The sequence below is a fragment of the Oryza sativa genome, chromosome 8 (genome assembly GCF_034140825.1).
Source record: "Oryza sativa Japonica Group chromosome 8, ASM3414082v1".
Classification (NCBI taxonomy): Eukaryota; Viridiplantae; Streptophyta; class Magnoliopsida; order Poales; family Poaceae; genus Oryza; species Oryza sativa.
In genome coordinates this window covers 2,280,144-2,350,559 of record NC_089042.1, presented here as the reverse complement: position 1 = coordinate 2,350,559, position 70,416 = coordinate 2,280,144, and the positions used below count along the sequence as shown (strand labels likewise).

At 44.0% G+C, this 70,416-nt stretch overlaps 7 protein-coding genes and 1 long non-coding RNA gene across 8 annotated transcripts; 6 read left to right on the top strand and 2 right to left on the bottom strand.

Moving 5' to 3' along the window:
* Positions 1-14,620: 14,620 nt before the first annotated feature.
* On the top strand, positions 14,621-15,666 carry LOC4344642 (uncharacterized). The gene has a single exon (XM_015794096.3). It carries the CDS (start codon positions 14,691-14,693, stop codon positions 15,264-15,266), a length of 576 nt encoding a protein of 191 aa, XP_015649582.1. The 5' UTR covers positions 14,621-14,690; the 3' UTR covers positions 15,267-15,666.
* Positions 15,667-23,026: 7,360 nt separating this feature from the next.
* LOC9266372 (external alternative NAD(P)H-ubiquinone oxidoreductase B2, mitochondrial) lies at positions 23,027-28,255 on the top strand. The gene is made up of 10 exons (XM_015794706.3): positions 23,027-23,289; positions 24,593-24,857; positions 25,220-25,426; positions 25,682-25,932; positions 26,093-26,309; positions 26,386-26,490; positions 26,848-27,120; positions 27,229-27,350; positions 27,601-27,720; positions 27,833-28,255. Exons 1-10 carry the CDS (start codon positions 23,195-23,197, stop codon positions 27,918-27,920), a joined length of 1,743 nt encoding a protein of 580 aa, XP_015650192.1. The 5' UTR covers positions 23,027-23,194; the 3' UTR covers positions 27,921-28,255.
* Positions 28,256-29,794: 1,539 nt separating this feature from the next.
* Positions 29,795-32,741, bottom strand: LOC4344640 (vesicle-associated protein 4-1). Its single transcript, XM_015794709.3, has 7 exons — positions 32,085-32,741; positions 31,560-31,630; positions 31,083-31,164; positions 30,877-30,995; positions 30,529-30,606; positions 30,325-30,444; positions 29,795-30,215 (listed from the first exon to the last, which is right to left on the bottom strand). Exons 1-7 carry the CDS (start codon positions 32,599-32,601, stop codon positions 30,156-30,158), a joined length of 1,047 nt encoding a protein of 348 aa, XP_015650195.1. The 5' UTR covers positions 32,602-32,741; the 3' UTR covers positions 29,795-30,155.
* LOC107282062 (uncharacterized) lies at positions 31,578-32,473 on the top strand. Its single transcript, XR_001548296.3, has 2 exons — positions 31,578-31,677; positions 31,775-32,473. It is a non-coding gene; the product is annotated as an uncharacterized lncRNA (long non-coding RNA).
* An 11,931-nt stretch (positions 32,742-44,672) lies between the features above and the next one.
* On the bottom strand, positions 44,673-48,898 carry LOC4344639 (uncharacterized). The gene is made up of 3 exons (XM_015793694.1): positions 48,412-48,898; positions 46,315-46,538; positions 44,673-45,314 (listed from the first exon to the last, which is right to left on the bottom strand). The coding sequence occupies exons 1-3, from the start codon at positions 48,896-48,898 to the stop codon at positions 44,673-44,675; spliced, it is 1,353 nt and encodes a 450-aa protein (XP_015649180.1).
* A 4,171-nt stretch (positions 48,899-53,069) lies between these two features.
* On the top strand, positions 53,070-54,701 carry LOC4344638 (uncharacterized). Its single transcript, XM_026027500.2, has 2 exons — positions 53,070-53,431; positions 53,783-54,701. The coding sequence occupies exons 1-2, from the start codon at positions 53,219-53,221 to the stop codon at positions 54,455-54,457; spliced, it is 888 nt and encodes a 295-aa protein (XP_025883285.1). The 5' UTR covers positions 53,070-53,218; the 3' UTR covers positions 54,458-54,701.
* A 1,219-nt stretch (positions 54,702-55,920) lies between these two features.
* On the top strand, positions 55,921-57,848 carry LOC107277175 (uncharacterized). Its single transcript, XM_026020085.2, has 2 exons — positions 55,921-56,831; positions 57,042-57,848. The coding sequence occupies exons 1-2, from the start codon at positions 56,583-56,585 to the stop codon at positions 57,711-57,713; spliced, it is 921 nt and encodes a 306-aa protein (XP_025875870.2). The 5' UTR covers positions 55,921-56,582; the 3' UTR covers positions 57,714-57,848.
* A 9,839-nt stretch (positions 57,849-67,687) lies between these two features.
* LOC4344637 (tryptophan decarboxylase 1-like) lies at positions 67,688-69,765 on the top strand. Its single transcript, XM_015793282.3, has one exon. It carries the CDS (start codon positions 67,816-67,818, stop codon positions 69,385-69,387), a length of 1,572 nt encoding a protein of 523 aa, XP_015648768.1. The 5' UTR covers positions 67,688-67,815; the 3' UTR covers positions 69,388-69,765.
* Positions 69,766-70,416: the final 651 nt, after the last annotated feature.

Here is a 70,416-nt window from a genome sequence, read left to right as displayed (position 1 = left end):
CACGAAAATTAACACACTAAAAAACCGAATTGATAAAAATCAACACATTAAACCATTAGTTCAGACCTCCCCACTATGTGACCCATAGAAATTGTTCCGGGTTTCAAACCTGGACTCTGATACCACTTGTTAGAGTGTGTAGCCCGGCCCACCAACCGTGGGCTACCCAGATCACATTGGGTCTGCTCCACCACAGGTCCAATCAGAGCCCCAACCCAAAAGACTAGTCTGATGGGTGAGGACCGCCCCCACCTTTAAAGTCATGCTCCCTTATCATCAATTACCGATGTGGGACTAAACCCAACACTTCTAATCCTATTGCAAAGCACGAATATAACACTAGTATCAACACAAAGCCCAACTTCGCACCAAATCTGCCGTGCCACCACAGGAAACTATTTTGATCCCGAGAGAGAGTGTCATCTCGTTGTTTGCATGTCACTCAAATGGTTATACAAAAAATTTAAGAGAAGATGTATTAATTTATTTTTTTATTGCGAAATGTATAAGTTAAATTTGAAATTGCATGTTTGTAGAGTGATATATCATATGTTATTACATCTTTTCATATTTTTTTTAAATTATTTCGTAATTATTTGAGTGGCATTCAAAAAAACGAGGGACGTCATCAAAATCCACTCGCGTGACACCACCAACGATGACCATATTCACAGGTGCAAAAATAATCATGTGGCTCCTGCAAACATCTATACAAATCAAAATACTAATGTGGAAGCCAGTTATGATCAAATCAAACTTAGGACTTTCTACCAGAAAAGATTAAATATATTATATATGAATCAATTAAACCTCTACTAATGTGTTGATATCTGAATATATATAAATGTAGATACAGACTACCTTTCAAAAAATATAAATGTAGACACAGATTTATATACGGACCAATCGTACTATATAAACTTCCATTTTCCCAGTGCAAACATCAGCAAATTCTCCACAGCAAAAGAAACAGAAAGAAGGAAAAAAAAAGGAAAAAGAAAAGACTCATCCGGGAAGAAGAAATCAAGAAGATGAACAAGAGAGCCGACGCCATCGTCTTCCTCCTCGCCATGGCCGTCGTCGTGATCGTCGTGGACGCCTGCGACGGCGTGCCGTCCATGTCGCTGGAGGACACGTGCCAAAAGGCGTTCGGGACGGCGGCGGCGCCGACGGACGCGTGCGGCGCGCCGCCGTGCATCACACCCATGCACGTGTACTGCGTGTCCGTACGTGCTGCAGGAGAGAGCGCCGGACGACGGCGAGGCGACCGTGTTCGCCGTGGCCGCCACCAAGTACGCCAAGGAGTCGTACGAGTCGACCATGGAGGCCGCGTTCCGGGCGCTGCAGAACGCGTCGCTCCCCGGCGACGAGCGGGCGGCGTGCGCCGCGTGCAGGGACACCTACTACGCGCAGGCCCGGAGCTCCACCGTCGCCGCCATGAACCTCCTGGCGGAGTGCTCGCTCGGGCAGCTCGGCGGGGAGTACGCCGCCGCGGCGGACGCCATCAAGGCCTGCCGGGACGCGCAGTCGAAGCTCCAGTCGCCGGCGATCTACGGCCTCGCCGTCTCCGACCTGATGGTGGCGGCGCTGGCGTCTGGTCTTGGAGAGCTCGTCATTTGCCAAGCAGTGACCTGGTTAATTAATTTGGTGCTTTTTTTATGCCTTAGGAATAATAAATGTATGAATATATCTCTACTATTATAAAAATATGAATGCTTGGGGACGGGATACTGTTGCCCCAACGGGATAGCTTCCCTTCCACCTCCATCAGCTGCAAGAGCACGAGGCACAATGGCCGAGCCGGCAGCGGGGGGAGAGCGGCGGCGGTGGTGCGGCGCCAGAGCCGGAGGAGGGGGTGGCGGTGGTGGCCGGAGCTGAGCTGAGGGAGAGAGTGATGGCGGTGGTCGGAGCTGAGGCGCTGGTGGCTGGAGCCAGATAGCGGGGGGATGGGGCGGCGGCGATGGCCGGAGCCAAGGGAGAGAGCAGCGGCGGTGGCCAGAGCCGGGGGAGGGAGCAGCGACAGTGGCCGAAGCCAGGGGAGGGAGGGGCAGCGGTGGTGGTGGCCGGAGCCAGAGGAGGGAGCGGCGGCGGTGGTCGGAGCTAGGGAGGAAGGGGCGCTAGGGCGGCAATGGTCGTCGACAGTCGACATCGGGTATGTATTGCGTGATACCTGACAGGTATCGCGGTGATACCTGGCAGGTATCGCGCGATACCAGATAGGTATCACCTGATACATTGCAAGTATCACCTGATAGGAATCGCGTGTTATCTATCAGGTATCACCTGATACCTCGTAGGTATCACCTTTTACGTGGCAGGAATCACACGAGAAAATCCAACAAATATCATTGACAAGCATCCATTCAAATAAATGCTATGACGAACACAACATCAAAAAAAAATATCATAGGAGTCAGTTTATACCAGAAATGCTATCATAGTATAACATCAGTTATATCACCCAGCAAGATAGGAGAAAACCTCATCTTATCCCCAAATTTGACACAACCAATTCACTAATCTTTCAATCGCACAACCACCAACCTAAAATTATGCAACCAGAGATACGTACTAGTGCACAAAGACAGCCCCAAGATCATGTTCACAAATAGCCCTGACAAGTAGGCGATCAGCTATATTGAGCAAGGCATGGGAAATGAAATAAGATATATATTGGTCTGAATAGTTAATAGTGAGACACTACTACAGAAATGTAAATGGTCGGATTTCCCAATCGGCATCCGGTTGGTGGCACAGATTACTGAGGGTCAAGGGTGCCAGTTCCAAAACCGGCACCTTTGAGGCGCCCATGAGCCAAAAAAAAGCGGCTCAATGCATCGAGCCGATGCATTGAGCCGTCAAGCCGATCCCATTTAATACCCAAATCCCAAAATTTCCTCAAATCCTCAGAAATTACATTCATCAAGAACACTCATCAACATCACATTCAGCAAGAACACATCAACATCACATTCAAACACATTCATAAAAAATACTCATCAAGAATCGGATGGAGAGGAGGAACATTCATCAAGAATACTCATCAAGAATCAGATGGAGAGGAGGGCGCCACTGACGTCTCCATCGCCGCCGCTGTCGTCGGATGGAGAGGAGGGCGCCGCTGCCGCAGCACCACCGTCGCCACCTCCACTCCCACCTCCGAGCCACCGCCGTATCCCCTTTCGCCGTTGGGCCGCCGCCGCCACCTCCCTGCTACCAAATCTGGCGGAGGGGAGGGCGCCGTGGCCAGGCCGTCGGACCACCACTGCCTCCTCTCACACCGCCGACCCACCGCCGCCCTGTCCCCTTCTGCCGCTGGGCCGCCGCCGCCACCACCCCTCCCGCAAGATCTGGCAGAGGGGAGGGCACCGCCGCTGGGCCGTCGGACCACCGCCGCCTCCGACCCGCCGCCGCCATAGTATTCCTTCCCACCACCGCACGCCGTTTCGGGGGAGAAAGAAGAGAGAGAGAGAGAGAGAGAGAGAGAGAGAGAGAGAGAGAGAGAGCCGATGGGGAATGAATAAGGAGAGGAGAGGAGAGGATAAGATCGTTGGGCCGGAGGTCGATCGGTTCAGCTCAGCTCGTTTGGTAGGGTGTCGGTTTTAAAAAAAACCTGGCACCTTTAATATATTATAGGTGTCAGTTTTTAATTAACCGACACCTATAATATATTATAGGTGCCGGTTTTAAAAAAAACCGACACAAATGTAATAGGTGTCAGTTTTTATTTAGAACCAACACATATAATTATTTAAAGGTGCCAGTTTTTTACGATTTCAACCCGCGGAGGTGGAAAAAGGCCTATAGGTGCCGGTTTTAGCACTATCGGCACCTATAGTGGCGACACCTATTTGATGTTTTGTAGTAGTGGGAGCAAAGTCCACATGGTCAGGTATTCGTTAACTTCGGATGAAGATTTACAAATATAGTTAAATAAAATGTATTCCACATTTTGTCTTGGAGTGTTAGACTTATTGTCTCACCATAGTTGATCCCTACCAGTTCGATGTTTAGCAAAAAAAAAAATATTTATAATAAGTGGCGATAGCTTCTTTCGAAACAAAGGCGGGATGTTATTTTTATTATCTTTATAAAGGTAAAATTTACTATACGACACTTAAAGTTTGTAACATTTCATGTAGGATATCCAAAAAGCACGTATTTGTTGTAGAACTTTATGAAAACATGGTAAATTAACTACTGGACATCGGATATATTGTTTTATTATATCAGGTATAAATGGCTAGAGAAATAGTGTGAAAAGTACATACTTGCCCCGGTGTCCATCGGCTTGTAAGGTGATTGTGCTTGGTTCAAACTAAACCTAGACCATTCTCACTCCCTCAATTTGGTCAATTGTGACTCCTCTTGTATGGGTCTAGCTCGAACTAGATCTGGTCAAGTTAAAGAGAAACATGCCCCATGAGTAAACTTGCTTGTTCTTATTTTTCTCTTCATTTGTATCAGAAATAAAATAATTTATCCGGTGTCCAGCAACTAATTATCATGTGTCTCGTGGTGTCCTACGGACTGCAGCAAATACACTTTATTTTAGTGTCCTCTTGTGAAGTCTGTGAAGTTTTAGTGTCTTATAGCAAACTTTGCTAGAAAAAAATGTGTGTGATAAAAATCTTAGGATTGCCATGGAAGGAATAGGAAAAGCAAAGTCCGCTAAAAACTAGCTAGATTCCCCCAACAAGTTTTACTGATGGAAAAAAAAATCTATGGAGGGTCCAAAATATATGTATTTAATATATTCAGCAAATTTTATCATAAGAGCAGGTACAATAGCAGACTATAAGCTAGCTATAAACATATTTTCAAGAGATAAAAGAAGAGAGAGAGGAGAGCAGTGGGCTACAGATCTGTAGCCAGCTGCAGCACGGACTCTAAGATGTAATGTGTGTATGACAGGTGGAACCATGTATTAATACTATAGTAAGCAACTATTGTATAAATTGGCTATTATATTGGCTATAGATGATTTGGAGCTGGTAGTTGGCTATATTATTAAACTTGCTATAAGGAGATATTCCAAATCTGCATGAAATAAATGCGATGATTTTGCTATTTAATTGCTCTGAAATATACAAGATTCAAATAGTAAATGGAGTATTAAATGCAGTTTGGTGAATGATATATAACGCCATAAATATAGCTACCCCTATTATTCAATTACTACTTCCGTGACACAGCTTATAACGATTTCAACTTCGATCGATCGCAGAAGAAATTAATCATCTCTTCATCACAAAGTAATCATAATCATAAAATCTCACACAGCAATGGAGAAAACCACCTTTGCAGTGCTCTCGCTGTCACTACTGCTTCTCGCCGGCGGCGGTGGTGCCGACGCCTGCGAAGACTACGACGTGCCGATGATGTCGGCAGCGGTGGCGTTCGAGAGGGCGAGCACGGGGCGAGCCATGTCCGAGATGTGCGCCGACGAGGTGGGCACCGCGACGGCGCCGGACCAGGAGGTGACCGACTTCGTGTTCGCCGCCGTGAGCGCCGCCGCCCGGTCGTGCGGCGCCACCGCGCGCGCCGTCCGCGACATGGCGCGGGACCCGTCGACGCCGCCGGGCGCGAGGGAGGCCGGCCGGGCCTGCGACGGCAGGTACGGCGAGGCCATGGCGCGGCTCGCCGACGCGGTCGGGCACCTGAACGGCTGCCAGCTGGTGGAGCTCAGCGCGGATGCCCCGGCGGCCATCGCCGCCGTCGACGACCGCACCACCGCGCTCCTGCCCGTCGTCGGGTTCTCGCCGTTGTACAACAGGGTGATAGGTGACCGGGATCGCTGCGTGCTCGCTCTACGCCTCATTAGTATTCTTCTCCACCACCCAGGATCGACGTTAGCTTAGCTTAATTAGCTGCAGCACATCAATCTTTTTTTACTTTTCCCTTTCGGAATAACTGTATCATTTTTAGCTAAAGAGAGGCCAAAAACAAAATTACAAAATGATTATCACTGCACTTTTGTTCCAAGTTAAATATTTTTATTTAATTTTAACCATCAATTTCGATCTACAAATGTGGCGACGGTGCAAGAAAACTGACACGAACGGATCTAGATACATTGGTTGTTGTGGTCAGTAGATAGTAGGCTGACTTTAATTTGCCGAGTATTCCCTAGTTGTTGTGATCTTCCTGGTGATGTTGTCGCTTTGGCTCCCTAGCGGCCTAGTCCACAATTCAAACGTATCGACGAAGGTGCTCGACCACGATTGATCTGGACAAGGTTGATGTCTTTGATCCATGTATATACTCCCTCCGTTCCAAAATATAAGCATTTTTAGTTATGAATCTAGACAACTGTGTATCCAGATTCATAGTCAAAAGTTGTTATATTTTGGGACGGAAATAATATTGGACAACATTGCTTCCCGCACCATTCTGTTCTTCTTCCTTGAGGCCATACGTGAAGATTGCAGGTGCAATATTCTTTAGTGCTTTACCCTCAATCCAGGGTAAATGCCAGAAGGCAGAAGCTCGTCGTTACATGGCATTGGTGCTCCCGCACCATTCTGTTACATGGTATTGGTGTTCCCGCTACCGGTGTTATAACTATGGGAATCTCATGACACATCCATTAGAAGAGGGAGCCATAGTTTTGTATAGTTTGTTTAGCACCTCCTGTTAGCCCTTCATGGATCCATCCTTGGTTCCCGCCCAAGGTCTATTCGGTGCTTTTCACTCAAACCAAAGCCGTCTCAGCCCGAGTGCCCTGTCGAACTTATAAGCATCACTACTCGCCTCCTCCGCGATTTTTCTTCTCTCTTCCCCAATCGCAGCTCCCACACCACCACTCCCAGGAGAGGAGGATGCGAGACCATGCATTCAGAGGCACAGCCATGCCCCGGCACAAGCTGCCTTAGCCTTGGCAGGGTACACCCATGCCTTCCACACTCATCGACTCCTAATAAAAACATAAAAACGTCCACTGTCCGACCTATATATCTTTATGGAACACATATACACATTTTATCCTTACGAGCATCTCCAAGAGAGATTGATATAAAAATCCACATCCCCAATATGTCTAAAACTAAATGTTACTTTCTTCGTAAACGAAACAGTTTCTAGCTATGTATCTGTGTGTAGACTATGTCTAGATACATAGTTAAAATTTGACTTTTGTTTTTGAACAGAGGGAGTACGATTGTACAACTTAATTGCATCCTTTAATATTGTCTCAATTCTTTAATTGGACATACCAGATATGCCCAAATCCAGCATTAAATACCAACATCTTCCCAGCTCAATCGCAGAAGAAACTAATTAAGCTAAGCGTGTCCATCTCTTCCACACACCACAACCATGGAGAAAGCCAGAGTCATCTCAGTTCTCACGCTGTCACTGACCGCCGCCTTGCTCGCCACCGGCGGCGTGGACGCCTGCGACGGCGCGCCGCGGATGTCCGCCGTCGACGCGTGAGAGCAGGCGAGCACGGCGGACGTGATGCGGCAGCTGTGCGCGGCGATGCTGGGCACCTCGCCGGAGCCGAAGGAGGTGACCGGCTACGTGTTCGCCGCCATGGACAGCAACATCGCCCAGTTCTTGATCTCCTACGAGGCCGCCGACAAGGTGCGGCAGGACGCGGCGTCGTCGGAGCAGCTGTCGGCGGCGTGCGAGACCTGCATGGGCAAGTACGACCTCGCGAAGATGAAGATGGTCTACAGCGGCAACCGCCTGCGCAGCTGCGACATGTCGCCGGTGACCCGCGAGGACCTCCTCACGGCCGTCGTGGGCATCGACGACTGCGCCACCTTGCTCCTCAATGCCGCCGGCGACAAGACGCCGTTGCGCCGCATGGTGTTGCTGGATCGGGACCGGGCCGTGCTCCTGCTCCAGCTCGCCATCTTGCTTCTGCCCAATAAATCGTAGGACTATATATCAAGATGAATAATATTCATCTTCTCTTTCAAGAAGAAACTATATCATGTTTGTGACTTATCTTTTTTTTAAGATAATGAAAATAGATTACATCTCCCGTTTTTTTCATAAGACATACAACCATAAGTTTGTTAAAAGAAAATGTAAAGATAAAAGCAAATCAAAATAAGAAAAAAAAAAGGTGTTTGCGACTTATCTGTTTCGTTCTTCTTTTCCTTTCAAGAAGAAACTATATCATGTTCGTGACTAGTCTATTTTGTTCTTAACACCAAGATGGTCCGCTTTCCCTTTTTTTTCTAAACGACTGCTTAAAAATCATTTGACTGGAAAAAGACTCTTTGGAATTTTACAAATTTTGGATCATATATTGGCTTTAAGGACCGCAGCCTGATGGCTCGGCCCATAACACGGAGATTACAGATGGCCATATGGCCCGATGGCCCGCCCAAGGCCCGTCCCAGGAACGGCCCAGCCCGACTCCGGTCGTGCCCGTGCCGGCCCGGCCCAACAGTCGTGCTGTGCTTGGGCTGCTTCCTCGGAACGCTGGGCCAGCACGGCCCGACCTGAAGTTTAGAGATGTGAAACAGACTTATTCTTAACCATATGTAAAGCACGTCACAAATAATAGGGAGGCAAAATAGACTTATTATATGGCACGGCCCAAAGAGCAGAGGCGTAAAATAGACTTATTTTATCTATATACGTGTCACAGCCCAAAGAAAAGGGAGGGGAAATAGACTTATTTTAAAGAAGGCACGATGGGCCACCTGTGCCTTCGGACCAGCACGGCACGGCCCGACAACCGGTGGGCCGTGCCTGGGCCTGAGGTGCGGCATGTGGGCCGGCACGGCACGGTCCGAAGTGCCGACCGTATCGTGCCGGCCCGATGGTCATGGGCCATGCCTAGCCTATGCCTGGGCCGAGCCGTGCCGAGGGGGCCTTATGGCCATCTATAACGGAGATTTGGCCGGGCCTAGACACGGCATGGCCCAACTGTTGTCTGTCCCGTGCCGACCCGACCCGACCAATTGGCCGTGCCTTTTTCTTCTTCTTCTTTTTGAAGGAATTATATCGTGTTTGTGGCATGATATCAATATATATAAAGACCAACATTCAAGCAAAACTAACTTGTATATTCTCTTCTTAACACTAAGATGGTAGTTTCTCTATGAAATTAAATGCCATGATTTTACAACTTAATTGTATTCTTTGAATACACTGATCGTTTCATTGATTGGACAAATCACGCCTGAACAAATCTGTGGGCTAGGCGCAAATGGCAAACCCAATTCCTCACTCGGTATGCATATTGCAACAAGAAAGAATCACTACTAGAAAAACGATTTTTCATGACGTTACCTTATAATTTTCGCTGGCGGCCATACGTAAAAACCGCCAGCAAAAATATAATGAGGGGAGGGGGGTTACAGACCGCCAGTGAAAACCGGTTTTCGCTGACGGACACGCTAAGAGGTCCGCCATAAAAGAAACTCTATTTTTCGTGGCGGACCTCTCAAGTGTCCGCCACAGAAAATCCAATTTTAGGTGGCCGACCGCGAAGAGCACCTCTACAAAAAATATGTTTCAGCGCTATTAAAAATCCACCGTTTGCCCCCAACGCTCCACTGCCCTAGCTATCCTCGCTATTAAAAATCAATGCTCTGTGTCCTTGCTATCCTCTCCAGCTGCCTCTCCCTCCTTCCTTTGCCTCTCCCAGGCTTTCTCCCTCCTACCTTTCCCTAGTGGCGGCTGACTGTGGCAGATTTGGGAGCGGCGGGGAAGGGGCGACGGCTGGCTGCGGCAAAGGGCGACGGCAGTGGCGGGGTGGATGATGGCCAGGTGCGGTGGCGGGCGACGGTCTGGCGGCGGGCTCTCCGTCTCCCTCCCACCTCTCCCCAGCGGCGGTCGGCTGCGGCAAAGGGTAACGGTGTCACGCCCCGAACTAGTCCCGACCGGAACTAGCCCGTGACGCTCCAAATTAACCTGTTAATCGATACCAGTCCCAGGAAACAGTGCTGGTATCACAGGGAGACAGAGTATCACAGCAACAGAGGTCTCTTTATTATAGAGTAGAAGTACAGTCATGTTGGGCTGCGGACAGATCCCGAGCTCACAACTGCATTACAAAAGGAAAGCGGAAGCCAGGACTTGGACCAATCATCACAGGCGCGACTTGGGAACTAGGCCGAAACCCTAAAACTCATCGTAGCCGACTTGCTCCTGGAAGAACTCCTCGTCGGCAGGATCCACTTCATCTTCTTCAGCAACTGGGGGGGATTATTTATATAGAGCAAGGGTGAGTACGGGAGTACTCAGCAAGCCAGGGGAAATAAGTGTTTAATGCAGGCTTCAAGGGAAGGCTGTTGTTTTTGCAATTGGTTTTATTTGAACTCTTTTTCTAAAACGACTAGGTGAGTGCTTCTCAAACGACACGGATGGGACAGTGCGTCTCGTCCGGTCGGAGTATGTGCAATGTATCAGTCTTTAGATCTTGAAACAGGGTTGGCACCCGGCCAACAGCTTTTCAAACGGCCACCCGGGCCAACAACTTTTCAAACGGCCACCCGGGCCTAGCTGATCCCGTCAGCTGCTGATTTTTCAAAGATCGAACCCAGTTTCACAACAGCAATTTCACAAGCAGTAGTCAAACAAAACTACGCTAGGAATCACCTCACATCCGCCCTTGACCGTGGGCACGGCTGTTCGAACAGTTCAATGACCTCTGCAGAGGGGGTACACTTTACCCACACGACATTACTAACCCGGGTCACCCAGCCCGTGGGGATCAGCCACGTCGGGAGACCTCCAAGCTTTCATGACAAGGCATTTCGAAAGCCGATACAGGTTTACCATATGCCGACGAGAGGGGTCCCAGACCAACAACAGGTTAGGTCCCAGACCATACTGTGCCAGGAAGCCCAGGGGTCCTCCCCGACACCACCCCGGCGAATCCACATGTCTCTCGGCATCAAGGCTCCCCTGATAAGCTAGTTACTCAGCCAGGGGTGTCCCATTCCACCCATGTGGTCGTACTTGTCTTATGTTTGGATGAAATTCCAAGGAATCGGTCCTTAAGTGCGAGAGCGGGAAACCGTACACCCGGTACGTTCCCCGGTCCGCGGTTTTGGAAATTCATTTAGTTCGCAAGCACCGACCCAGGTGTCGGGTTTTTCCAAGTCTTTTGTAAAACTCCAGTTTTACCCAAGTTGTTACTCAGATTTTAAATTTGAAGGCGACCGTCGATACTCGCACAGAGTGCACGAATATCGAGGTGCAACTGGGTGGTTACAAGGGGACATGGTATAACAATTAACAAAGGAAGGATCAAATGCAACAAATTAGGTAGGTCTGCCAATCTGCCTTGCAGGCGGGACAACAGATTAAGTGTGATCCTATCAATGCATAATATTTCGCAAGCAATATAATTAAATTTCAAATATAGGCTCAAGATGTTCAAAGGTGGCTTGCCTTGCTCGAGATCCGGAGCTTGATCCTCGAAATCCTCGCACTGCGGGTCTTCGGGCTCCGAAACTACACGCGAAACGGGACAACTCAACAAACGGCGAGAATAAAGCCCTATTAATGACCTCTAAGCATGCCATTAGATAGATCTCGAGATTTGAGGAATTTTGGAAGTTGAACGGAGTCAATCGGATTTACGGTTGGGAAGATATTGAATTTCTAAGATTATTGGATTTTTGGTATAAAGGAAAAAGGATTTATTTAAATCCTTTTTGAAAAAGAAAAAAGAAAAGAAGGGAGGGAGGGAATATAGACTTTTCTCGGACGGCTAGGGCGCGGCCCAAGAGAAATGGAGCGGTCCGGCGGTGGACGCAGGTGCGGCGGGCGGTGCATGCGCGCGGTCCGCGGTGGACGCAGGTGCGGCGGGCCCACGCGCAGCCTCACGGCTCGCGGTGGATCGCGCGCACGCGGAGGGACCGACCGGGGTCGGCCCGACCCGGTCTGGCTGAGCTGGCGCCGACGTGGTGCCTACGTGGCTGCCACGCGGGCCGGCGGGAGGTAGACGACGACCCGGCCTCGAATGGACGGCGGGCGGCGGCGGCGAGCAGCGGAGCGAACCACGGCGATACGGGCAAAAGCGTGCACACCGGGCGGTTGCACGTGACAAGGGGAGACGAGCCAACGGCTCGGATTCGCCGGAGGTTGCTCGACGGCGGCGGATTGCGGCGGCGGCAACCGGCGGCGGGAGAAGAGGGAAACGGCGACGAGGTCACGAGAGGTCGATTCCCGGCGGTGAGAGCATCTACGCGGCTTCGGGAACTCGACGCTAGCGTCGGATTGGGCGGAACTACGCCGAGCGAGGCCGGCGACGAGCGGGTGCTACGGAGCTCGGGCGGCGACGGCGGCGAACACACGGCGAGCGACGGCAACGGTCGCGGCGGCGCCGGCTAACTACGGGGAGGCTACTCAAGCTACTACCGAAAGCTAGGGGGAGGAGATGGAGCGAGGAGGAAGAACGGAGAGAGACATCACCGAGAAGAGGAGGGGCGCTGTGACGAGAGGCCGGCGGCGCGGGAGTAATCTCTCCGGCCTCGGGCTGAGGAAGAGGAAGAAGAGGGCGCGCCCGGAGTCCCCTTCCGCGTCCACGAACGCACCGGCTCTCCCGGCGCTTGGCGATGGACGGCGGAGGCGAGGCAGAGCACAGGAGCGGCGGCAACGGTGAGGAGGCGAATGGGAGAGGAAAGGAAGGGAGGGGGAAGACGGGTTTAAAAGGGCGGCAATGTCGGTTTGAGAGAGGGGAACCGACATGGGCGGTCAAGCCGGCGAGCTGGCGCTCCGGCTAGCGTCCAAAGCGGCGACAGGAGGTGACGCCGGCGAGAGGGGAAAAAGGGGAGAAAAAGAGGAAAAGGAGGGAGAGAAAGGGGGCTCGCCCCTTTGCCGATTCGGGAAAAGGAGGAGGGAGCGGGGCGACTCGGCAGAGGGAGAGGGGCTCTCTGCCTCCGCCCCTTGGAGGCTAGCGCGCGGAGTGGCGGGGGCCGGGCGATGACGACGGCGATGACGGCGGGGCGGTTTGGAGCGGCGCGACGACACGGGCGACAGGCGCGGGCTGGCGCGGCAGAGGGTGACGGCGGCGGCGACCGGGCGGTCGGCCACTCGGCACGCGCGCGCGGGAAACAACGGGCGGCGCGGCTGGGCAGCGGGACCGGGCGACGCGGACGGCGCAGACGACGCGGCTCGGGCGGGAAACCACGCAGGCGCGCGCGCGAGCGACGGCGCGCGGGGCCGGCTTTGCGAGCGGGGAGCTCGCGCGAGAGGAGGGGGCGCTCGGCGCGGCTCTCGCACGCGCGAGCAGCGAGCGGGGGGAAAACGCGCCGGGGAAAGCGAGAGAGAGAGAGAGAGAGCGCCCGGGAGAGAGGGGGCCGGGGAAGAGATGGGCCGAGCGGAATTCGGCCCATCGAACCCGGGGGAGGCAAACTAGACTTTTGCGGTGGGATTCGATTTGGAAGGAATTGGATTCGGAATTGAACTCGACGATAGATCGGGGATTGAGATCTTGAGATGGCACGGACACTAGACAACAAGCAAAGAAACAAATTTCGCAATTAGGGTTTTTAAGAGATAATTTTCCCGCTAGGCGCCACGACGGAACGGGCGCTACAAACGGCAGCAGTGGGGAAGGGGCGGCGGCCGGCTGCGGCAAAGGGAGGCGGTGGCTGCGACTGCGACGGGGGACGCGGCGACGGCGACTGCGACGGCGACGGGAGGAGCTGTCGTGGGGGCATGACGATGACAGGACGGCAACGGCGACAGTGCATTGATTTTTTTTTTTGTACTTTTATTGTGATTTGTGAATGGATGTGTTAATTTGTGATTTGTGAATGGATGTTTGTGAATGAATTTGTTGAATGCATTATGAGATTTGTGGTGAATTTGTGATGTGTGAATGGATTAGGGTGGTTGATGCCATACTACGGCCGCTGATGATTCAAATTTTTGTTAAGTTGATTTTTGTGATGCTTAAGGCTTGGGTGGATGGAGCGTTGACGGAGGCGACGGTCCGTCTTTTTTAAAAAAACTTGGTTAGTATTTTCTCTGGCGGCTGACAAAGTGTAACCCGCCAGCGAAAAAACATTTTCACTGGAGGTCGTCTTAAGCTAGCCGCCGGCGAAAATGGATTTTTGCTGGCGGCGGTCGTACGACCGCCAGCGAAAATGTTTTTTCGCTGGCGGTCGATAACCGCTAGCGAAGATCTTGATTTTCACTGGCCTTTATTTTGTGGCGGCTCCAAATTCCGCCAGCGAAAACCCAAAATGACCGCACCTCGAAAGATGGTTTTCGTAGTAGTGAATGGAGAAAAACAAATGAAAGAGAGACAGAGCGCATTAGAACACAAAAGTTAATTTCTTTAATTATCCATAGATAGCTTTCCTTGTTTCTTTGAATCAAAAGTTATAACTCATTAAGACTCATTATATTGTTACAAGTGTTAGCCACTAGCTATTTATAGAGCTCATAGAAACGCATGAATTTATGCTAGCCAGTCACTTGGTCGAATTTTTTTAATTTCCTTCTGTTCTAAAATATAAAATATAGTATTTTTTAAAAAAAATATTATAGTAAGTTAGTACTTTTGACCATTCAACCGGTTAGCATTTATCTGATAATGCTCAGCCGGTGCAGGTATTGATTGGTTTTGAGACCACTGTCAAAAATAGCATCACATCAACAAATAATTCAAATCCACTCGTAGTTGCAAAACACCTATATATAAAGCCCATTTCTACCATGTAATTCAATCTATAAACAAACACTCAAGACAATTAACACGACAAATCATGGAGAGATCAGCCACCGTCTTTGTAGCGCTCACCTTGCTCGTCGCCGGCAGCGTCGTCGTCGTCGTCGTCGTCGACGCCTGCGACGGCGTGCCGAGGATGTCGGCCGTGGAGGCGTGCAAGCAGGCGAGCGTGGGCCCGGCCATGTCGCGGACGTGCGCCGAGACGCTGGGAACCTCGGCGGACGAGCAGGGGGCGACGGACTTCATGGTGGCCGCCGCGAACGCCGCGACGGAGTCGTACAAGGCTGGCAAGGAGGCCGTCGGCAAGGTGCTCTCCAACCCGCTGGCGCCCGACGGCGAGCGGCTGCCGTGCCTCGTGTGCGCGAACAAGTACGACGACGCGTCGATGCTCGTCGCCAGCACCGCCGACGACGCCAAGCGCTGCAAGCTGAGCGCCGACAGCCTCCCCGACCTCGTCACCGCCGTCTCTGCCGTCGACGAGTGCGCCACGAAGATGTTCGAGGAGAGCGGGAACACGACGTCGGTGTACGCCACGGCCATCACCAATCGGGATTGGACCGTGCTCGTTCTGCGCCTCGCTACGTTGGTTGTGCCGCGCCAGCAACTCAGCTAGTTCTGCCATGCATCACCAATCGTGCGATTGGATTGCTGGTCGCCCTCCCTTGTCCTTCCTCGTTCTAAGGCCGTGTTTTGTTTCCCTCATATTCCCAACTTTCCATCACATCAAAAGCTTTCCTACACTCATAAACTTTCAACTTTTTTTCCAAACTCCCATTTCTTTAAACTTTCAACTTTTTTTAGGAACTAAACACACCCTAAATATGGCTGATATCAAGCATTAAAAACTTTAGCTATGAATAAATTTTAAAATACTTACGTTAGAAACGTTGAGACCATATGTATAGACCAAATTTTTAATATATTTGTTGATGTTTTTTATATATTATATTGTACTAGAAAAGATGCCCGTGTGTTGCAACGGGTGAAGCTATTTTAATCTTATTGTTGTTCAATGTGATTCACTATGAGAATTCGCTTGGATATTTTTTTTTCTAGAAATTAATGTCAAGTTAACATTTGAGTTTTTTTAAAGAGATTTCTTAATTATACGATTCCTTCTGCATTTCCAAAAGCGAAAAAAACTTAAAACCCAACTCAAATACAGATCTGTATTTCCAAAAGCAAACGGATTTAAAAACCGACTCATACACAGATGACGTACCAAAGAACCGGCAAAAACATCTTCTATTTTTATAATAGTGGAGATAATAGAAAATAGTGATAAAAATTATTTTTCGAAAACCGTATTCTAAGTCTAAAACGATAATTAGTTTCAACCCAAAGGGAATATTAAGTTTCAACTTTGTCTTGTTGCTTTTTCTTGAAAAAACTGTAAATATTTGGAAAAATATATATATATATATTGTATATTGTTGAAGTGTGCATCATCATAAATTTAACAATATAAATTTCTCATTGTAATAAAATCATCCAAGAGTAATTTATGATTAACATAAGATCAATATAGTCGACCATTAATTTCAGTTATTCGAGAACGAGGGGAGTAAAAAACCGTGGACAGAACAAGAATGGGCCAGATGCTCGTTCTCACAGCTCAGGGCAAGTTTTATAATAGAGGAGGTGGTCACATCTAATTTTGTCCAAATCATCTACACATTAATTTAGAGGTAATACATACAATAGATTACATATACTTACACTACACCCAATACACTTGCTACCAATCCATTTCTCTCTCTCTTCTATTTCTTGAAACTTGTGTGGAAGTTGCCCATTGCATGAGGGGTGGCTGCTCCTCTCTCTTCTTTTCTCTCCTCCACATCATCACGTCAGTGATGTACGGCCTCGCCGGCGATGACCTTAGGGTGGCGGCAATGGCGTCTGATCTTGGAAAGCTCGTCTTGGGGTATGGTTTCTATGGTTAACGGAAGGGTAATCATTTCCCATTACAAATTTGCATCATTTTAACAAATTCAATTATTTTTCTCCCCCAAATCTATGTCTTCCTTTCTATGCAGTTTTTCCCATCATTTAGCGTACCAGAATGTAGGACACCGGTACATATGTCAACTTAGGTTGTTCACTGTCAACATATTACCACATAGTTCATTGTAAAGGTTAGGATTCAATATCGTTGCAAAGGTATATTTTGCAACGAATTTTTTGTTGCAAGAAATAGATTCCCGTGTAGTATATTGAATTATTTATGCGTATTTATCTGGTTCAGAAAATTCCTTCAGGATATTGGACGTTTAATGGATTCTATAAACCTTATTGTAATGGAAGATATTAAATGTTCATTCTAAAGGAGTATTAATTCATTATTCATCCAAAGTTAATTAAGGAGTTCCCATTAACATTTATTTCTATATATATGTGCACAGAAAAAAAGAATCTCAATAAATGTGCATAAAGAATTAAAGATATGCTAGTATTTATGAATCACTAAATAGCATGCAAATAAAATAATAGATACATACCACTACAGATTTCGTAACAGCTGATTCTTTATCAACGGAAGAAAAATTAAAAAATCCATCCTATTTAAAGCCCATTCATCCATAGAAACAAAATTAAATTAAAATTTAAAAAAAGGCAGAAAAAGAAAAGAAGAAGAAGATGACAAGAGCATCAGCCACCGGCTTCCTCGCCGCCGTCGCGATGGCCTTAGCCGTCGCCGCCGTGGTGGTGGACGGCTGCGACAACGTGCCATCGATGAGCATGGACGACGCATGCCTGAAGGCGTCGACGTCGCAGCCGCTGCTCGCGCTGTGCCACGGCGAGCTCCTGAACGCGCCGGAGAGCGGGGAGGTGACGGTGTACGCGGTGATCTCGGCGAGGTGGGCGCAGTGGGCGTACGAGGCGACCTCGCGGGCGGCGGCGGGGCTGCTCGGGAATAACAACGCGTCGCTCGCCGCCGGCGAGCGGGCGGCGTACGAGGCGTGCGTGGCGCGGTACGCGTCGGCGAAGGCGCGGGTGATGGCGGTGCAGACCCAGCTGCTGGAGTGCTCGTACGCGTCGCCGAAGCAGGAGCTGATCGACGCGAGGGTGGACGTGGAGGCGTGCGGCGGCGAGCTGTCGAGGTTCGCGGCGTCGCCGCTGCACGCCATGAACGCCGACGACCAGCTCAAGGCCACGCTCGCGTACGAGCTCACCGGACTCATCATCGGCAAGTGATGATGACGGAGTATAGTAGCAATGTCGTCGTTTGCAAGGAGGAAGAAACTATATACGATTATCTTTTTTAGTTTTCAGTCGTTTGCTATATTTTTTTTTCTTTTTGGAGAATAATACTATAAAGAAGGGACTATGTCGTAGTGTGTACTGTTAAGAGTGAACTGAAAACCAAAAATGAAATATTTTGAATTGAAATATTTTTGAATTCGATCTACCTCCTTGCCTAGAATGTGCCGCTTCCATGCACTTCCACTGTCATCATTGCCGGAGAGAATGAAGTATGAATCGCTATATGCCGATTTCAGACCAGTAAATTCGACTTAAATTTCCCAAGATTTGAGGTGAAACCTGACAAATTAAAAACAGCGGTGAAAAAAAGGCATGAAGCACTGAAGGTCTTAAGCAACGAGCGCCAAGGGAGTTTTCGGTAGACATGAATGGTTGGGATGGAATAAGTTCATTTGAGGTCCCTTAACTTGTCAACGAATCCAATTTTCGCCTTTCAACTAAAAAAACCAGATACAACGGGTGCCTCAATTGTTAAAACCAGTGTAGATGAGATCCCTCGGCAGTTTTGGCTGACGTGGCGCCTACGTAGCTAATTTGAATCAATCTTCACCTGACATAGTATTGACTTAGCGCTTACGTGGCAATTCGATCCAGAAAAATAATAAACTTCATGAAAACCACATGTCAATTTCTCACACACACAATATTAATCGATGGTGGGCCCACCTTTCATTCTCAATCCCTTCGTCTTCTTCCTCCTCTCTCTCCCCCATCTCCCGTCTTCATCTCTCTCCTCTCGTCGGCGGAGATAAGGATGGCGCGGCCTCCTCTACTCCCGCCCCCACGGGCCTATCGCGGGCGGCAGCCGCCCCTCTCCTCGTCGACCGCCGCGCCTGCCTCCGGCATGAAGATGGTGCGGCCGTCCAGGTGCACGGTGTATGCGGTGACGAACATGGGGTGGAGGCCATCGATCGGCGAACAGCGGCGGGATGGGTCCGAGGGGACACTCTCCCAGGGCCACCCGCCCGGACAGCCTGAACGACTCGCGCGCGGAGTCGTCACGGGGCGTCGACGACATCACCTGGAGGGAGTGCTTCGACCTGCTGCGAGGCTAGCTCCAGCGCGTACAGCCGCCGGCCGTCGACGGGTACTGTGATGACCGGCATCACGGGCGAGGGCCGGCGTCCACGAAGACGGGAGCCTCCTAGATCAAGCAGAGCATGCGACCACCAATCCACCATGCATGGCGATCGATGACGACGATCTTGCTGTCGACCGCGGCAACGGCCGGCCGGCCGGGAAGAAACAATCGTCTATTTCAGAAATTCTAAGCAGTACTATTGGTAATAACAAACATTTTATGTTTACCATTTTTTCTGCATATACTTTCTGATGACGCCTTCCACCGAGCCGACGAACTAACGCGATCGTGCCGACGATGAAGTAGACGATTCTGAAGGCCTTGCAGCGAGCCCACCACGGCGAGATCTGCCACTGCACACAGTAGTACAGAGTACATCTCGACGGGAAGGTAGATGACGAGCGCGCCGATCGAGCTCGCCCAGCACTTCGTTGTAGCTGGAGAACACCCCGTCGTGCTCCACTAGTGCCTCTATGCGGACGGCGGCGGGCTCAGGGAAGTGGAGGAACATGTCGGCGCCGGTTTATGGGCCACGGCACACACCAAAGAGAAAAGAAAAGTTGACGTGGGTCCCATTGCAATTTTATTTTAACCTAACAGTCACTGACACGTGGGTCTCACGTTTTTCTTTATTTTAAGTACCACGTCAACACCACATCAGCCGAAACCAACATCCAAAACCGTCTTGGGACCTTACTTGCACTGGTCTTGAGAGTTGAGGGACGTGTTATATCTAGTATTGCGGTTCAGGGATGAATTTCAGATTCGGTGACAAGTTAAGGGATCCTAAGTGAACTTATTCCTGGTTGGGATTTGGGTATTGAGGCCCAAAAAAGCCCAAAAAAGGGCCATGGATGAGGGATAAAGTCCTCTTTAGGTCCCTCATCTTTCCGTGTAGTTTAAATCATGCCCCTAACCCGTAATACCAAAAATCTTCACCCCCAACTTGCAAAACCGATTTAAATTAGGTCTCATTGCAGTATAAATGGCTAGTTTCGCTGACTAGGCATCCTAGTAAGCAAACAAAAAATTAAAACAAATCATGTGAGATCCACGTATAAGTGGCCACCCCATCTTCTTCCTCTACTTTCTCTCTCCTCTCTTCCCCTTGTCTCATCCATGCCAACCGCAAAGCCGTCCGTCCATTCACTTTAATTTACTCGTCTGTTCGTCGTAACAGACGGTGTCGTTTTCTCGGCGTACGAGACGCGTACGTACGTGTAGGACCGGACGTGGCACCGACAAGTAACATCCATTGGTGCTGGCATATATTCTGCCATGTGACACACGACGAAAGAGCGGAAGATGGTGCTGCTGGTGCTGGTCAAGTCATCAGGTCAGCTCCGTCCGCCCTGGCCGGCGCCGGGTAACGCAATGCAACTCAAGAGAGCTACACCATCCGTGTCCTACTGGAATAAAGTTACATCGAAGTTCATAAAAAGTAGAAAGTAATTAATTACGTGTAAAATTGATAAAGTGAAAAATAATTATATTAGATCTAATAAAGTGGGGTATTCTAGTTTATAAAAAAAAATTATGAAGAAAACAAACTTATTTTGGGATAGAGGGAGAACTAGTTAGGGTGCGTACAATAGAGACCACGGGTACCAGTGGTCTCAGCATGCCATATTGGAAGAACTGTACAAATGTCATACTACCCACAGTGCAAACCACTCCAAAACATTTGTACGTTTCAGCCCCTAACTATTTATATACCTGCTCTTACGGTATATCTTACTGTCAAGCTTATATCGTACCCTAAAGCAACAAAAAGAATTACAAATATGCCACTAAGCACAACACAAACCTATTGTCAGCCACCACCCTCTCTTTTTTTATTTCCCCCTCGATCCCCTTCCCCCCTCTCTCCTAATCCCCAATTCTTCATGCCGCCACCGACACCTCCGTTGTTCGTCCACGCCTCCTCCTCGACGAGATCCCTCTCCTCTGATTCACCGCGAGCTCGGCGGATCCAGAGTGAGCTCCATTTCCCTTTCCGCCGACGAGAGGGGACCATGACGGGAGTGAGGATAGTGATCCTTCTCCACCGATGAGAGGGGCCACTGCAGCGGTGAGGATGACGAGCTCTTCTTCATCGCGCGGATCTGGATTGCAAACTCGCCGGATCTACAATTGCGGGGAGCAGTGACAGCCTTAGGGAGCAGGTTGGCCGGTTATGAGCTCCGCGCGGTGAAGGGGCGACAAGTACCATGGTGAATGCGCTCCTCAACAACGCATGGCGGTGGTCGATTTCCAGGTGCACCCGCCTTTTCTTCTTCCACTCTCTTTTCCCCCTCCCGGACCACCTTTTCTTATCGAAGCCATTGTTTCCTCTCCAAACTTGCCCAATGCGTGGCTCCGAGCAGTGGCGCCACAATCCTTGAGCTAAGGGGTATCGAGACCACTACGACCTCTACAAGCACGGCTAGGCGTCACGAGGCCTTGGTCCCCCACTGCCAAGAAAGCTCGGCTCTAGTGTGAATGCTTGAGACCACTGTTCGTTATGGTGCTTTGCGCCTGATCTTAGTTTGCTGTCGGCGGACGTCAAAATTGATGGTTCCTATCGGTTACCTGTGTTGATTACAAGCGTAACGGCTTGAGATAAAAAGTAATTTATTCATACAACTTTTAATATAGGTTGTTAGTGACTCAAAAGCAATCAAGTTGAAAAATTAAAATTGAAGGCTCAAGTTTAAGTAACAGCTTAAAGCAAACGATAGGATATCCGTTGTGTGCATAGGATTCGGCGGTTGGTCTTTCTTCTAGATCTCTCCGCCAAATGCTGTTCTTCTTGCGCAGCAAGTCATGCCCGCCCGGCGCCACCCACTCTCATCAGTTTTTAAAATGATTCTTAGTCTGTGGCTCTGTGCCTTCGCTTTATTAGCATGCTGACCACGTGTGCCAACGCCAAACCCTCCTCCTCTCCTCTTTCGCCGGAACAAACGAGAAAGCAGCCAGCCAGCCTCCTTTGACCGGGGGGAGCCTTTGATCTGGAGTGGGGCCCCACTCACCAGCCTCACCACCGCCACGCCGCCAACCTACAAAATCAAAGAAAATAAATAACGTGCTCCATTTTAGTACTCTCTTCGTCCCATAATATAATAGATTTTGAGTTTTTATTTACACAGTTTGACCACTCGTCTTATTAAAAAAATTTAGAATTATTATTTATTTTTTTGACATACTTTATTATCCAAATTACTTTAAGCACAACTTTTTGTTTTTTATATTTGTATAAGTTTTTTGAATAAGACGAGTAGTCAAACAGAGTAAGAAAAACTCAAAATTCCTTATATTATGCGACGGAGTGAGTACTTTTTAAAATCACTAGTATTTCTCGGTATCAATCACATGTCTCCGATTAGTCATAACTTGTTCATGAGAATCACTATAGTACATGTACTCCGTTTTCTTTATTTTTTTCCCAGAGTTCAAAAGATATAAATGAGGTTTCTATATTCCTTGCAAAGATACATATTCTGTCTCAGTTTCTATTAGCATGTACTAATTAGTACTATTTTATACCCCAGAATCATACTAAAACATTCAATATAAATGTTGTTTTAAAATATCAAATAATATTTCTTTAAGTTTGTAAGAGTTAAAATCTCAAACTACTACTCTCTTTGTCCTAAAATATATTAAAATATATGCTATTTTAGTATAGTGACAAGTCAAACATTTTTAACTTTTAACTATTAGTAGCAAAATAACAAAAAAAATCAATCATGTTACTATATTTATAATTAAACAAACTATCATAATATACAACTCTTTTTACTTAAAATATTTTACTTTTATAGATATTATTGATTAAATTAGTATTTCGGAGACCGTATCAAAGTCAAAAATGCTTATATTTTAGAACGGATGGAGTAATAATCTCTCGTTTAACGTGTCCTTTACATAATTAGGTTCAAACATGGCCTAAAATACATAATTATTAATTTAAAGTAATTTAGTCGTGGAACCAATAGTTTGCATTTGCAAAGCTTTTATATAGGCCTTCTTCTTCCTGGGTCTACGGCGACCAGACGAAAAGCACACCAATTCCGTCTCCTCCTCCTCCACCACCTTCTCTCTACTCCTCCTACCTTCTCGCCGTAGCGTAGCTAGCTAGAGCCTAGAGCGGAGGAGCATATCCTCCGAGATCACCGGAGAAGAGGCAGCAGCAGCAGGGCGCCGCGCCGGCGATGAGGTGGACGGCGTTCATGTGGGAGGGCGCGTCGAGGGCGTTCAACCACCGCCCCACCTTCACCAACCTCGTCCTCGTCCTCGGCGCCGCCAGGTACGTACTTCCCCCCATTCCGACCAACGAGTTCGCCGGCCGCTCTCTCCGTTGCCTCCACCTCCGCTGCCTCCTCCTCCATCAACCTGAACCTTCGCCTCTCGCGTGTATTCAGATGGATTTTCGTAGTTTCTACGGAGATCGACGAGTTCCTTTCCTAAATCATCCATTTTCGTTTAATTTTAGTTTTTTTATATTTTTTTTTAAAAATGAATTTTCCATTCCTCGTCTTCACCGATCTATGGATCTCGATTGGGGGCGTCACTTCTCTCATTCCCTAACTAGAACACGATCGCATCGTTTCTCCTCTCAGCTTACCAATTTATCTGCTCGACATCAACTCTGATTTTAACTCTTCATATCTAGAGCAAGGATTTCTTTTTTACCTCACCATTTTTTTTCCATTCCACTCCGTATATATTTAGCATTTTATTTATTTATTTAAAAAAGATTAGTTTTCTTGTATTGTGAAATTAATTCCGGATGTCACAAGAGAACAGAAAAGGAAAAGGGAAGGGGAAAAAAAGAACCCCCCGAGAGATTTGCTCCTCCTTCGCCACATGGCCACATCGTTGGCGCCGACGTGTCCACACATGAATATTCCACCATATATTCGTGGTCCATGAGATCAACAAGAAAAATTCTCCTCCTCCATCCATCTCTCCATTCTATAAGCATTTTTCTTCTCATCTTTTTTTTTAAAAAAAAAGTCCAGCTGTGCTTTGAGATCTCTTGTACTTATGATATTCAAAAGTTTAATTTAATACTACTACTAACAAGAACGTGAACACAACACATGATGGTTAGTACAAAGGTAGGTGAGAAGTCGGTGCCATGTGCATAATTGCCATTCATTTCTGAACTTGCGAAGTTCCGTTTCTTTCACAAATCACAACTAGACCTTTCTTGCCTAACTGTTTTGACAGTAACATTTGGTTACTGCATTTTCTCATCAAATTCTTGAATAACTTTATATATTTTGTTAGGCAATATGCCTATCTATTTGAGAAGATGCGAGAGCAAGAAGAAATTCAACTCCTGATCCGACTAGTCCATCGCAGTAATTATGCCTACTGATGTTAACGGGGTTTGTAAATAGGGACATTCCAAGCTATTTGTAGAAGGAGACGTGTGAATGTTTGGAAACGTCACTGTTGGATGATTGGGTTCTTGAGCTGATCTATGCGTCCATATGATGCATTCAGACTAGTTTACAATGAAGAATTATGTGAACTCTTAAATATTTTTGCATTGTCATATGTTTCTAAGCATGTTGCTCATCTGTTGCTTATCAAATTTGCAGTAGTGGAGGACTAGTAGCATATGCGGATTCCAATTCAGATGATGTTGTTGGGAAGCCCCAGGGACCTCCAAAGAAGAAAATCGTTGTTCTTGGCACCGGTTGGGGTGGCACCACGTTCCTGAGGAATCTTGACAGCAGACTGTATGATGTTCAGGTCATTTCACCTCGGAATTATTTCGCATTCACGCCCCTGCTCCCAAGTGTCACTTGTGGGACAGTTGAGCCAAGGAGCGTTGTTGAGCCGATTCGTAGGATTTTGGAGAAGGTATGATGATTCTCAGAAATTTCCACAGATTGCTCTGTTTTTTTCTATATTTATACTTCTGTCACCGCCTTGTCTTTATCAGAGCAATTTGGACAACTTATTTGTTATTTGGGCTTAATGTAGAGTTGATGGCTTTGCGTATCAAAGCAATATAATACTTGTTTATTCACATTTTTAACAACCTGTTAATACACTGAGAAACAGACTGGTCTGTTTTTCAATGGTTTAATGAATTTCTTGACCTCTAAAAAACTAGCTTAAGTTTCTTACATGCACTAAGTTTTGATTTCGTAGGGAAGCTCAACTAGATGGTTAATTCTGAGCAAAATGCATTAACATTGTTTTCTGGAATTCCCTTGCAGAAAGGTGGAGATATCAAATTCTGGGAAGCAGAATGCTTTAAGATTGATTCATCAAACAAGAAGATCCATTGCCGGTCCAATATAGGGACAAATCTTGATGGAAATGGCGAATTCTTGGTTGACTACGACTATCTTGTGATAGCAGTTGGAGCTAGGTCTAATACATTTAACACTCCAGGTGTTGAGGAGAATTGCTTCTTTTTGAAGGTAAGCTTGCACTATGAAATGAAATGACTTACTTGTACTATGAAATTCATCACTACCCGGTATTGGTGTACGGATATCTGACATAGAATATGACTCATATAAGTGCTCCATTGTGTAATATACACAATTTGCACTTATTTTCAAACGGAAAAGTTTATATTATTTTTTAAAATAAAAAATTCATATACTACATTTTCATTGTTTCTGTGCTATAATCATACATTCTATGTTCATACTGTCATTACTGAATCACAGGAAGTAGAGGATGCCCAAAAGATCCGAAGGAATGTGATGGACTGCTTCGAGAGAGCAAGTCTTCCTTACCTGGATGAAGAAGAGAGGAAGAAGAACCTTCACTTTGTTGTTGTAGGTGGTGGACCTACAGGCGTGGAATTTGCCGCAGAGTTGCACGATTTTGTTACCGAAGATCTATCCAAGCTGTATCCTTCTATTCAGCACCTTGTCAAGATATCACTGATTGAAGCTGCAGATCACATACTGACTATGTAAGGCCATACTGGATTTCTGTTGCATTTGATTCATATGAAGTTATGACTAGTGATTCACCTTTTTCTCATTACCATGATTAGCTATGATGGAAGGATGCGGCAACGCAAGCTTACCCTCCCTTGTAAATTTAACTTTGATTACATGTGCTTCCTATAGGTTTGACAAGAGGATTACTGAATTTGCTGAGGATAAGTTTGGAAGGGATGGCATTGATGTGAAAACTGGATACAAAGTTGTGAAGGTTGCTAAGGATGCAATTACCATGCAAAATCCAGCCACTGGAGATATCGCGGTTCCTTATGGAATGGCTGTTTGGTCCACTGGTATTGGTACCCGGCCCTTCATTTCAGAGTTCATGAAACAAATTGGGCAGGTACCTAGCAAGAAACTCAGCTCGACTCTTTGTAGCTAGCTGAGTTATCCATCTAATTCTCCGTCTACATTTGCAGGGCAAACGGCGTGTACTAGCCACTGATGAATGGCTAAGGGTCCGTGAATGTGATGGTGTTTATGCTGTAGGAGATTGTGCTACGATAAACCAGCGGAGAGTAATGGTAAGTAATGGGACTTGATCTTTGTGTACGTTCTTCTATGAAGATAAGACTTCTTTTCTGTTCATCTTCTTGCATACTTGACATTGTTTTTTAGCTTCCTTGAGACTCCTGTCATCTATCTTTGCTAACTTGGAATGCTCCTGGATTTTATTAAGTGGTAGTGGAAATGGTAGCTCATTTGACTTGTACTAGCATATAATGGAAGCAGTATACCTGCATTGACAAATTACCTTTGAGTGAGGGGGTGTTTCAACTATCCTTTGTTCCTGCAATACAAGCTATAAGTCGATGAATGTAAAAGATTTTGTTTCTGTTATGTCAATATATATGGCTTTATATTCTTGATCTGTAATGCAGGATGATATCTCGGAAATATTCAGAGTAGCAGATAAAGATAACTCTGGAACCTTGACAGTGAAAGAAATCCAAGATGTCTTGGATGATATCTACGTGAGATATCCCCAGGTAGAGCTCTATCTGAAGAGCAGGCAAATGAATGGAATCGCTGATTTAGTAAGGACTGCCAAAGGTGATGCTGAAAAGGAATCTGTAGAACTGAACATTGAAGAATTTAAGAAAGCTCTTTCTCTTGTTGATTCGCAAGTCAAAAATCTGCCTGCAACTGCTCAGGTCGCTTTCTATTCCTCCTTGGAATTTTCACTGGTTTGACAGTTTCAAAGCGAAAATTCATGGAAGTGCATCACTGCCAAGTGTTAACTAGTCTGTTTTTTTTGTCAGGTTGCTTCACAGCAGGGACAATATTTGGCTAGGTGCTTCAATAAGATGAAGGATGCTGAAGAAAACCCTGAAGGCCCCATCCGTATAAGGGGAGAAGGACGCCATCGTTTCCGCCCTTTCAGGTTCCTATTCTCTGCTTATTATGCTGCTAGAAGTATTACCATTTGACATTATCCAGAAACCAGTTGAATGAAACACAATGCCTGTTATAATTACCCAACTAAAAGTGTCATTGAACAGTAAGCTTCCCAAACCCAAAGACAGAAGTATGTAGCAGTAGATTGCGCTCCGCGTTAATCTGTCCATGTCTGCATAATTCTAGAAGTTCCTTTTCACAGGCATCTGATACGATAGCTTTGCTGATTCATCCAGGTACAGGCATTTAGGCCAATTTGCCCCACTAGGAGGTGAGCAGACTGCTGCACAGCTCCCTGGTGATTGGATCTCCATTGGCCACAGCACACAGTGGCTCTGGTATTCTGTCTACGCAACGTAAGTGTTCTCTTCCATTTCAGAGTGACAAAGGTTATGTTGCTATCACTCCTGTGCCCCCATTTTGGTTCATCTATGCTGGTGTCTAATGCTCTTTTTTCTCTGAATTCAGTAAACAAATAAGCTGGCGCACGAGGGCACTGGTGATCTCTGACTGGAGCCGTCGCTTTATCTTCGGTAGGGACTCAAGTTGCATATAGTCAAGAAGGAAAATATTTTGTTGTGACATATTCATCAGAAGCTAAGTGCATCAGTAGTGCCTGCCTCCCACTCGAGTTTGTTTCTGCAAATATATATTCTTTTTGGTTAGGAAAGAATAAAAGTTACCCTTTTTTTTTTCTTACATAGTGCACCACGGAGGAAAAATTCCCTTTGTACCTTTCTTTTGAAGAGTGTTGTACTTTTGCGGCATGAGCAAACCTGCAGATTCTTTAGTAGTTTCTTTACCTTAAAAGATAAGCAAAAGAAAACCACTTTGGACCTGACCTCTTTTTGTTACTGTCAAATCTTGTTTAAATGAGTTCTGTTATCTTTCCATGGCAGCAGCCCAGTGGATTATCTGAAATGTCTCGTTTGGTTTATGTTGAAATGATGGTATATGAACTGCCAATATTCATCATTAAGTGGCAACATGCCAAACAGTTATGCTGGCTGTAGTTGATGCTCATTCTGTTTTTGGAGAACTGTAGTTCTATGATTGAACATGTTTCAGTAGCATGTGCTTGTGGTCTGTACCCCTGTTATGTATGGTTAGTTGGAAAAATTGTTGCCTAATTAAGATGTAGACCAATAGTTTGTCTTTGCAGTTCATAGTTCTTGAATTTAACATGAACAATCTCTGAGTTCAAAACATCTTCCTGGAAAATGCTAATTTAGGTGCAGCCGTTTAGGTCGTTCTCACTATTCATTACCTTATTGATGGGTTTCTGGGCATGCTGAGACATAAAGAACCAATAGTGGGGCAGACAGTTCCCTCAAACTAAGGGCAAGAGGTACAGTTTTTATGGCAAATTCAAGAGATGCATCCAAAGTTAGGGAAGAAGATGCAGGCCTTATATAGTTTGGTGCAACATGTTGAAGAAAATCAGGGAGGATACACTTTACTTACAATTCACATCCCATGTTAAAGAAAAAAAAAACAATGCTGATAATGTCCATCTGCTACATTGTTAATTCGTGCTGCTTATTTTTCATGAGGTAATAATCCAATCTGAAAGCAACTCGACCAAAAGAATAGAAAGGTATACGACCTCTAGCTGAATTTTCAGACATTCCATAATGTAAAATAATACATTGAGCAATCCAAATAGAATCATCACCTGCATCTACTAGGGCCAAATATTTAGTTTTTGAGTTAGGCCAAAGGATTACCACTCTTCACGAAAAAAAAAAGAAGAAATAAAGAAAGAAAGAAAAAGTGAGAAGAAGAAAAGGAAGGGGTGACCGGGTGACATTACATAAAAAATATATATTCTAGAGAATACATCTTTGTCTCAATGACAATGAAAGAATCCTAAATAGAAGATAAGAAGCTGCAAGTTGCACCTTTTCAGCTTTAAAAGTCAAGCATGTCTGATTGCATCTATCTGGCTATGAAATGGAAATAAATTCTTAACAAATCATCAAGTATGAATTCAAAGAAAGCAACAGGTTGTCCAAACCCCAAAGGACTAAACTATTAACTATATTCCATTATTATTCCCCTAATGGTTTAGTTGGTTAGGTATAGGTGTATTTGTACCTAATTCTTCCAGCTCAACAGTTTTATTAGTACAGATCATATGAACAAAGGAACAAGAACAATTATATCAGTACAGGTCACACAGGCAAATAAAAGAACAAAAGAACATGAGAACCAGATGCTGAGCCCAGAATGTTTCATCTCCTCAAAAGACCTGTCAGTACATAACTCACACACAATATTACAAAAAATAAATTCCAAGATGGTACTACCCTTGAATAACTTTTCATAGATGATTCCCTGGATAATTGGCACTAGGCTGGCTAGTTAATATATTATTTAGAAGGAAACTTAGCTACAATATGTGCAACAGAAGCATGTAGATCTAAGAAATAGAGTAACATGATAGGAGAGCTTTCATTTTATCACTTTGAAGAGCACGTTCAGACAACATTACATTCAATATTGATGGGAACATCACCTAAGAAATGTATCGCATCCACACGTCTAAGTCCACAACCCCAAGTACATGATCTAGCATAGAAAATATTATTATCAAGCAGTGACTGGCTATCTACATGTAGACCCAGGAATGAAGTGCAGCATGAAGCTCAAATCCTAATTACACAAAGCCTCACTCTTGTTCCAAGCAGAACCTTTGTAAAAACTGAAAAAACCATGGACAGAAGGATGTGTGGCGACGATAAAACGATATGTTCAAGCAACCAATGGTTTACAGTTCATGGTGCCGTGTCTACGCTGAATCAACCCCTTCAATCTGCTGACGAGCAAGGTATCTCTCTCTTCGCTCCTTCTGAAATAAGGGGAAATAAGGAAATGTTATATGGTCACATGAGACAGCCACTAACACAATAGTAAAAGACCAGACAACTGTCATTAAGAATTCTGTGCCCTGATCTTACCCATTCATCAATTACAAGGCCTTCACCAACAATGCGGGGGCCGGTGTCCTCTGGAGGTTTCTTGCGTGCTTCAAGTGCTGCCTCTGCTTCAGCAAGCTGGCGCTTGAGCTTGTCCATTTGCTGCAGAAAGTGCAAATTTGTGGTAAACTTTCTATTATTCACAACTGTGTTGCATTAAGAGTAAAAGCAATTGCTGAAACTTACTGGGGTTTGACGCTCAGCGTCCAAGAATACAACACGCAGAATTTGCTCAACTGCTACCTGGTTTTTCTGCTCATCAAACTGTAACATAAGGGTAACACTTTAGACCATGCACTGCTAAAATGGACAAAATATGTGGAGGTTCATAACAAACGAACTGTATTATTTTGTGTTACAGGTGAAAAAAAATTGATATTAATATCAAGGTCACTAAAACTTCAGGTAATATGAATGAATTACTAGTGAGGGTGTGGGATGTAATTCTATAAGTCCTTGTCTTTCAAAACTGAGAACGCATTAAGCATCAAAATTAAAACTTTTGAACAAGCTAAAGATTAAAAGAAAACATACCAGTTCTGGGACATACTCCATAGGTCCTTTGACCTTCAGACTGACAATCTTGAACTTAACCTTGCACTTCTGATCTAATGGCTTCTCATTATTCTCAGGATGCTCCACAAACTTGAACACTACCATTACATAAGCAAGGAGTGAGGAAGGCGAAGGAAAAAAAAAACAGGAATGCACATCAAAGGTGAACGTCCACTCTGCATTACCTGTAGCTATGATGCTCTCTCCTGGAGCAAGTATACCACCTGGAGGCCTCATGAAGCAACTCTTCGGTGCTGTTGTTTGGAACTAGAACAAAAGGAATGCATCAAATTAGTGATTTATTAGTAGCTACTGTGTAAGTGGGGACTGAACCAATAGATTTTTATGGTGGAGATCAATACATAGCCATCTGTTAAAAATATGAGCATCTTTAAATTAACAGATGATCCTAAAATATAGCTCACCTTCAATATGAGTTGTTGAGAGTATTGATTAAATCCTAAAATATAGCTCACCTTCAATATGAGTTGTTGAGAGTATTGATTTCATCATTAATCTGAGCTGCACCTTTAAAATTAACAGCAGCTGGACTGCTAGGCTACTACTTACTGAGTTACTGGTAACTACTATCATTTGCAAAACCACTGGTATAGCATCTAGTTTGATGAAGAAGCCATCAGAGAGGAGTTGTGTTAATTTACCTTAAATGCTACATGAGACTTGCTGATGTTCTTGATCTTGACAGCACTCCGGACTTGCTTCCCAGGCTCATCTGTAGCAATCAGTATCAATTCCGGCAAAATCAGACACAAGCAAAGAGTCTGTATCCATCAACCGTGCTGATTCAATCTATTCCGTTTACGAGCAACATACTAATCATAGGCAATTCGTTTCAATTTTTTTTCGAGTTTCGCAGGTTTTTGAAAGAGAAAAAAAAACAAGAAGCCAATTTTCTTAGCGGAAACAGAAGAACAAGTGAGAATTTTATGTCGCCACAAAGCAGAGACTATTCTTAACCACAAATCAGTATGCGAAGAGAAACAAAGACACAGCGCCTCTGACTAAGTCCGAGCCAAGCAAATCAAGAACACAATTGCAGTCGCGCAGCAAAGGAGACTCTCCAATTAATCCAACCAAAACTGTAACAAAGGATTGAAACTAACCAAATCCTTGGACAGAGCAACCGCCATGAAACCAGAGCAAGAAGAAGAAGAAGAAGAACGTACAAGGGAAGAAGAGCTTGGATGGCGGGTCGAGGCGGAGGCGGCGGCGGGTGGGGAGCAGCGACCGGATCACCGCGGCGCCGCCGGACGACGAGCGGGCCGCCCCATCCCCTCCGGCCGCGCTGCCCTCCGCCGCCGCGGACGCCGCGGACGAGCCTGTCCCCCACAGCGGCATGCGGCAGAGCCCCAAGGTACCTGCTGCCCCCTTCTCCTCTGAACACGCTGCTGCTGCTGCTGCGGCGGCGACCGGCGGTGGCTCCCCGGGCAGCAGCAGCGGCGCCCCGTCGTCTGCCTCCCCGCGTCGTATGGTGGGGGCTCGGCTGCGCCGCGCCGGAGACCGACCGGAGTTTGGAGGAGGAGACCGGAGACCGGAAGCAAAGCAAAGTGCGGGCGGCGGTGGAATTGTCAATTCGTCTTCTCTTATTGTGGTGGTGGAGTGAGTGGCCCTGCATGGTGGGCCCCACACCCCCCTCTCCTGCTTGGTGGGGCCCACCACACTCCTTCCCTCGCTAATCTTCATAGGGCCTGTTTAATCGCTACTTGACGGAAGCTCGCTACTTGACGGAAGCTCCTATAGTCTTTTTATTTAGAGGATGAGAATATATAACTGTAGAATCTGAAAAATAAACTAGAAGTCATAAGCTGAGTTTTTCAGCTTCTTTCTCACTAGCTAACTTCTCAGAATTTTAAGCTTCCCGAAAAAACCCTAATACAGGTACTCTTCGTGCCAAAATATAAATGACTTTAGTTGTATGTGATAAATTATAGTACTAACTTTGTCCATTTATAATACTAGGATATATCTCATCTAATTCAAATTATTTATATACTGAGATGAAGGGACTACTTACTCATTTGCGAAACCGTGTGATTATTGTGTGGTTATTACAGTTATATATTACGTGTGGTAATTTTTTAGTTTTGAAACCACAACAAATCTCATGGTTACCGCTTATCATGGGATGAAGGTAAACTCGTCCAAGGTTTGGTTTGATGAATCTGGTAGTAATAAGTTTATTCCTTTGCTGGTTTGTCATGATTGCATTATTAGTGGCTAGTTTAGTAGTAGAACCTCCCGTTGTTTTAGTTAGTTGGATGCTATGGTTGATTGTCCTGATGATTTATACTCCCATCATTCGTCCTATAAGGCTACAACTTATAAACCATCATCAAAATTTACATTTTAAAACTGTATTTTAAAGTTAATTTTATTTTTTCATCAAACTTTATTTCTTACAATTGATTTTCAGAATTTTGGATTGTTAAGGACACAAGCATATATGATTTACTTACAAATTATTATTTTTTTCATTGGTAATAAGGTTTATAATCATCATTAGATGAATGAGGTCATTATCTTTAGTAAACTCTAGGAACAATAACTACTTCTGGGTATAAATTTTGCACATAGAAATTAATTAATGGGAGAATGGATTACTAGCTACCTAGGTAGGGTTGATATGAGCTATAACGATGGCCTAAAACTATGGTCTAACACTAAGCACAAAATTAAAGATGATGGATATGTATGGATTGACTTGGACACGCGCTTTTGCCTTTTACTAATGACTTTTTCAAGGCAGTTGACTCTGTTGACTTAAAAAGGATATCTCAATTAAAAGTAAAATATTCTCAAATATTTTAAGTTAGTGCCTTAGGCAAAGTACTGTCACTTTTAGTGGATATTGGTTGAAATGGTTAAGCAGAGTGCTAGTGTGCTTTACTAATCTTTGGACATCCATCAAGCTCATTATCCATTAATTAACCACCTCTTAAATTAAATGTCACGTACTAATTACAATAATAATATATTTAATTATAATGGTAAGAACATTCACGGCTACTGCTAAAATATTCACGGAGTAGTAAGGTACAGAGTTTCGTAGGATGGAAGAAAGAAAACCCATAAGTTCGAACCAGAACAAAATTTACCATAAGTTCAATACATAATCTAATTGTTGACTGACTACCAACTAACATGGTATAAATCAAGTTAGGATTAGATAATCTAACCAGGTGAACACCACTGAGCTCCGAGGAACATCACTCTCCCTATCAGCTTGTTGCTTATCAACCGTAGCTAACATTTATATTTAATAACTTATTTTAAAATTTAGGTTTTTGTTTGTCTTAGTTTGTTTTTCATTGAGTTTTAAACCGCTAATGATAATATAAGAATACATATTTTTACTACCAATTTTGTTTTGGTTACTTCATCATTATTATAGAGCTTATCAACCGTGGACCAACCAATCAAACACTGGAATTTTCTACAAAGAAGAAAAATCTTAAAAATCTTAAAAGATTCTAAGGAGGAAATATGTAGGGCCTGGCAGTAGAATCCAATAATCAAGATGGAACAAAACGCTGCAGAAGAAGGGGCAGGGTACAGTGGTGGTGTGCTACAAGAGCGCTGGAGAAGTCAATGGCAGAGCTTGCGAGGCACGTCGGATCGACAGGGACAATTTCGCATACATTTCGAGCGAGCTCTTGTCAGCTGCTGCTCAGGTGGTGTTTGGATCGAGGGCAATTAACTTTAGTTCCTATATTTAGATACTAATTTAGAGTATTAAATATAGACTACTTACAAAACTAATTACATAAATGAAAGCTAATTTACGAGACAAATTTTTTAAGCCTAATTAATTCATAATTAGAGAATGTTTACTGTAGCATCACATAGGCTAATCATGTATTAATTAGGCTCAATAGATTCGTCTCGCGAATTAGTTTAAGATTATGGATGGTTTTATTAATAGTCTATGTTTAATATTTATAATTAGTATCCAAACATCCAATGTGATAGGGACTATTCTTTTTCTCTCTTTTGTCTTTGCATTTTCGCATACATATATCATCACTGATCGTCTCTATGCTAAGGTTGCTAGCGACAAGCATGGTGACACTGATCCGGTCAATCACGAGTCACGAGCCGTGTTCTTCTTCCCGGAGCCAAGAAGATGCCTCAGGCCCTCAGCTCTTTTCTCGTTGAGATACATATTTTATCTCGATTTTTCTGTTAGCATGTTTTTTAAATTACTAAACAGTGTGTTTCGTGTGAAAACTTTATATATAAAAGTTACTTTAAAATATCAAATATATTCGTTTGTTAAATTTGTAAGAATTACAACTTAATTAATAATGTGCTAATAGTTTTTTTTACGTAAGTCAATTTAATATTCATCTATATTCATCTTCATCAGTTTTAAACACGGGCGTGGCTGCTTTGGCTGCCTTCTCTACTGGAATGTAGTGAGACAGACATTGATATGGCTTCTCCTCAAATGGAATGTAGAAATGGAGTCTGCTCGTGATAGCTCACAAGTTTTAGGACTCCTAGGGTGTGTTTAGTTTCATGTTAAAATTAGAAGTTTGACTAAAATTCAAAGTTTAAAGAAAAAAATTGAAAGTTTACGTGTGTAGGAAAGTTTCGATGTGATGAAAAAGTTAGAAGTTTGAAGAAAAAGTTGGGAACTAAGGCTGTGTTTAGTTCCACGTCAAAATTGAAAGTTTTAAAAAAAATTGGAAGTTTACGTGTGTAGGAAAGTTTTGATGTGATAAAAAAATTGAAAGTTTAAAGAAAAAGTTAGGAACTAAACCAGGCCTAAACAAGGGCCTACTCAAATTCCTTGCTCTGAATTTTTTTCTGAGCAATAAATTGTACCTTGAAATGGCTTCTCCTGAAGTTATTACAGCAGGTGCAATGGCAGGAATGTCGGAGGGACAGATGAACTCTGCTAATTAAAAATGTTCAGATAAGTCGTCTGCTAACTTCAGATAACAAGGCAATTAAAATGTTCAGCACTCTGCATGGTCCTGTTCGAATTCCATACCTTGGATTTTGTTTTGAGCAGTAAATTCCTACCTTGAAATGGTTTGTCCTTCAATTACAATAGATGTGCCATGGCAAGAATCTCGGAGGAACAGATGAACTCTGCTAATTAAAAATGTTGAGAGAAGCTAAGTCGTCTCCTAACTTCAGATAACAAGGTACTCATGGGATTAAAATGTTTCTGAGGGAAGATTTTCTGTGGTCAATGGTAATGTCCTTGCTTATGACTGAGCTGTTTTAATATATCAAGTAGGAATTGTTCCACGAGGAGGGTTAATTAACTTGGCATTACAAGTAAAACAAATTTCGGCCCAGTCTACGAAGAACGGCACATGCAATTGCAAACATACGAAAATAAGTACTACTAATACTTGAAGATGGTGCAAAAATCATGGAACAGAAAAACATTCAGATTCAGAGGTGCAAACAAAGGATAGTGAGGGCATGAGTCTGCTACGAGTCAATGTCTCTCTCTGTATTATTACTAGTATAATCTCTTTATCTTTCTCTCACTAGCATGAGCAGAATATTGAACAGAGACAAGAAAAAATAGGCATCTGAGGGAGGGAAGAGGCCATTGACCCGGGGAACGCGTTGCCAGACATTCACTCAGATCACCTCATCGAATTTTTCAGCTCCACGAAAGTCTGTCGTTTCATCTCATTGACGGTTGCCAAACATTACCAGTAATTTTCATCAACATCAATGTTTCAATGATGCATCCATATCATCATATTACAATCGGAGTAGTTCTCTCAACTAAGGCCTTGTTAGTTCCAAACTTTTTCTTCAAACTTCCAACTTTTCCATCATATCAAAATTTTTCTACACACATAAACTTCCAACTTTTCCATCACATCGTTTTAATTTCAACCAAACTTCTAGTTTTGGCGTAAACTAAACACACCCTAACTTTCACCGCCGGCATATTAACTAAGTAGTACTACAGTATTTTTTTAGGGTTTGTTTATTGTTTTTGTCACGTGCAGTGCTTGCTCGAAGTTATTATATACTCCCTTCGTTTTCTAATGTATGACACCATAAACTTTTCTATATACGTTTAATCATTCGTTTTATTCAAAAAAAATTATGTAATTATCATTTATTTTATTGGGACTTAATTTATCGTAAAATGTTATATTTATAAAAAGAATTGAATAAGATGAATTATCAAACCTTTCTTAAAAAGTCAATAACATCAAATATTAAAAAATGGAGGTAGTTTATATTTTTTTAAAAAATAGTATTTAATTTTCATAATTAAAATTACCAAAATGTTGAGGTTTCATAAAATTGTCAAAACGGAATTGCTAGAAAACTTTCACAAGTTTTTGTCCTCGAAACTTTTAGATTTGTAGCCATCGGATTGCCTTGAGATTTGTGCATGAAGAGAAAAAATTACTATAAAGAAATTTTCGCACATGTCACGCATAAGATCTTATTGCTAAACAACAAAACCACAGTTGAATACAAGTGCAGTTATAGAGTAGTTACAATGTAATTACAGTTCAGTTATACTATAATTACATCTGAAAGTTTTTCGTAAAAAAACTTCGTGCAATTTTTTTAGATCCAGTCGCACTCCACCCGGATGCAGAGAGCAGAATTTCGTCTGCGATTTGAGTAAAGAAAAAAAATTATCCCAATAGGGCCGGTGTGAACGAGTGCATGATTAAAACCCGGCCCAAGCTGATTAGGCCCATCCACGGTGAGAAGCCCAAAAGAGAAAATTTGACCTACCTTTAGCAACGAGAAAAGTCCATCTTTGGTCGCTCAGCTCAACTATTGTTGGGAGTTTTATTCGCATGCATCACTCAACCGTAATCCTATAATACTAAAGTGATTCCCACTTAATTGATATGGTTATTAGGATTTTTCTGAGTTATGGTTAAGCCACATCATCTATTTATTACTAGGTAAAACCCCGCGTATTGCTGCGAGAATTTAGTATGATAACAATAAAAAAATAACGTTTAAAATAGTTATATAACATCAGATTAAGTAAATTAATATGGTTTATGATAATTTAAATTTAAATAGTATGTAGAATGGTGATTCAAACGTAAAAAGTAAGGTGGTATGACTTTATGGAAGAAAAAAAGTAGGGAGATAGTTTGGACCGTAGATTAATCATCTAAATGCTAAAAACAATTGATGTGATATGACTTAATTAGAGGAAAAAAAGAGAAAGATAATTTGAACCATAGATTAATCATTTAAGCACTAAGTAAGAATGAACTATATAAATATATAGGATATCATAAAACATAATAAAGATATACATTGAAATATTATGTGAATTATATTGGATGATAATTTAACATGTTTGTATTTGAAAAGCTCTTAAATTATAAAAATATAAAGATATACTCCCTCGTCCCATAATATAAGGGATTTTGAGTTTTTGTTTGCAGCGTTTGACCACTCGTCTTATTCAAATTTTTTTGAAATTATTATTTATTTTATTTGTGACTTACTTTATTGTCTACAGTACTTTAAGCACAACTTTTCGTTTTTTATATTTGCAAAAAAGATTTGAATAAGACGAGTGGTCAAACGTTGCAATCAAAAACTCAAAATCCCTTATATTTTGGGACGGAGGGAGTAGCATGTTTGCATGATGTTTAAATGTGATGATTGTTAGTGGATGATGATGTGACATCTTGTTAATTAGTGGATGATAATATGGCATTTTGTCGGTGGATGATGATGTGGCATCTTTGCATGTTAAGCTTAAGAAGTTAGTCGAGGATAAGTTTATAGTAAGATAGGATTAGGTACAAAGCATCCTACATTATATGTTAACTTGGTTTTCATCCCATTTAATGGCTACGTGGCGCTTGGATGGCACTAGAAGAGTTTTTTATTAAAAAAATCTCAATGGGATCAACATCTTAGTCAGACAAAAATAATTAATAAAAAGTAATGAGCCGACGGCCCTCTCTCCCCATCTCTCGGGTCGGGCTGCCCTTCGCCAGGCCCAAGTCAAGCTCATGACACTGATTCCCCCTCTTCGAGACTATATAATCTCTCCGTCTCATTTTAAGTGTAGTCGTGAGTTTCTATGTCTAATGTTTGACCGTTCGCCTTATTTAAAATATTATAAAATAATTAAAAAGTATAAGTCACGCCTAAAGTACTATTCATATTTTATCATCTAATAACAATAAAAATACTAACCACAAAGAAATTTCAAATAAAACAGAATATCGTGAAAACTTGCAGTTGCACTTAAAATAGGACAGATGAAATATGTAGATAACAGGGACAGTGACAAGGACGTGATGTAACCCCGAAGTGCGAGCAATATGAAGATCCAAAGGGGATGAGAGTCACTGACTTTGTGCAGTTTGTGCCACTGACATATAGACCATACCAAATTGAGACCCACGTGTCAGTGGTACAACTATAGACTGCACAAAGTTAGAGCATATCTGTTTCTATCGAGAGTAGAAGAACCTGCCAGATTGCATACTTGCATCGTGATAAATTTAATGTTTGTAATTTCAGGTTTAGTACCTTTTGCAGCACTATACACCAGCCAAAAAGTAACACATGGAATACTAACTTTTTGGCTGGTTACTATCTCACAGTACCCCCTCCATTCCCATATGCTCCCTCTTTGTCTGACTGAGGCCGTTGATTTTTTTAAATATGTTTAGCCGTTCATCTTATTTAAAAAATTTAAGTAATCATTAATTCTTTTCCTATCATTTGATTTATTGTTAAATATATTTTTATGTATACATATAGTTTTACATATTTCACAAAAGTTTTTAATAAGACGAATGGTTAAACATGTGCTAAAAAGTCAACGGCGTCAAATATTTAGAGACGGAGGGAGTACTGAGATAAAAGTCTTACAATACGGAGTATTAAACAAGTTCTTAAAAAAAGAGTACTAGTACTGAACATGGTGTATATATATATATCTATACCTAATTAAAAAATATGTAAGGATTCCGTAAAAATTTTTTGTCCGTCGTTTTTTACTTCCGCAATGCGGTTTTTTTTCCGGTTTTCCGTCTTGGTTTTTTCTCCAGTTTTTATTTGGGCCCGGTTTTCTTTGTCCGATTTTTTTCTGGGTGGGTCACGATTTTATGTGTTGCGGTTTTTTGTGGGCCCGTTTTTTCCATCGCTGTTTCCGATTATTTTTTTCTTGGTGCACACGAAAGGATTGAATCCCAAATAGAGTTACCTAATATTCATCTTTATCTATTATAAAAATTAAACCTTAATTTTCATCTGCCATCTGTGTTAGACACGTATAAAACCAATTTGGACCAGAAAAAACAACCAACTGGCAGCACAACCAAAAGCCCACATCGAAAAAAAAACCGTTCACTAGTGACCCGGACAAAAACTACCAGATCGGACCGGAAAAAACTCGGTGACCTGGATCGTAGCAGAAAAACCATGTGTATTATTAAAATAAAACAGATAAACTATGTGTAAAACTACCAGATCGGACTGGAAAAAACTCGGCGACATGGATCCTAGCAGAAAAACCATGTGTATTATTAAAAAGTGGTAGGAATAAGTGCACTTCGTGATCTTTAAAAGTAATCGAAATCGAAATCTAATCCGTAACGCTAAATCACAAAACCGGATACGTGATGCTTACGTAGTATCCCAGTCGTCAAATAAATTAAAATAATAAAGTGGGGCCCGCTTATCATTGACACCCTCCTATATTCTCTCTCTTTGTTGGCAGCGGCGGCAGCTGGTGGCATCAAGGCACAGCGGAATAGGGGGCGGCGGTCGGCAGCTCGGCCATGGAGGCTGGCGGTAGTGGGAGGATGAGGGGAACGGCGGCGGCGGCCCGCGTTGCTGCTCGTCATCCTCGCCCTCGCAGTTACCTGCGTGGTCTCCGACGACTCGCGAGTCGCTGGACCACATCTCCTTCAACTGCACCAGCGGGGTCGAGGCCACCTCCGGCTGTCGTTCCGTCCACTCGCGCCGTTCAGCGCCGACGAGGAGGGTAGCGACGACGACGCCATGGTGTTGCGGATACTCAACTCCATCACGAGGACCAAGGCGGAGGAGTTGTTCGCGCGGGAGAGGATGGGCGATGGAACGGCAGCGGCGACGGGTGCGCAAGAGCCGGAGCGGCGGCAGTGGCGGTGGCAGTCGGGAGGACAGGAGCCTAGATGGCTGGGTGCAAACGTGCTCCTAGGCGACGCAGGTGCGGCAGCAGATGGCTGGGCCATTGCCGAGCACCACCGCCACCCCGGATCAGGATGCGCGAGGCGGCCATGCCACGGGCCCACCACATGGACCGTCGCCTCGGCCGTGGCCGCTCGCCTCTGCGCCGTGCTCGAGGCCCCTCGAGGACCGCCTCCGCGCGCGGGGCACGCCGCCTGCGCCGCCCCCTCATCCTGACGTCCTTGCAGCGGCGATGAGTAGCCGACATCCTGTCCATAGCACCGAGCTCCTGCGTGTCGACTACCGACTTGGTCTTGGCCAGCGACGCCCTCGACGCCAGCACCATGGGCGACCTTGGCAAGCTATCCACCCGCCTCAACCCCCTTTTGCTGCCGCGGCCCATCAACGACTTCCGGCGAGGAAGCCGCATATCCGACCACTCCGCCACCAGCGACGGGGTGGAAAGAGCCGGGGTGTGAGGAGAGCCCCATCACCGCCCATCATCATCATCCCGGCGCTGCTCGTCATGACCGGATGAGAAGTGAGATAGGTTAGTAGAGAGAGGAAGATGATAGGTGGGCCCACTTTATTTTTTTAACTTTTTTATGACTGGGATGCCATGTAGACACCACATCAGCAAGACCGCCATCCAAAACCGCTGAGAGAGTCAAATTGTACCGGTTTTAAGAGTTGGGGGTTCAATATTTCCGGTTTTATAGTTTAGGGTCACGGATTAGATTTCAATCACTTTTGAGTGCCACCAAGTGAACTTAGGGTGTGTTTGGTTGGGCTATGGCTTTTAAAAAACCAGCTGTGGGCTGTGACTTTTTTAAAAGTAGCTTTGGAAAAGTAGCTGTGAAGAAGCCAAAAGCTTGTTTGGTTACACTCAAGTGGCTTTTGAAAAAGCTTCTCCCCTTGCGAGTGAACCCCACATGTCATCTACATAAGTATCTTCTCCGTCCTCTTGACACAGACAAAGGAAGGCAGAGGAAGGGAGCAGACGCGGGCGGCAGCGACGGCTCGGCTACAGACGTGGGCGACGGCAGCGGTGGAGGCAGATGCAGCGACGGCGGCGGCAGACGCGGGTGGCGGCGGCTAGGCTGCAGATGCGGGCGGTGGCGGTGGTGGAGGAAGACGTGGCGACTGGTTTGGGTAAAAATTCTCTAAACTAAAATCAGCCCAAATAAAATAGGCCCATCCACCGTGCGAAGCGCAAAACAGAAATTGGACCTTACCTTTAGTAAAGTTCATTAGCGTCCCTCAACTATGGGTCAAGTTTTATTCGTGTCCCCCAACCACAAACCGAGTAAATCAGTGCAAATTGAATACCTCTCTGCAACTATCAAAATCAATGCAAATTGAGTACCTCTCCACAACTATCAAATCTGTGCAAAGTACCTCTCCTATATGACTTTTTTTGCTTGGCCTTCGTGTCATTTAGTGCCTACGTGGCTGTTGGGTAGTACACTAGCACTACAAGAATTTTGTTTTTTAAGAAAAAATATTGCATATTGGTCCATCTTTTTTACCATAGTTTCAACTTAAACTAGGGGCAGGAGTTAGAACAACCTTTTCTCGCTTTGTACTACATAAATTATACGTTTTTTCCTTTTGGGTCTCTTCTTCCACCTCTAGCTCCCTCTCTCTTCTCTCCACCCCATCCCTTCTCAATATCACCAAAGCCAAGTAATGTCTAACCTCGGACCTCGCAGGCACAGGCACCGCACAGAACCTCGACCTCGAGCCTAGCCAGTGCCCACGCTTGACCTTAACCTTTGTCGTTTCAACCTCAAGCTCTGTTGGTGCCACACTACATTGCTGTTAGCCTCGATGTCGCGTTCAGCCTGATCAACTTCCCGCAGGCACAATCTTCAGCTTTGAGCCATGCTCAGCCTACATCGAGTTCCATTTTTGTCATACTCCAACTCAAGCTTGAGCTTGACCTCCCAACAACTTGGGAGGTGAAACAACATGTAAATTTAGGTGGTCCAAAATGAAAAGATTGCTTTACCCTAGTCCAAATTGAAAGAAGGGTAAAGAAATATGGACCAAAGTGCAATTTCTTTATCTTTACTGCACCCTCCGTCCATAATATACAACCTAGTACATGAGGTTACTAGGCTATTATATTATGGGACGGATGAAGTACTTAGCATTTCAATGGATTATTTAAGAGGGCTGCTATACAACGGAATCTTGTTTTCGAACGTGATAATACCGATTAGGTATCATGTTTTGATACCTCTCTGAGGTATCATGTCCTGAAACCTAACCGGTATCAAATGATACCTATCAAGTATCATACGATTCCTACCACGTATTAGGTGATACTCATGAGGTATCAGATGATACCTACCAGATATCAGGTGATTCCTACTAGGTATCAGGAGCTGAGCACCGATGCGTCATTGCCAGTGGCCCCACCCTCCACGCCCTATGTCGGGGGTCATCGCCGGCAGCCGCGTCCTTCGTTGTCCACGCCTCATGTCGGAGGTCGTCGCCGACGGCTGCATCCTCCGTCGTCCACGCCCCACGTCGGAGCTTGTTGCCGATGGCCTTGTCCTTTGCTGCCACGCCCCACACCAGGCTTGTTGCTGGCGGTCGCGTCCTCTGCCGCCACGCCCCTCACCAGGCTCGTCGCCGGCGGCCATGTCCTCCGCTGTCCACGCGCCGCACCACGCCGGAGCTCGTCGCCGGAGGGGCTGCGTCCTCCATCCACAGCCATGCCACGCCGGGAGCTCGACGCCGGCGGCCACGCCAGAGCTTGTCGCTAGTGACCGCGTCCTCCGCCATCTACACCCCATGCCGCGCCGGAGCTCATGCAGCAGTAAGCATGCTTTGAGAGAGATGTGGTAGAATGGATACGGTAGAAGGAGATAGAATCGATGGATTGGTTGGTTGCTGCCCTATCCCATCCATCACGGTTGGGATGGGATCCTGTTAGATAGCATTTCTATTATTAAAAAGTAGTACATCCTTGTTAAAAAAAAAGCTTCTACTTGGTTGAAACAAGATATAGTTAGTTCTCTGTATATATGGATGACTCCATCCGTATTAACGAAATGCTTTTTTCATATGTATAAAATATGCACTTGTCAAAAAATTGAGTCTATCTCATTTTCATATACTACATCCGTCCCAAAATATAACAACTTTTAGCTATAAATCTGGATACATAGTTGTTCAGATTTGTAGCTAAAAATGCTTATATTTTGGAACAGATGTAGTAATTAGTTTTCTGTACAGATCGATGACCGAAGGTGTCCAATCGACGGTCCAGCCCGCGCTATCTGCCTATCCATCCGCTCTCTCATCCGAACCACGCAGGTGGCATAGGCAGCCGGCGAACATGGTAGAAATCCAAGTCCAATTTCATAGGTATGTTTGGTTGAATTGAATCCAACCTGTGACGTTGTGCCGTTTGGGTGTAATCTTGTTAGCTTTGTGCGTGTCAGCTTGGTGCGACGTTGGTGGAGACCTCTCTACCTTTTAAATCATAAATATATCTTATTTAATATTTGATTGGTAAAAGATATGTTGTATTACTAAATATTATCATAGCGTTAGCACGGGTATATTACTAATATCTATAATGAACCTTTCGGAACCAGTGGCTACAGTACCGAGTTGGCAGAAACAGGATACTGCGAAATGAGTGACCAGGCAACACTGATTTCCAGCTTACAAAAGGCAATGTCAAGTGTAGCATAGCTTACACCAGCTTCTAATGCTGTGAAAACATTCTCATTTTCGACGACATTGTTGTCAGCTTTCCATGCCTTGACAGAAACTTTCAGCTCTGTGTTACTCTCAACAGAAACAACACGCCGTGAAAGCTTGATATTGCCATCACTAGTAACAACTACTTTCTCACCTCTAGAATCAAGCAGGACAATTCTCTCATCATCAATACTCATATTGCTGTCTCGACAGGCCATACCCTTGCCATAGAAACCAGTGGTAAAGGCAGCAAATTGAGCACTCAAACCATCAGGCCATGACCCCTGAATGACTCGTATGAATATTGTGGCCTCAACAGAGGACGTAATATAGCCAAGTCTAAACTCCAGTGTGCTTAGCTTGCTAGTGTACGAATAACTCGTATCATCGCATAAGAGCGGCACAGCTAGATTGCTCAAGCCTTTATCCTCAGATTCAGTAGTGCCCTTCACTTTTAGTTCCACATCGATGATCACAGGTTCCGGCATCCACAGCGCAACAGCACGGGTAGGGCCTACCAGTACCAAATTCCGGTCCTGCATTAACGCAAAACCACAAATGAACAATCAGAAAACTGGAGTGAAAGAAGAGGTATATATGAGGAGCATAATCCATACAACACAGTATAACGAACAAAAACCACATAGCATAAATGTGGCATGCATAACACAAAATCTGAGAGAAACATATTAGCACAATGTACTAGTGGCAAAACGAACAAGATGTTTGTTATGTGCAAACAATCAATATTCGAGAGTCAATAAAGTGGCTTTACTCAGAACAACACCTTGCAATCGAAGCTGAAACATTCTTAGGGCTGAATTCAGAACAATAAAGCACCAAAAACTATCAAACAGTCATTATAGAACAACAGTTCAGAATATATGCATTGTGGACTAAAGAGGTATATCAATGCATTGTGGTAAGTACATGATAAAGTACCCAGAATTTGTAGGGACAGTGTGAGACAGTTGAAAAGAGAACCAGCCATCTTCCCTAGGATCACTTAATACTAGATATTTTATCCAAATGATATTATGAAGGTAACAGTTAATTTAAGAAACTTCATTCAATGTACTGATTCAGTAATAGTTGACTCAAACACAAGTGTGAGAGTTTGAATTAATTATTAGTTTTTTTAGCCTGACTTGTGTTGTACTAGGAAATGGCTATTTCTCTGATGAAACACAGACATTATCATATGCCTTCTCATTGCTTGTTTACACATATGTTGAGCTGTCTATGTACATGATTCCACATTTCCACTGCATGCAAAAGGCATGTAAATCTAAAAGCATGTGAACCATAGTAATTTTCAGGAAGCAATGATATCTGATCACCAAGCCTGACGAGCTCTTTTCCATAAAGTTGTTACACAATTCAATGGTTGTGGAGAAACTAAACTACGGGTGTAAAGACTACATGGTAATTAACAGTACTCATGCCTGCACGGTTATGAAAATTAGGAAGAGCATATGGCAGCACAGCAGGAGACAAGCAAGCCACTGAATGTTTCATAAAGAAAAGGACACATACCTCTTCAGTGAGGGTCTGGCAGTTGTCCCTTGTGCGGTGGAAGACAATGTTGCGATTACGGTCAAGAACATCGCGCATGGCAACAATACCAAACACATCAAGTGGCCACTGTAAGGCCCCCTTTGCCACTGCAACCTTGACGAAGAAGACCTGCAGAGTAGGCGTGGCAGCGGCACTGTAATCCAGTGCAGGCTTGTGGGTGAAACGCATGGGGGGTATTCTCGCTGCACAAAGTTGTAAAATGGTGGAAATGAGTTAAAAGACCTAACCCAATTTTTGCAGCAGCAGTAGCAATAAAAGCAGTAACAACAACAGTGACAATAAACAACTAGCAAGTGCGCTATTGCACACCTCAGGCAGATAACTGCAGTTTATAAAATCATAACAACTAACAAAGTAGCAATTGTCAGTATTGTCAATCATGGTTGTCAAGGCGTCGCCATAGCGTCGCTATAGCGGTAAGGCGCTGCCAGGAGTCAGGGCGTCTGGCCCGCCTTACCATATTGCTTATGGCGTCCGCTTTATGCCCAAGGTGTCGCTACGGTGTCGATATTGCATCCTTAGGCGCTACAATGGCTAAAGGCGACGCCACAGGAAGTTGAGGGCATGGTTGAAGGGCCCAAAAAAATTGGCGCCATGGGCCCTGGGCGCGAAACAGAACTAACAGAAGCGCCAATTATTGGGGTGAAAAGGTCCCCACGCGCCATATCCCACCAAATCAAGGAGAAAACAACAGAAAGAGGGTCGCTGGAGTCTGAGGCTGTGGTGATCCATCCCTCGCGACATCTCCATCCCTGGCGGCGATCCCAGTTGTTGCCTGCGGCTATCCTGTGGCTGCACCATCATCCTGGTCCTCTGCACCTGCGCGATGATCCTGGTCCTCACCATTGACACAAAAACTAAGCAGGCACGCTCTTCTTTCTCCTCTTTCCTCCACCCTCTACTTTCCTCTGTTTCTTTCTCTGCTCTACGTGATCCTGCTTTGCTCCTTCCTCTACCCTGTTCTTATCCTTCCTCTGCTGCTTGTTTTGGTGTTTCCTCCCCCCTCTTCTACATCCTATCTACTCTGCTTCCTCATTTGCTGCTATGTTGTGGTTTTCCTCCCTCTCCTCTACATCTCATATACTATACTCCTCCCTCTACTGCTCTGTTTTATTGCCTGCCCCTCCCCTACATCCCTGACTCCCTATTAGTAGTTAGTACTTAGCACATATTTACCCTGTTTGCTCTTCCCCCATGCACCCTCACTCTGTATTGTAGTTAGTACTTAGCACATATTTACCCTGTTTGCTCTTCCCCCATGCACCCTCACTCTGTATTGTAGTTAGTACTTAGCACATATTTACCCTGTTTGCTCTTCCCCCATGCACCCTCACTCTGTATTTATAAGATGGTGCTCTTTTAGTTAATAAATTGATATCTGGTTAAGTAATTATTACAACCATCTATATATATATATGTGTGTGTGTGTTGTACTGCTCTTAAAATGCATCTTTGATTTGCTATCATATTAGATTATTTTATTTGTCATCTAATTGGTATGGAGTGCCTAAGGCGTCGCCTCGCCTTACGCCTTACCGCTATGGCAGTCCGGGGTCGCCTTAGGACGCCTTTTAGCCTTAACAACCATGTTGTGAATGGAGAAAACAAAATATGGAGTAGCAATTAGAACTATTGTCGATGGAGAAAACAAACAATTCTTGCATGATACTAGGAAGTACTCCTCCATTTCATACTATATTATAAGGCTTTGACTTTTCTTTTAGTCAAAGTTCTTTAAATTTGACCAAATTTATAAAAAAAATTACATAATCAAGAACATTAAATTAGTTTTGTCAAAACTAACATTTAATATATTTTGATGATATGTATGTTTTGTGTTGGAGATATTACCACTATGTTTTTCTCTAAATATGGTCAAACTTAAAAATATTTGACTAGGAAAAAAATCAAAGCAACAATTTATATAATATGAAATTGAGGAAGTAACAGACAACAGCAATGGCTATAAAAATGCTTGGTCAATCTGAAGCTAGGTTAATACTACAAAGGCAGGAGGAACAGAGGATCGATGAATGGAAAACAAAACAAACTCACTGGTGTCCTCGAAGGAACCACGGGTGCCGGACCATCTAGCGTTCCAGGATTTGCGATACTGGATAGCGTCCCAGGAGGATTCATCGTCGTCCTGCGACCGCATCATCTCTCGATATGCTTTGTTCTCCTCCTCAATCCTCTTCTTGACCCTCGCCTCCCACTCCACCATGGTTTCCTTCACCTTTGGTGCCTCTTCCTTTTCCTTCGCCTCCATTTCAGCCCACTCCTCCTTCACTACAGCCAACTCCTCCTCGCTCATATCAAGAATCTTCAGAATATCCTCGATACTGTAGTCACTCCTCTTCTTCGTCTTCTTCTTGTCAATCTTGACTGCCTCCTTGGGCAAAGGCGGCGGCAACGACGATGACTTCTCCAACCCCACCTCCGACCTCCTCGTCTCCCGCCGCACCATCGCCCCCGACGACGAGCCCGCCGCCATCCAGCCACCGTAGTCCCCTTCGCGGTCGCTCCTCCGCTCGGCCTCCATGTCGGTCTCGCGAGGGCACGGCCACCGCAAAACTCGACTCACCTAGGCGGTGGTGGTCCTCGCCGCCGGCGACCCTCGGAAACCCTAGATCCCCTCCGCTCCGCCTCTTCTGCCGCCGGTGCAAGTCGGATGATTAGGGGTAGATAGATAAGCAATGAGTCTGTGCCCGGTCCGGTTAGGCCCAAAAAACAGTGCCAAGGCCCAACCAACTTAAGTCGGTGGACCATGAGTGGTCATCTACAAGTCGGGAAGAAGTCCACTTTCTGTCCCTCAACTGTAGTCGAGTTTTGTTTAATTGACATCCCTGAACTATACAAAACCAACCGTGCAACATAGGACCCACCCATGAAAGTATCGATAGCTGGTTTAGCTGACGTGGCATCCTAATCAGCTAACATAAAAAACAATAAATAATATATGGTGGGACTCACATGTTCCTCTTCTCTTTTTCGCACCCGGAACCACGCCTTGTGCACGGCTACACACAGCCACCACCAACCCCACCCGAGTCTTCACGGTGAAAGCGGCGGCGAACGCCCCCGCTGCCATCGCACCGCACCACACTTGACCGCCTCTGTCCGCAGGTATTGACCCTCGTGCACGCGCCGCTCACCGCGGTCGTCGTCGATGTCGTGCTCGCCATCATCAGATCAAGAGACCAGCCTCTGCATATTCACCAGATCAATGGCACTGCCACCCAAAAACAGTGGACCAGTCCAAGAAACAGAACAAGAGAAGAGAGGAGATCTCCCTCCCCTCTCCAGGAAGCTGCAAAGCTTGTGTGGATTGGTGATGCAGGAATCGATGTTCTTAGTTGGCCTCTTCGAGTTGGTCCGCGGGTGAAGATGAAGAAGATGATGGACGGTGAGGCTATGACCGCGACTGGTGTCGACCCGCATGCATGCCTAACGTCTCGCCGAGCCGAGGTTGACGGCGTCATGGTTGTCAGCGCCAGTGGAGAGGGCATCGGCGCCAGCTCCAGAACCTCCTACTCCATCTACCTCGGCACTGGCATTCATGCCGTTCCCCGCGTCGAACTCGGGTGGTGGCGGCATCATCGTCGACGAGCTGCCGTCCGTTTCTGACAAAGACGACGAGCCAACGCCCCCTCCCGTTGACCTCGTGTGCATGGTGTTGACATTAGGCCCCACCATAATTTTTTTACTAGGATGTGGCGCCAGCTAAACCAGCTGCTGATACTACCACAGGATTTAAGTTGTATGATTTTATATAATTTAGAGCAGAAGATTTCTAATATTTTGGAATAAGGGATGTTAAACAAATTAAACAAAAGTATTCTCACGTTATATCCAATATAAATACTTCAGTCATAAATATTCGACAGTTGCATAATTATTTCATCAAAATTTTAAGACTTTAAGGAGTAGTAGTAAACTTCTAAGATATGCCGACTAGTAATTGTTGCCAGATCACCAGTGGTCGCCACATAGATTCAAAATTACAGCGATCCTCGGTCGGTCCCGTCAATATGAATACATTATTTTAATGCATGCTTACTCCTAAGTCCTCATCAGAGATAAAATTTTTTGAGGGAATATAACTTTGGTTACTTTAAAATTATGCAAATTTGGCCATGCCATTACAAATTTATCATATTAAAAAAATATCATAACTATTCGTAAAACCTACTGCATGCTACTAGAATTTTGTAAAGTTGTATAACCATACCATTGTCGCCAAGATTTTTGTTATCTTCTTCCTAAACCCATTCCATCCATATCTCACCGAAGAATATTGTCATCTTCTTCGGCATTCCTGATGAGTAGAGAGCGGATCATCTCATCGAGGCTATCATGACAAGAGGCTAGGTTACCGGCAATGAATTCGAGCATGCACGATCGACACAGGATTCTAAGAGTCATCACCCAGTGTGTCGGTGCTCTTCTTTCTAGTTCAAAGTTGGATTGAAGCCACCCCCTCATGTGTGCCGCCTAAGAGCATCCCCAGCGGACCCCTCATCCGGTACTCCATCCAAAACATAGCGCACTGGAGGAGAAAACGGTGCTCCAGTAGATATGGCATCGAGGCCTCCAAAAATAGACGATACGCCAAATCGAAGAGAGTTCGGCCAAATATAGTGATTCTCTCTCATCAACGCCATATCTCAACGTCCGCGCTCTCGTCCCCATCCGAAGTTCTGGATCAACCTCCCCTCCATCGTCATCGTCGCCCACCGGCCGCCGATGTCGCTGCCGCGCCTACCGGCTGTCGTCATCGCTGCCACTTCCGATCCCACCACCCACATGCGCCGCCTACCCACCTCAGCATCCGGCGTTGTCTCCTGCGCGACACCCACGCCCGTCGCTCACCGCCGCCGCTTCCCCGCCCACCCGCCTTAGCATCCACCGCCTTTGCCTATGCGGCTCCGCTCCCGCCGGCCATCTTGGCCACTTCCACGCCCGTCGGCCGCTTGCGCCGCCTGCCCACCTCAGCATCCGTCGTCGCTGTCTGCGCACCTCTGCTCCTACGGGCCACCTCGACTGCTCTGCAGACTTGTATTAGAGAAAAGAGCATAGAAGATAGAGAATAACAGAGAAAAGGAGATAAAATATGAAATATAGTCGTTCAAATATAATATAAGTGCACGGTAGTTGGTAAATATTACTAAAATATAGAAAGGTGTGATATGGAGAATATAATATGGATGATCAGTTGAAGTGGGAAGGAATATGAAGGAGGGTTTTTTTTTTACCATCTATATAGGCATATGGAGGATCAAATTTGGATTAGTTGTTGGGATGCTTCTTCAGATAATAAGGGAGGAGAGAGGAAGGAGATAATGTGGATGAAAGTGCAATATTTTCATTTTTCTCTCCTCAATACGGAGGTGTTGACAGAAATCCTGATGGCAATGGCACAATTTGAGTTTCAGCAGATTTAATGAACAGTGATGGGATTTTTTTTCACATGACAAATTTATAAATGGCGTTATCAAATTTACCCTTAGGAATAACTTTTTTCTGTTCCAGAGGTTTAATTGCTCGGTGGGCCCAACATCCGGTGAGCAGCTTTGGGCCCAACGTTCACCTTTGGGCTTCGCACCGTGGCTGGGCCGACTTTTAAGCACGCGGTCGCATCATATAGGGTTTTCGAAGCTCGCCGGCGGCGAGCACCACCCAGACCCCAGGTGAGGTTGTGAGCGTTGCGGTGGCCGGCGAGATGGAGATGGCGGAGGTTGACCGGAAGAGCGATGGCAAGATGGCGGCGACTGGTAAGGTTTCGTCGTCGGGGGCGACGGCGCGGCGGCGGAGTCGAGGAAGGGTGCTCGGGAAGCGGCGGCTCCAGGCCGACGACGACGAGGACGAAGAAGAAGAAGCCGAGCTAGAGGAGGAGGAGAAACAAGAGCCCAAGCCGGCGTCGGTGCAGAGGGTTTGGACCAGCGCCGACTTCGAGAAGAGCGAGGGATTCCTGAGATTCATCGGCAAGACCGCGGAGGAGTACGCCGCATCGAAGGCGGCCTTCGCGTCGAGACCCAGGAGGATAGAGACCGCGGAGGAGTGGGAGGCGAGGGTGAGGAAGAACATCGAGGAGCAGGACAAAGCATACGAAGAGATGATGCGGTCGCAGGACGACGATGAATCCAACTGGGACTATATCGCGTATCGCAATTCCTGGAACGATACATGGTCCGGCAGCCGTGGTTCATTCGAGGAAGTCAGTGAGGTTTTTTCGTTTTTCCATTGAGAAAAAATTCAACCTAGAAGAGGATGTGACTCTCGTAGGAGTTCAAATTCGTCCTCCTACTTCTACGTTAAGTTTTTTCTTAGACGAAGAGAGTATATGCTTATCATGAATTGTTTTCTCTTCATGTGATGTGCAACGTTTCGCTGTTTATGTTTATGCTTATCAAGCAATTACTACGATGAAAAAAAAACAATTTCAAAATCCAAATTAAATATTGAACTTTAATTTTTGGCTACTAACTCCGTCACAAAATATAGTAATTTTTGGCTATGAATCTAGACAAACAGTTGTCTAGATTGGAAGCTAAAAATGCTTATATTTTGGGACGGATGGAGTATAAAATAAACTACGATGAAGAACCACGTAATCAATATCAGAATTAAATTCTAAAAATTCAAATGGTTTATAGACATAAGGAAGCGGTGGGGTTGTCTGTCCGGATCCGGAATACTGTTAATTGTTTGTTTTCTACTAGTACATGGACTTGTTGTTGTTAGTTATGTTCACTACTTTTGTTATTGCTATTGCTGCTGCTACTGCTGCAATTGGATTAATTCAATCTTTTAACTCATTTCAATTCTTATACAACTCGGTGCGTGCAGCAAGGATCCCCCAATGCATTTCACTCATAAGCCTGCGCTGGGTTACTACTCTGCCAGTGCCTTGGATACTCTACAGATCTTCTCTGTCAAGGTAGCAGCGACGAGTGGAGGTTTACAGTGGCCGCTTGATGTGTTCGGTATAGTTTCCATCCGTGACAGTGTTGATCGTAATCGCAATGTTGTCTTCCACCGCACAAGGGACAACTGCCAAACCCTCACTGAACAGGTTTCTGACCTTTTTCTTTACTTAACATTCCATTGATCTGTTTAATTACCTCCAACATGCAGCTGTCCGCCCTTCCTAATTTAATTTCATAACCGTGCAAGCATGCATATAACATGCAGTCTTTGTACCTACAGTTTCTCCTTGTCGTTTTCAATTCTGTCAATGGCCTCATTTATTGACACTCTGGAAAATAGCCTGTTACGCATGGTGATCAGATATAATTGCTTCCTGAAAATTACCATGTCCTTTATGCTACGTGTGATTTCTGTTTATTATGCTGCTCATATTAGTGTCTTCTTTTACTCCAGTTCCATGATTATTCATTTGTGGCATTAATTCCATACAATGCAGGAACGAAATTTAGTGCTGGTAGGGCCCACCCGTGCTGTTGTGTTGTCAATGCCGGATCCTCTGATCATCGATGTTGAAATGAAAGTGAAGGGCACCACTGAATCTGAGGACAAGCGCTTGAGCTTACTAGCTGTGCCACTCTTATGTGCTGGTAAGTATTACTCACACGTGCTTAAATCTGGTTCTTACACAAGCAAGCTAAGCACACTGGAGTTCAGACTTGGCTACATCGTGTCATCTGTGGAGGCCACAATATCTGTGCGTGTCATTCGTGGGTCATGGCCTGATGGTTTTCATGGTCAGTTTGCTGCATATACCACTGGTGTCAGATTCAGGCATTTGGCCTCTGAAGACATCCTAGCTGGAATTGAACTTGAGAAAATAGTCCTGCTTGATTCTAGAGGTGATCAGAACGTAGTAACTGTCAGTGGTGATGGCACGATTGAGCTTTCACGGCGTGTTGTTTCTGTTGAGAAGGTTGGAAAGCTGAAGGTTCTTGTCAGGGCATGGGAGCTCGTTGATCATAACAATGTCGTGGAACAAGTGAAGGTTTTCACACCATTAGAAGCTGGCTTGAGCAATGGTGAGCTAGACATTGGCTTCTGTCTGCTTGAAGTTAGTGTAGCTTGGTCGCTCATTTCGGAGAATCCAGTTCTTGCTAAATCGGTTCTGTAGTACTGGAAAATATGCATGGTCAGGCATCGGAATGGTTGTGAAACGTGAACTGGTGATTAATTGTTAGCATGGTTGATGCAGCTTTTGTAAGATTTGTGGCCGATATTACAATTATACTGCATATATATGGATGTGTTATTTAAAGTCACGGAATTAGTGTCTTAGCTTTAGCTTAATTGTTAAAACTTTTAATATCAGACCATACCATTATTCTAATTATTGATGTTGTGTTACTAAAAAGCCCCATCGGTAGGCCTAAAGCCTGTGTTCAACTTGGAATATTGAGATTGTTGTGTGTGGATTGTCACCGATGATTGAACTCTGTTACTAGCAACAGAACATCTTATGCCTGCCGCTGTGGATGAATTAGTAGTGGACGCTCGTTTGTTAATGGAAGTTGCCGGTGTTTTAAACTTGACCAGGGTAGTGTTACCTATAGTTTTGGATATAATGTATGTATCACCTGAGTTCCAAACCACCATTTTGCATTAGCCCCTCGCTAGTATACAGCTCCCCCATTTTAGACTCCCCTCTGTTGAGCTGACCCCGGAGCTCCGGCGTCGCGGCGATCCTCCTCCGCCGCCGCGACCACTGTGGCCATCGTGAGAACTAGGACTTATTTTGTATCGGTTTTGAGAGTGAAGGGACCTGATGTATTTTTCTGGTTGAATGATGAAAACCGGATTCGTTGACAAGTTAAAGAGACCTCAGATAAACTTATTCTACAGCCGGTTGCGTTACCAACGGTGGGCCAATTTTTCTCCTTTGGGCTGCGCAGCGTGGGCTAGGCTTAATCAGTTTGGGCCGACTCGCATCATACACGACCCAGTCGGTTTGGGCCTCATGTGTGGGCTGCTAACCCTCCATGTGCATGTAAATCTGACCTACTCCTGAATGAAAATTACCGACTTTTATTCTCAAAAAAAAAAAAAACAAAAAAAAAAAGAGCAGCGGCGGGCGGCGGAACAGAGCTAGGGTTTCCGAAGCTTCGCCCTCACGAGATGGAGATGGACACGGAGGCGGAATCGCCTACGACGACGAGCAAGCCCCAACCCGACGAGGAAGAAGAAGCCGACCTAGAGGAGGAGGAGAAGCAAGAGCCCAAGCCGCCGCCGGTGGTGGAGAGGGTTTGGACCATGGCCGACATCGAGAAGAGCGAGGGATTCCCGAATCCATCGGCAAGACCGCGGAGGAGTACGCCGCATCGAAGGCGTCGAGACCCAGGAAGAGGATGGAAACCGCGGAGGAGTGGGAGGCGAGGGTGAGGAAGAGCATCGAGGAGCAGGACAAGGCATACCTAGAGACGATGCGGTCGCAGGACGAGGATGAATCCAACTGGGAGGCTATCCAGTATCGCAAATTCTGGAACGATGTGCATTCCGCTCATCATGGTTCATTCCAAGACGCCAGTGAGTGAGTTCATTTGTTTTCCATTCCATTAATCATATTCATCTCCTCCCTCCTTCCTAAGTAAACTAGCTAGTCTCATTCAAATTAAGTAATATTTTGTGTCACCATACAATTGGTGGCTTGGTGCTACAAGATATATCCAGACCATGAATTGTGTTCTCTCCATGTCTGTTGATTCTCTTATGCATACGCTTATCTAGCAAATACTTCCTCTGCTTCTAAATATTTGACGCCATTAACTTTTTTTAAATATGTTTGACCGTTCGTCTTATTAAAAAATTTTAAGTAATTATTGATTCTTTTCCTATTATTTGATTTATTGTTATATATACTTATATGTATATATATAGTTTCACATATTTCATAAAAGTTTTTAATAAGACGAACGGTCAAACATGTGCTAAAAAGTCAACGGTATCAAATATTTAGAAACAGATGGAGTACTATAGAATAAACCACGAAAGAAAACCCACAAAATTCAAATTTTGGCTCTAAAAAATAAACCATGATGAAAAACCACAAAAATCAACATCAAAATCAAACTATAAAATTTCAAGTGTCTGTCCAGAATACTATTAATTGTTTGTTTTCTAGTAGTGCATGGACTTGCTAGTTAGTTATATTCACTAGTGTTGTTACTGCTGCTGCTGCTGCTGCTGCTGCAATTGGATTTGATCTTTAACTCACTTCAATATATTCTTATACAACTTCGAACATGCAGCAAGGATCCCCCCCAATGCGTTTTACTCATAAGCCTGCGCTAGATAATTTCACTGCCTATGCCTTGGATGCTCTACAGATCTTCTCTGTCAAGGTTGCAGCGACAAGTGGGGGCTTACAGTGGCCGCTTGATGTGTTTGGTATAGTTACCATGCGCGATAGTGTTGATCGTAATCGCAATGTTCTCTTCCACCGCACAAGGGACAACTGCCAAACCCTCACTGAACAGGTTAATTTCTGGCCTCTTTTTTACTTAACATTCCATTGATCTGTTTAATTGCCTCCTTCTGTGCTGCTTAACACAGCTATATATCATGAAGATGTTATATGCATGGTGATCTGATATAATTAATTGCTTCCTGAAAATTACCATGGCCTTTATGCTCATGTGATTTCTGTAGTACGGATTATGCTGCTCATGTTTATGCCTTCTTTTACTCCAGTTTCATGATTTGTAGGAACGAAATTTACTACTTCTTTTACCCGTGCTATTGTGTTGTCAATGCCGGAACCTGTGATCATCGATGTTGAACTGAAAGTGAAGGGTACAACTGAATCTGAGGACAAACACTTGAGCTACCTAGCTGTGCCACTCTTATGTCATGGTAAGCGTTATTCACGTATGCTGCTTAATTCTGGTTCTTACACAAGCAAGCTAAGCACACTGGAGTTCAGACTTGGCTACATCGTGTCATCTGTGGAGGCCACAATATTCGTGCGAGTCATTTGTGGGTCATGGCCTGATGGTTTTCATGGTCAATTTGCTGCCTTTACCACTGGTGTTCGTTGGAAGGATTTGGCCCGTGAAAAGAACATTGCCAGTGTTGATGATGAGAGAATTCTCCTGCTTGATTCTAGAGGTGATCAGAAAGTAGTTGTTACTGGTGATGATGGCAAGATTGTGCTTTCACGGTGTGTTGTTTCTGTTGAAGATAAGGGCGAGCTGAAAGTTCATGTCAGGGCATGGAAAGTTGATGACAGTGTTGTGGAAGCAGAGATGGTTTTCACAGCATTGAAAGCCGGTTTAAGCAATGGTGAGCTAGACATGGGCTTCTGTAAGCTTGGAGTTAGTGTAGCTTGGTCGCTCATTTCAAGGAAGCCTGTTTATGCTGATTCGGTAATGTAGCAGAAAGTTTGCATGTCAGGCATCGGATGGTCATAACAAACGTTGTGAAACACATGAACTGGTTCTATATATATATTGTTAGTATGGTTGATGCAGCTTTTGTAAGATTGTGGCTGATATTATACAAGTCAGATTGGTAATTCTCTGCCTTAATGTTGCCTGCCTTATACAAGTCCGCATGTTATCTTATCTTATCTTAATGACTATTTAAAATTTAGTAACTTTTCATTTTTTTTTGTCCATAAGTCTGACCGAGCAGCGCCCTCAGAGATCGGAGATCGATCCAAAATCCTAATCGCGCACAACTGACAAATAAAAAGATAAAATATCAATTAAAAAACCAATCAGGTAATCATCACTGCCTTATACAAGTATCAGAAGTACACTGACCAATAATCCCAGAAAAGGAATAACAAAAATCACATCAATCCATTGCCAGAGCAGAGAAGTCAAGGAAATAGAATGCCATCTGCGTGAGAGGTCGTCTTCATCGCAAGGTTTATATTTTGCTGCTTAATTCGTTGCTAGAGTAGAGATACAAGTGGGCATTCACGCCGCCGCTCGCCGTGCAGCTCAGTGAGTAGAGATCTATATAGGACCGAAGATATATGAGGTTAAAACTTAAAAGAATGAATGTGTTGAGAGAATTAAGGATATGAGTTTTTATCTGTCGACCCCACCTGAAAACTTTTTTAAAATATTTAATTCAAACGAATTATATTCTTTAAATCCAAAGAAATTATTTAACTCGTTTCCCTTCTCGATCGCCTTCTTCACCTTGAGTGCTCTTCGATCTCCTCGCACATTGAGCAACTTGGAGGTGAACTTAATTAAGGTCGAAGATCTCGGTCATTAGCTTTGCTGGGTTCCCCAATCGCTGCACGATAGTGAATTTGGCTAGGGTTTGATCAGAGGACGGGAGAAGGAAGGTAGATTCGGTTGTTGAATCTGGGTATGTTAAAAGAAGTAGTATAATAAAAAAACATTTTAATTATATTAAAATCAGTTGGCAATGGTATCAAGTCAGTTTCATGTAATTGTTTTTTCAATCAAAATCTTGAATCCATATATTAGTTCGAGAGTAAGTAGTAATCAACTTTACGTACCTACTGTTTACCAGTTTATTGATCTCTCGATTAATTGGTATTTATAACCTTAGCCATCCAGAGTGGATCCAAATAGTGGACAATATTTAAACAGTGATATTTATTTGTTATGAGCCTATTGACTTACTACAATATAAAGTGGCTTTTTTATGATCTATAAGAAAATCTGTTGCAACACAAGAAGAAAAAATCACACCTAATTAAGTGTCTGTCTTAAGTAGCAATAGAAGCTTCGATTTGGTAATGGAAATCTCAATCGATTTGGGAGCCTTTTACTCACAATTTCTCCTTTCGATCCCTTCACCAGCCTGTTCGAGAAGTTATTTTACTCATCCTGGCTCCCTTCCTCGACTGATTTGGCTACCATCCACGTGGCAGCCCTCTTATTAAAAAAATAAAAAAATAAAATGAGGCCCACATGTCATCTTCTTTCTCTTCTTCCCTCTATCCTAACTCATTCTCTCTTCTCCGCCTTCTTTTTGAAACAACCTTGGAGAAGCAGGGCAGCGGCCAGCAGAGCAATAGCGACAAGCGAGGTTGAGGAGTGCGCGTGACGACAGTGATGCAGCATGGCTCGTCAACAGCGTCTTCGATGCTAAGTCGCCAAGAAGAGCAGATGAAAAAGATATAAGGACGTGTTTATCCCCTTGATCGGTCGCGCCCCCGGCTTTTCTTTCTCGATCGGCTCGGCTTGCTGGATAGGTGCCGGTTCACTTATAATTACTTAAAGGTGTCGATTGTTTGTATTTCCAGCCTGTGGAGGTGGGGAAAACACTATAGGTATCGGTTTTAGCTCTTCCAGCATCTATTGTGCCAATTTGTATGTGTGTTTTTGTAGTAGTGGCTGCTGCTTCCTCGACACCTTGGTCTCATCGATCGACGAGCACCTCCCCTCTCCCTGGTCGAAGAGGAGGCATGCATAAAAAAATTAATCTTACCATATACTCTCGCCGTTGAAACTTCAATTAGCAACAGTATTATATTCACGCTTCGATTAGTCAGGAATATATAATCCGTGACAAGCTTGAATCAACAACTACGCACTCCATATGTCAACGCTTTTGTTCAGCTTAATTTTTTAATGTTTAATTCATCTACTGTGTATAAAATGACGATATCTAAATTTACATAACTGATTAAACAATTCATGACAGCATGCATTCCAACCGTCAGGAAATTTAAGTTCTACTCTGTCGCCAATGAGATGGAGTAGTCAATTTTGGTGATGGCATAATTTAGCAGAAATACAAACATCTAGTATTAATTAACATTGAATTAGCTAACTGAGTCCAAGGGCTTGTATAAATACTAGTAGACGGATGCATCTGGACGTTTTCTAGTTTTGTAAGGTCGTACAGATGCAGCCAGTCAAATCGGTCATTAACCCCTGAAAGCTAATTAAACACGTATATTTGGTTAACTTATCTGTTGAACAAGGCCATAGAGATGAGTCAACAAAAAAAACAATTTCTAATTTGATTGCGACTGCAAGACAAAATTCGACGCTGTCAATTATTAATTGGTTCACGTGGAGTTATATAATATATTTTGAAAGCTGTCTCGACTCGAAATTGTGGTGATTTTGATCGGTTTGTCGCTGTCCGTGACGTGACACGAATTAATTAATTAACTAAGCCAACCGTTTCTAGGGAGTATATAATTAATTAATGACAATTTCTCAAGTATCAATATTTTTTTTTGCTTTTCAAGAGTTCAAACATTGAAAATATTTTTATTGTTTAAATTTGGCGAATATTAAATGAGGGGTGTGGTTAGTCAGGCATGTAACAGTTTCGAAATATTTTGAAACAAATTTTTAAGTTCAAGAAGTATCTATATTTTAGAGAGGCGAGTATTTATTAGGTTAGCTGGCTGATGATGTTTCTACACATGCATTTTATAAGGTCTAAATTTATTCAGTCCTTAATGTAAACTACTTTCACCATCTTGTTATTAGTTAATAATAACTCTTGCAAATCTAAGATCGATCTAATAATACGTTCTGTCCACACGCTGGTCTCGATCACGGTTTCTTTGAACTGGTTCTCTGTAAATCACTTTTGACTACCATACTAAACCAAACAGGTCCAGAGATCAACGTTGATTATTTAAGTGATCGATTTACTATAGTCATGACCATATATATCTTCAGCGAAATCATATTGTTGATGAGTTTAGTTAAGGAAACATTACATCACAACATCAAATAGAAGGCAGTAGTCTATCTGAAAAAAAAAATCAACAAAATATTGTTACCATAAAGTCTGCCGGTAAATTGACTATTTTAAAATAGAATCATGAGTTAATGTTAATCATTTTTAGAAGAGAAAAGGAAGTAAAATTGCTTTTGTAAACATTAAGTTCGATCCATGGGAAAGAAATATATTAGTGCTAATATGACAATGCACGTGATATATAGCAGACAAATGAACAGGCTATTGAACACTGAATTGAAGCATGCAATACTCGTGTAGGAACAATATACAAGAGCAGACAATATAGTTCTGTGAGAAGTAGTATCTAAGCACTTAGCTGCATGCCAAACTCAACCTAATATTACTAAATGACATACTTCTGGTCATGTAAAATGTGGACTAAATAGCAGTTACTTGTCAAAAGATGTATGTAGTCGCATCCATATGTTTGGAACATATCCTATCACTACCTAGCCAACTAGAACACAAACAAGCTGCTATATACTAGACATACTAGCTTTTAGTCATTCATCTGTCACTATCTTTCTATATATCAGCAAATAACTGCACTAGCTGCTAATAATCGATAATGGCCATATATATACAAGATTTTTTTTCTGAACAAAGAAAAGAAAAATCAAACATGTTTTCTTGGAGAAACTCACACACATATATACCCCCTCTAGCTAGTAGCAACAGTTTTAAATAAAAAAAACAATGTCTAGAGAATATCGACATGGTCTTCAAAACACATCGGGACATGTGCATAAGTCAATTAGTCAATACACTCTTTGATCAAGAGTATATGCATTTGTTGACACGCCGCATACACTAGCTAGCAGACGGTTTCCAAGAGCACGAGTGTCCTGCAATTCGGGGCATATGCTTTCAAGTTGCAACTACCAGGAAATCTCTAGCTCTAGCCGGCATGCATGCGTGCTAAGAAATTTTTCAATGGAATTGAACATAAGTTATTACCGTAGACCATTTCACTTCTCATAGCAAGAAAAAAATGACAGAAAGTACAGTTCATTCCTCTAAGATGTGGTAGTACTAATTGTACACTTCTCCATCAAATCTAAGCCTTTGACCAGCTACTCACGCAAGATCAGATTCTTATTAGGAATTGTGGTAACAGTACACCAAGAGATAAATAATATGAGAACGATTTGGCCTTATGCATCTATATACTTATGTCCCATGTCAAAAGAGTCAAACGCCGCAACTGTGCCAACGTTGTCCTATTTTTTTGAAAACTTCCTCTCTTTTTTTTTTAAAAAAAAGGGCAACGTTGTCCCAGATGCATACCCCTTTCATCCAAAAAAAAAACGTAATCCTACCTATGAACTTGGACATATGTGTGTCCAGATTCGTAGCTAGGATTTGTCTCTTTTTTTTCTTTTTAACAGAGTAGTATGCATGAACTTGTGTGTGTGATACCTCAATAAGGGTTATATTCTTGTGTGACAAGTATATGCCCTAGCTTGGGATCAGCAAATAAATAAATGAGATTAACTAGGTCAATATTGGACTAGATAGTTCACATTCACCTAAAGTTACAGTGGTTTCCTTTATATGCATTCATCTGTAAATATATGTAGTACAGTACGTAGAACCGATCGTTGCTTGATCAATTCAATGGTAAAAACTGTAAATTAGTTAATAACTTGTAAGCCGTCTAGTATGCCATCAATTTAGTTGTATGTACATGAATTAATTAAGTTGAATTATATTTTAACATTTCACACACACCTAACACACGTCTAAATAAGATTGAAGGCGTAGACTCGATCATCTAGCACGAGCAGACACCGTATCGATCGAGTTTGGGACTCAAACCCAGGCAGAAATTCGATAATTAATTAAGTTGAATTACGTTTACATATATACCATTCAAATATTTGTTGTCATGTGTCTATATATATAAATGTGCATAAGTTTCATTTCTAATTGTATTATAACTAATTACATTTGGAAGTGCTTCTTAATTTGGTTAAGATCAAGCTAGCATAAATTGCTTGAAAAATATTTTTCAAATGGAGGGGTAGCTTTAGCTTGGTTTTCTTGCTATTGAGGTATGTGTACGTGTGCACCACGCGTGATATGATCGATAATGACTAGGTTAATTAACTAGTGGATTAATTGGTTAATTATAGATTATAACCATGGTAAAACTGATCTTCTCCTTTCTCTGAGTCAGTCAGGCAGTCAACCTGTCGATCTGTTGATTCGCTCGATATCTTACGTTGCACTGCAAGTCGAGTCATGCAGCTGAATCAGTGTTGTTGGTAGGTGAAGACTTTGGACTTTCAGAGAGATTTCTCACCAGGTTTCGTGCATCTTCTGCTGCTGCTGGCCGCTGCAAATCAAACATGTAAAAAAATTAACTGACTGAAATATATATACGTAGGACGGACGACCCATGGGAACGCGCCATGTTTTGAACTTCTGATGCCTCCGGTTTCGTTAGTCCTCCTATATCTGATCTTCTCATCGATCTCTCGATCGGTAGCTCTCTCTAGTATATCCGGAGTATATACTTCCTTCGTCTTAAAATATATGACACTCTTAACTTTTTATATAATGTTTAACCATTCATCTTATTTAAAAGTTTAGCAGTAAAAGCATAAGTTAAGATAAGAAAGATAATAAAAAGGTCACAACAAGTAAGTAATTTTTATGTAATTCTTGAATAAGATGATAATTATCAACGTTATACGAAAAATAAATGATGTCATACATTTTAAGATGGAGGAGTATATATAAAAGTATGTGAGAGCCTCCTCAAAAACAAGCACACACTACTAGAGAACATTTTTTTCCCAACACCTATATTTCGTTTTTCCAAGCGATCTAGACAATCTCTCCTGGAAAAATATGACCGCCCACAAAAAAAAACCCTCATTTTTATAGGTTGTGGCTTGTAAATATAAAGAGGTTCGCTTGCAAAATTAACGTGGGAGCAGTGTTAATGTCAGTACAGCTGAGGAGAGCTACAGCGGCACACAGCCTATGTCTCAATCACTCTCTCTTAGCTACCTCCCCCTCTCTCCCTCCCTCACTCTCCACCGAGGGGCAAAGGGACGGTGTGTCGACGGTGACTACAGCTTTGGTGGGGGCTAGATGGGAGGAGGCCGGCCGGCTGGAGGTAGCAAATTAAGGGTGGCAGTGAGCACCGTTCAGTATTGTTATTGCCTCCATTCTCTGCCCCTAGTTGTTCTGGTGCTGACTATGCGTTCCGTGGATTGATTCATTTGGAAATTTTGTGAATGGATTCAATTGGAGATTTGTGAATGGGCTAAATTGTGATGCTCTATTGATATAGGAATTTCTATGTGTTGGATGGGGATTGATTGAGGCTGTGATGGGAATTGATGTTTCTGAATTTCTATGGACTGGATGGGGATCGATTAGGCTGTGATTGGTAGCGGAAAGCCATTGCTGGCCAAGGAGTGACATCAACTATGGATTTTTATAGCACTGAAAATATTTACACAGGCGGATGGCAGGACTTACCCGCCCACGAACATCACAAAATTAATTTTTGCAGGTGGCTGGCTATCGGCTCATGACAATGTATTATTTTTTAAGACTTTTAAGTCGTAGGCGGTCTGATTGGCCACCTGCAAAAATCTATTTTGTTTACATGCATGCTAAAATGTTTTTTGTAGTACTGACAATTGAAAGGTTGGTGTACGTATAGTCATCTACACGCGCATTCTCGTATAGTAGGGCAAGACATAGAAACTGTGCATTATATGTTTATACTGTTTATACGAATCCTATATGCATGAACTAGCTAATATACATAAACGCTGGTAATTTAAGTTTCACAAAAAGTTCAGCTCTTCGGATAGAATACAAATTAACATATTAATTAACTTAGGAGTAAACCATATATTACAATGAAATTAAATAGGACATTATTGTCATAAACTATTTCCTGACAGTTAACGATCGCACGTGAATGAATTTTTGCCTCTCAATTTTCATACAATAACTCCCTAGTGATTAACCCAAAGGAAAAACAATTCCTGACCGTTTCCTGGCCTCTTCTCATGCTGATTTCATAATAACAAAAGTGTGGGAAAAGTCCTCCTATTCTGGAAGAAGAAATTAATCCATGAATTTATCTGTAGAGTGCCACTTATACTTTGATGTGACCAGTTCATTTTCCTTGAGCAAATTAAACACAAGGGAAAAATTATATTTGATCCAAGATGCTTTGCTTATTCTAGTGGCTGTGCTTGAGTAGCGATCGACCAACGAGCCAGTTGTTTACAGTCCTACTAGTTGTTTTTTCTAATCCGAGATCAAGTATATAGATTGATCAAAATGGAAATTTAATGAAAATCAATTAATTATATATAAAGCACACGTTTCACATGCTGCAACCAAGGAAGAACTTCCATAAAAAAATTATGATAGTTTTAAGCTATCATAAAGTGTAATATGTAATAGTAATGAAGGTATATATATTTTCTTCTATAATTTCCGGTGACATTAATTTGTAATTAGTTGGCGCACGAAGTGTCCACATGTGTGCATATATAGGATATGTTTCCCTCCATCCATATTTTTCACCACTGCAATCAATATATATATGTACTTTCTTTTGATTTCCAGTTAATCCATTTTAGACATGTAATATTGTAATTTTAATATAGGGTACATTCTGTTTTCTTTTCCTACATTTTTTATTCACATGCTTTGTTTTCCCTCTATCCAAACATAACCTTATTACAATCTGATACATTAATGTGAACCATTTATTTAGGGAAAATAGAAAAGTAATACTCTCTCTGTTTCAGATTATAAGATATTTTGACTTTGGTCAAAGTCAAACTACTTTAAGTTTGATAAAGTTTGTGGAAAAAAGTAGTAACATTTTCAACCTATGACAAATTTATTATGAAAATATATTCAATTATTGATTTGGTGAAACTAATTTAGTATTATAACCTGAAACCGAGGGAGTGTATAGTTCAAAAAATGCATACACAGTAAAAACAATTTACATGATATTTAGGAGTTACTACTACTCCTATAGAGCAACATATGTTTGGGATCGAAGGGACCATATATCTAAATTAACTTCATTCACCAACCAAGCAGTACACAGTACATATGTACATATGCCACTTGTTTCCTATGCAGTGAGAAATGCTTTACCGTAGCGGTTGATCGAATCTTCGCCGTTGACCATGATGGAGAATTGATGTCCCCTAAATACAGGCGTTTTAATATCCTGAGGGTCCATTGCCTCGTTTCCTGAACATGGTAACTGAAACATATTAAAAAAACTAAAAAAAAGGTAGACAGATTATCTATTGATTTCATTGCAAAGGCAGACAGATCAGTCATTCACTCATGAATCCATGCAATTAATCTCACACATGCTTATGCATGCTCCCCAATCCATGAACAACTTCAATATATTCCTTTCTCAAAACCAAAAAAAAAAAAAGACTATACCATTCATCAAACGGACACAATAGCACATGCATATGTTAAGTACAACACGTCTAGAACACGTACGTATATGAACATGCATATGTTGACTTGCCATATATGCATGTGCAGTTGTGCACCTTAATTTAGCCTACTGGCCGGATGTCTTAAAAACTAATCTAATGGCAGTAGATGTAGGGTGCACATGCATGCACTTGTGTTGTAATTAGATAAGTTTTTTTTTTCACAATGCACGCTACCTTGATCAAGGGATGCATCCATGCGATGCGAGGAGTAATTGTAGTACACATTGTTCGTACATTACACATACACAGGGAATAGATTTTGCTTAATAGAAGCTATTTAGGACAATAGTAATATATATAGAAAACTATAAAAACCACCACATAAGTCACTTGGAGGTTGGCATTCCAATATCTATAAGTTATTTTGTTACAAAACCCACCCCTACTTAATTTCACTCCAAAAACCATCTCTAGTCGCACATGCTTATTAATAGAATCAGCATATTATTGCTGATGTAGAGTTACCACGTGCTAAGCTATCGAATTAGTATGATTATTTCAAGCATTTTTCATATAGAACTTGCTAAAAAAAATCAAACTGTTCAATATAGTTTAAAAATGTGCGTGCGAAAAACGTAAAAAAAAGAGCGTACAAAACAAACTCACTCAAAATATATATTAGCCCACCAATCGCACGACGTCGTACTCGCTCCATCCCATAAAAAAATCAAACAAGTACATTCTAGTTAATTCTAGTTAGTACTACGAATCTAAGCATGCATTCGTACTTATTCATAATACTGGAATATGTCACATTCGATTTTAGATTCGTATTCGAAAAATTTTCTAGCTCCACGAGCCGCTGTGGTTCGGCCGAGTTTAGTTCCAAAATTTTTCTTCAAATTTTCAACTTTTCCATTACATCGAAACTTTTCTGCACACATAAACTTCCAACTTTTCCATCACATGGTTCTAATTTCACCTAAACTTCCAATTTTACCGTGAACCAAACACACCGGTTGTTGTACGTTACATCTGTCGCGTCAGTGCTGCACACATGCATGCCCCACGCCATGACATCCTCCCCTCTCTCCCTCTCCCTCTCACTTACCAACCACAGCTCTCACCGCTTAAACGCCCGCCTCGCCACGCCGCTTCTCGCCCTTCCTCTTCCTCCTTCACAGCTATATAAACCCCATCTATCCCCTCCCACCTCCCACCACCATCTCCACTCCATCAGCTAGCTTAGCTCAGCTCAACCACATCTCGAACTAACCAACTAAGCTAAAGCTAAGCTAGCTTCACCGTCATCCTCCACTGACACATGGGGAGCTTGGACGCCAACCCGGCCGCCGCCTACGCCGCGTTCGCCGCCGACGTCGAGCCCTTCCGCCCGCTCGACGCCGACGACGTCCGCTCCTACCTCCACAAGGCCGTCGACTTCGTCTACGACTACTACAAGTCGGTGGAGTCGCTCCCGGTGCTCCCTGGCGTCGAGCCGGGCTACCTCCTGCGGCTGCTGCAGTCGGCGCCGCCGTCGTCGTCGGCGCCGTTCGATATTGCTATGAAGGAGCTCAGGGAGGCGGTTGTCCCCGGGATGACCCACTGGGCGAGCCCGAATTTCTTCGCGTTCTTTCCGGCGACGAATAGCGCCGCCGCGATCGCCGGTGAGCTCATCGCGTCGGCGATGAACACCGTCGGATTCACGTGGCAGGCGGCGCCGGCGGCGACCGAGCTGGAGGTGCTCGCGCTGGATTGGCTCGCGCAGCTGCTCGGGTTGCCGGCGAGTTTCATGAACCGCACCGTCGCCGGTGGGCGCGGCACCGGCGGGGGCGTCATTCTGGGGACCACCAGCGAGGCGATGCTCGTCACGCTCGTCGCCGCGCGCGACGCCGCGCTGCGGCGGAGCGGGTCCAATGGCGTGGCGGGCATCACGCGGCTGACGGTGTACGCCGCCGACCAGACGCACTCCACGTTCTTCAAGGCGTGCCGCCTCGCCGGGTTCGATCCGGCGAACATCCGGTCGATCCCCACCGGGGCCGAGACCGACTACGGCCTCGACCCGGCGAGGCTGCTGGAGGCGATGCAGGCCGACGCCGACGCCGGGCTGGTGCCCACCTACGTGTGCGCCACGGTGGGAACCACGTCGTCCAACGCCGTCGACCCGGTGGGCGCCGTGGCCGACGTCGCGGCGAGGTTCGCGGCGTGGGTGCACGTCGACGCGGCGTACGCCGGCAGCGCGTGCATCTGCCCGGAGTTCCGGCACCACCTCGACGGCGTGGAGCGTGTCGACTCCATCAGCATGAGCCCCCACAAGTGGCTGATGACCTGCCTCGACTGCACCTGCCTCTACGTCCGCGACACCCACCGCCTCACCGGCTCCCTCGAGACCAACCCGGAGTACCTCAAGAACCACGCCAGCGACTCCGGCGAGGTCACCGACCTCAAGGACATGCAGGTCGGCGTCGGCCGCCGCTTCCGGGGGCTCAAGCTCTGGATGGTCATGCGCACCTACGGCGCCGGCAAGCTGCAGGAGCACATCCGGAGCGACGTCGCCATGGCCAAGACGTTCGAGGACCTCGTCCGCGGCGACGACCGGTTCGAGGTCGTGGTGCCGAGGAACTTCGCGCTCGTCTGCTTCAGGATCAGGCCGAGGAAATCCGGCGCCGCCATCGCCGCCGGCGAGGCGGAGGCCGAGAAGGCGAACCGCGAGCTGATGGAGCGGCTGAACAAGACCGGAAAGGCTTACGTGGCGCACACGGTGGTCGGCGGCAGGTTCGTGCTGCGCTTCGCGGTGGGGTCGTCGCTGCAGGAGGAGCGGCACGTGCGAAGCGCGTGGGAGCTCATCAAGAAGACGACCACCGAGATCGTCGCCGACGCCGGAGAAGACAAGTAGATCGAGCTCGACGGCGACAGTGTAAAGCCACTGTTATTTGCTGTGTCGTGTCCGTTCGATACATGGATTGATTAATTGTTTACTGGTCGCAGTTGGTAGAAGTAATTAATGGCGACAACGAGAGGTGCGTGGAATAATAAATACTCTCTCCACGTAGGCAGTGTGTGTGTGTGATTATATTCATACTGTGCATTCAAAATTACTATGGTCCATCATATAAATGTTGGGCTTTCATCTTCTTCTTTTTTTTGGGTAAGGTTCTTTTTCTTTTTTGTTACTTGTATACCAGCAAGAAACATGTCATAAGTCATGTGTAGTACGGGTAAAAAGGAACAGGTGATTTGTTTGGCCTTAATTGTATATCAAACTTTTGAGTAAGCTGGTTGTTGGTGTGTTGAGCTATATATGTACTGTTCCCTGAAAAAAAAAACACTATACATTTACAGTTGTACAAGTGTGAATTTAAGTTATGGACTTATGGTTGAGAAGCGGAAAATTTTAAATTGTCGATGATATAGGGCCATATATTTAGTTTCACTTGCCAATCAATGTTCGACAACTTGCATGTCAATCATGCTGTTCAGATAAGACAAATATTCTAGTAACTTACTTAAATTTATTAAAAATAATTTAGTATAGATTTTACTAATTAATATGGGAAAATATATTATGTAATCTAAATTCAATTTCTGCAAGTTTAGTCTAATAATGTTGTTCATTTAGCAAGTTTAATTGACTAGCAAATAAGGAAAAAGACATAACACTATTCTACCATCAATGGAGAACATGAGTTAGAAACTTTTGAATTTTTGATCGTCCGATCCATATTGAGATGTGTTGAGATTCGTGTACGTGAGGAGAATTAAAAAAAAAATCGAGCACACGTGTGGCGTACGTGAGGGAGTTAAACTTACGACGCGACACAACGGCGTTAATTTTACTACAATTATCTTATAGTTATATTTCAAAGTTGAAAAGTTCTTTTAAAAAAAATCCTGTCAAAAGTTTTTTAGCTAGTAAAAAAAATCA

What these genes read in the sequence shown, in the direction of transcription:
- LOC4344642 (XM_015794096.3), top strand. Translation starts at nt 14,691, where the DNA reads ATGGAGAGATCAGCCACCGTCTTTGTAGCGCTCACCTTGCTCGTCGCC.
- LOC9266372 (XM_015794706.3), top strand. Translation starts at nt 23,195, where the DNA reads ATGAGGTGGACGGCGTTCATGTGGGAGGGCGCGTCGAGGGCGTTCAAC. An exon ending in TTCGTAGGATTTTGGAGAAG is followed by an intron (nt 24,858 to 25,219) that starts GTATGATGATTC and finishes ATTCCCTTGCAG; the next exon opens with AAAGGTGGAGATATCAAATT. An exon ending in GCAGATCACATACTGACTAT is followed by an intron (nt 25,933 to 26,092) that starts GTAAGGCCATAC and finishes TGCTTCCTATAG; the next exon opens with GTTTGACAAGAGGATTACTG.
- LOC4344640 (XM_015794709.3), bottom strand. Translation starts at nt 32,601, where the DNA reads ATGAAGATTAGCGAGGGAAGGAGTGTGGTGGGCCCCACCAAGCAGGAG. An exon ending in AGAGAGCATCATAGCTACAG is followed by an intron (nt 30,996 to 31,082) that starts GTAATGCAGAGT and finishes ATGTAATGGTAG; the next exon opens with TGTTCAAGTTTGTGGAGCAT. An exon ending in ACGCTGAGCGTCAAACCCCA is followed by an intron (nt 30,445 to 30,528) that starts GTAAGTTTCAGC and finishes CACTTTCTGCAG; the next exon opens with CAAATGGACAAGCTCAAGCG.
- LOC4344639 (XM_015793694.1), bottom strand. Translation starts at nt 48,898, where the DNA reads ATGGAGGCCGAGCGGAGGAGCGACCGCGAAGGGGACTACGGTGGCTGG. An exon ending in TGGTTCCTTCGAGGACACCA is followed by an intron (nt 46,539 to 48,411) that starts GTGAGTTTGTTT and finishes AACTTTGTGCAG; the next exon opens with CGAGAATACCCCCCATGCGT. An exon ending in GCCAGACCCTCACTGAAGAG is followed by an intron (nt 45,315 to 46,314) that starts GTATGTGTCCTT and finishes GCGTTAATGCAG; the next exon opens with GACCGGAATTTGGTACTGGT.
- LOC4344638 (XM_026027500.2), top strand. Translation starts at nt 53,219, where the DNA reads ATGCATTTCACTCATAAGCCTGCGCTGGGTTACTACTCTGCCAGTGCC. An exon ending in GCCAAACCCTCACTGAACAG is followed by an intron (nt 53,432 to 53,782) that starts GTTTCTGACCTT and finishes CATACAATGCAG; the next exon opens with GAACGAAATTTAGTGCTGGT.
- LOC107277175 (XM_026020085.2), top strand. Translation starts at nt 56,583, where the DNA reads ATGCAGCAAGGATCCCCCCCAATGCGTTTTACTCATAAGCCTGCGCTA. An exon ending in AACAGGTTAATTTCTGGCCT is followed by an intron (nt 56,832 to 57,041) that starts CTTTTTTACTTA and finishes GTTTCATGATTT; the next exon opens with GTAGGAACGAAATTTACTAC.
- LOC4344637 (XM_015793282.3), top strand. Translation starts at nt 67,816, where the DNA reads ATGGGGAGCTTGGACGCCAACCCGGCCGCCGCCTACGCCGCGTTCGCC.